Raw genomic sequence first — 71,394 nt, 5'->3', positions numbered from 1 at the left:
AATATACAATGGAACTACTTGTTTATCAACTCAAAATTATGGCATTTACTTTATTTTCAATCCATCTTGAATGTGTATGAGTGTTTTCTGTGTACTTAAAAAAAACAAACAAACAAACAAAACCTGCTTAAAAAGTCTAAAAGTCAATTTCTGCTGTCACTCAAGTGTCACTTTAAGGCCAGCCCCTCTCAAAAACCCATGGCTGTTTGATTTTTGTTTTCAGAAAAAAAGCCAGAAGTGACAGAACTTGCCAAATCTTTCCTTTTCCTTGAAAGCACAGATGTCTAAGGGAGCCCTGCTTTGCAAGGACTTCTGCAACCTTTGTTTTTTGACTCCTCAGGAATGTGACACATTGTTATCACAGTTGCCTAAGATGCTTTAGCTGCAGGTTTATCATATACTGCAGGCTCATGAACTACTTCCCTGGGGACCACGCTTCATTCTTGATTTACATGGTGTCTCCTCACTAGCCAGCACCATTCAATTCCTGTCCTCTTGACATCCTGTCTTAGAAACTGACCTTCTATTCTATGTTAGCTGCCCTGACTTGCTATTGAAAGAATGCCTGCTGTTCAGGAAGACGCACAGTGGTGTCTGGCAAGGGAAAACAGTGCTGGAATTTCAGTGATGCAAAGACATACATAGAAAAAGCCATCTGAGGAAAAGCGGCCACGTTTATGTTCCTGTCTTTGAATTGATAAACTGTACAGATTTGGAATTTTCCTATATTAATACAGGCGCACAAGAATGCAGAGGCGCATTTAAAAAAAGCAAAAACAAAAAGCCAACACACAAAGCCCCAGCTTCCAAAACACTTGCTTATTTCCAATGTGCATTTAGGGAGATGCCAGCATGGAGTTTTGGTGTCTTGGTGGTTGTTTTTGTGTTTGTGTCTCTTCATTTTAGGTTTTTAGGGAATTTGGTTTTGAGATGAAGAAAATAAATATTTCCTTTCTGGGAATACACTGCCAAACTGTCAAAGTTTTTTGGAGTTCTTGCATAATAATCATGTAGATTTTGATGAAGACATCTGTGGCCTTTGCAGGATCCTTGCAGGACGTCTTTAATTTGATGGACACTATCTTGAGGACACAGGTAAAGCTATGTTATGTATTTGGAAACATGCTCACTGCCTCCTCTGCATGGAGGAGTGACCCTCTGAAATACACCTTTTCATGATAGGAAAAGCACTCATTCTTAAGCATCTCAGAAATAAGTGTGCCAATTATAATTTTGCACCCCCAAGAGCTTTTAGAGATGGCACAAAGAAAACATCTATCTTATGTTCGTTAAGATGTCATTCCAAACTGCCCACACGCTCCTGCTTTAGAAAATGGAACAATAAGCAAAAATACATTTCCTGATTTATTTTGTACCAGCTCCTTGCAAACCTTACAGTTCCCAATTTATCAAGGTAAGTGAAGTGCATATTCAGCTCTATGTGTGCTGTTTTCAGTGAGTTAATGATGGAGTTCATACTTAGACACATTGGCAAGGAGTTTATCTTGTGCAGTCTGATCAGTTTGCTATTTTTAAGAAACACAGTCTAGCTCAGTCTAAGAGCATTGCATATATGGGAAGCATATTTACATATGTATGGTCTTTTGGAATATCTGTCTACATGCTTATGCACGTGATGTCTTACAGCATATAGACCTATGATCAAGTGATCACATGTCTAAATATATTTCTAATGAGTATAGGGTGGGCGATGTGTTAGAGAATAAAGCAACGTAACAGTTTGTTCCATCTATTGCTCTCCTATGAGTAAATCCCCTCTCTGGGCTGTATATCTGGAAACAGAGGTGCTCCTGAGTAGGTTAGCAACCCTAAAACAGTGTGGTTTGGCAGATCTCTGACCGTATTCAGAGGCGTCACAGGAAGTGTTGGTTCCTTTATTTCAAATATACGTTCATTTCTCTAGAATGCTTGAAAGCCCTGCCAAAGAGCAGTGCCCTAGTAAACTCTGGCTTGCTACCCAAGCATTTTTTTGCTCATGTTTCAGGTTCAAAAATAGCACTTGTCATTAAGATTAATCTCAAAACAAAAACGTAACAATAACAAATCCATGTCTTCCAGAGAGATTAGGTAGAAGTTCATGTCCTGATCTTTCTTGCAAATGTAATCTTTCCTAGTCATAGTTTGTAATGCAATTTGAACGTTAGCGGAGACTCAACAAGTGGTCATATCACACAGAGCACTGAGCAGGAAGGTTTTCCCTTATTTAAATGTTTGGAAGATTCACAACTGTAAATTTTGTTCTGATATTTGTCTTCAGTGCTGACAAAGCTGATAGCAAGAGTCAGAAGCTAATGTCATCAGACATGTACTTTTCCAGTTCTCTGTCTCAGTAAGTTTTAGGGCTAAACGACATTTTGGTGGAGATGGCGCTGAAGAGCCTGGTCTGGTGGTTGGCAACCCTGCCTGTGGCAGGGGATTGAAACTAGATGATCTTTAAGATCCTTTTCAACCCACGCCATTCTATGCTTTTAGGGATGGGGAAGATCTTACAACTACAAAAGCTTTCCCCAGCTTCAGTGCTAGAGGGCGTTCTGCTGTTGCTCTGTGCTGAGCTGGAGCTGGGAGAGCTTTCAGCCCTTTCAGCCTATAACTCTCTTCTTCATATCGTTCCCTGGCCTTTACCTTGGACATTAAAAAGCACTGATGTAGTATGCATGCAGTCTGATGTGATTATATGCTCACGTGAGTGCTTTTGTGTTAGTCCTTGGGTTTAATCACATAGATTTGGTTAAGAGAGTACCTGAAACATATTGCTATCTTTCCTAAATGAACTCCTGCTTATGTAGTAATGTATTTATTTTTTAATTGCATCATTAAATAGCATGATCTTAATGCAGTGTATCTGAAATTTGTGAGATCAATTGGTAATGGGGATAAAAATGCTGAAATCCATCACCTGAATGACACAGGCAGACAGCTGGAGATAATGAGAAACAACAAATAACACAAACAGGGAAAAAAAAAAATCCACCACAATAAATTGCTCAACTGGACTACTAGGGTCTCTGTGCAGTGTCTTTACATTCCTGACTAGTTAGGTATGTTTCTTTGCAGCAATTATATGTATTCATCCCACCAGGGGCCTGTGTCTTCATGTAAGTGTTAACATGCATGCCTCTCTGACAGTTTTTGGGTTATGATAATTAGAGATAGTAAAGACCCTTTGGATCACCATGTCTTTCCCCCGGCCAATACACTTCTGTGTTTTGTTTTCAGTTTTTAATAGGAGATAAAATTTCCAAAGCTTTGTCAAATCAATTTTCAAGTGACTCAAGATGATGCAAAACAGTCTCCCTAAAAATGAGTAGTTGCATCATATAGACCTGAACAATGGCCTTTTTAATGATGTTTTCTTATTTTTCTTTGCTAATGTTACTTTTTTCATCTGATAGGCACCTAAGAATTCCCTGTAACTATTGAATTTTTATCCTGTTCTGTCATGAGCATGGCTACCTAATCATGTTGTGCATATCTCCTTTGTAGACATTGAGTAGTCCTGTCCTGAGTAGACACTGGGTTCAGAGCTCAGCATGATGCGACGTTTTATTGTACTGTTTTTGAGCTGCTTTCTTCCCTGGAAGCTCTTATGCTGTCCTGGCCTTAAAGCCAAGTTTGCTACATGAACAAATGCATATCAAATGAAGCCAGATCTGCAAGTAAAGATTTTGGTCAGAGGATCCACATGAGGCACACAGTGGGCAAGATGACCTCTGGAAGCAACCAGTACAGCATCATCAGGGCCAAGATGAGCCTTGTTTTGAGGAGATGAATGGACAAGTGGACTTCTGCAGTCCTCATCACAATCTCCTACCTTATCCTAATGGATAAGGGGATAATAATCCTAATGGATGGCTGGGAGAAGGGCCTGATGATCAGTAACAGGGCAGAGTGTGGCCACACTGAGGGCCTTTTGTTTTGGAGTGGATCTGCCAAGCCGTTCTGCTGACCAGAGTGAAATGCTTCCTTTCTGGAACTGGACCTGCTCTCCACCTCCACTTACTTGTCCTCAGCTCCATTCCCATCCTGCAGCTGGACTCTTCTCAGATTGGTGGCAACAGTCCACAGTCTGTGTTTGTTTTCTGACCTTATAAATTCAAACTCAGTTCCCTTTAGGACAAGATTACCAATCTGGTTGACCACGGGAATCCAGTATATGTAATGTTTTCCAATTTTAGCAAAAGTTTTGATACTGTTCTCACAGTATCCTTAAAATCCCACTAGACAAAATGTCCAGCTAGAAAAACGTGGTACAATGTGTGATCCCTTCCAAGTCAGGATATTCTGTTTCTTTGACCAATCTGCTGCTATGCTTTGTGCACTGCTATGGAAGGTCTGACTTCATTTTCCATCACACGTTGGGTGTGCCTCTTGTCCTCAAACTGAGATGCCTCCTTCTCTTCCATTCCCATGTTGTCTTTCTCCCTGTTGCAGAGCCTTGTGTTAATTGAATGCCTCATGTGAGGGCAGACTCAATTAGAGTCTAGATTCATTAAGTAAGCATTACTTGTGCAATAATGTACTACTGTCACTGTTCACACAGAAGCAAAATAAGTCTGAATATCTGATGTTCTGTTCTTCCTCTGGAGCTCTGTATTGCACTAGCCTAATGTTAAACAATTTCTTGTGCATGTCATATTTAATTGTGAGCATTGTCTGAGTACAGCAGTGTAATAGCTAACAAGTCTCCAGCACAAAACTAATCTACGCCACTCATTTTTCATGCTGATGTGAATTTGATACAATGACAGACCAATTGTATTAGAAATTATGCTTCATGAGTAGAGTTCATTTCTTTCATTAGTTACACTATTTCTAACAATATGCAAACTGTTCTGTGCCCTAAAGGAGACAAACAGGTTTCTTAGGACGTGCAGAATAGGCAATATCCCAGTCACACTGAGTGTAAGAAAATATAGGTGTTACAACTGTGAATCAATTCTAAATGGACTTTCTGTCTTTGTTAGCTGCCTAGTTTAGATATCTACTTTATTAGTATTAATGTTAGGTTAAATTAATTAAAATTAATTGAATTAAAAAGGTAATAATAAATATTTTGTTACTATCACTAAGAATAAATAATTTTTTCATTTCTGAAATCTCAAATTTCAGGTAAAAATCACGATACTGCTTGACACCCACTGCTCTAAAAGGATATTGCTTCTTGTTCCATCAAAGGAGGAAAAGTCTTTCTCATGCTGATTAAGTATTCACAAACAAACTTGGATTAAATGAAAGCTAACCAATACTATGCTTAAAAAAGTCATTACTGAAGAAAACAAAAAGGAGAGAAATATTAATTACCATTCTATTTCTTTTACAAGTCAGTTACTGCAGTTTTTGCTTTGAGAAATCCTGGGTAGATTGTTCCCTTATATTTCGAGAAGGATCGAAGATGTCTGTCTGCCGTATCACACCTGACCTATGCTCTCTTATCAGAGAGTTGCTTATGTCTTTTCCCTTCATGGTCTGGGGGATTCCAAGAATAGTTATCTCTGAGGACTTGGCTTCGTCTGTTCTGGGATGCTGACTGATCTGTAGAAGTCTGGTTTTGTCACCATATTTGAAACAACTCAAAGCTGACAAAAGGTAAGTATTTTTGTTTAATTGAAATGATTGTGGTTCTCCGTGGAGGAAGCTTCCTGTTTTCATTTGGGATAACCACAATCCAACTATGAGTTACTTTGCTAACAAGGAGCTTGTTATCTATGTATGGTCCATGAATAAACTAAGTTAAACAGATTTAGAGAACGGGAACCCTACTGGATTTGGGGGTAGTTACCATTCGTTCATCTTAAGCTAAAGAACACAAGAGATACTAAATGTTTTCTCTGTACAGAGAAGCTGAGAACAACAAAAAAATGATAACATGAACTATTCAGTAATGTAGTCCCACTTACAGCTATTTTCTCACATTTCACACGTGGAGTGAAGTGTCAGCTAATAATTACTTTGTGTAGATTACCAGACAATCCTTTTACCAAACAGAAGGGGAAAGCTTTACTGAAATGACAGGGGTCTAAATTTTGATGTAAGTTAAACATTACTAACGTCAGTGCAGTTAAGAACAGAATTTGATCCATCGTTTCACCCTTCCATGTGCACTTGCATTTCAAAATGTCTGATTGTGTGGGAATGTGATGAAGTTGTTTGTTTGTAATCTACATGAGAGTTAAAGAAGAGGAAAATCCAGTCCCTTTTTTCTCTCTCATTTTTGTTTTTGTGCAGGAATTCAATCTATTTTGCTATTTGAAGCCACTGGCTATAAGCAGCCTGGCTTGAGGTTGAACTCAGTGCTGCACAGCTGCAAACAGTGTACTTTGAGATCAAGTGGAGCCTCTTTACAGCAAAGTAAGAATAAGCTGCTCTGAGCTGCTATGCTGGCAGTAGGAAGAGAGGACAGGGGAAGGTGAGTGTGTGTGAATAAAGCAAATATGGAGCTGTAATTGTGACTTGCACGCTTACTTGATTGTTCGCTTTTCATTTTAGTATGACCATGTCAACTTCGTGGCCAAAACTTTACTGAAACAATGGATGAGTTTTGTAATATTTGCTAATTAAAACCATAATAATAGCACGTGATCATATGGGAATGCACAGTTGAGTGGATGGCCAAAGTTAAAGCCTGATGCAAAAGAAAATAATTTTGCCAGCATTGATCCAAAGACCAGTACAAATAAAGGGAATAAAATAGTGTTCTTGTGCTGGGAGCCAGAAGGCCTCTTCTGTTAAACCTGCAGTGTTCTGGAGGGACATTCTAGCTGAAAGTGGTAGCTTTTGCTTCATGTGCTTTTCTAATTCAGGGTAATACTATAGCAGCACTATGGCATGGTCATCGACAGAACTGTAAGGCAACCTTTTCCTCTTCCATTTGTTGTGTGAAGCTGTCCTGGAAATTCAGTCTAGATATGTTTTTACATGCTTCCATCCAGAAGCAATGGATATCACCAAGTTCCTTCATCCCACTTTCAGGTTTAGTTAATATCTTGGTGGTTATTTTCATAACTTTAAGTGAAAGAAAAATTATGGTAGGTCAATGACTATAAATGTGAAATGATTTGCTGCCACTGACTTCAAATAGAGCTGTGCTGATACCCACCTTAAGACCCTACCAAAAGTACCTGCAGATCTATTCAAACAAAGCATTGTTTAATATGCTCTTAGAAGCAAGGTCAATCTGCTGAAGGAGAATTTATGATCATTATCCTCTGACATTCAGTCACTCTTAAAGCAGCAAGGAAGCCTCGCTCTGGGATATCAAAAACTCTATTAATACCTACCAAACTATAAACCTTTACCTGAAAATCTCTTCATTAGCTTAGGGTTAAGAATGTTCTGTCATATTACGTTGTTTGCCTCAGAGCAGAAGTTTAGAACTAGTGAGTAAGGAGATTCAGTGTTTCAGTGAGGTCCTGAGGGGAAGGAGGAGAGAATCTTTGAGAAGGAAAGAGATTCTTTGCAGAGAGTGGTGATTGGCATCTGCCAGGGAGTCAAGTTTGGGGTGGAGGTGGAGGAAAGGAGAGATAAAAGGAAGTAAGAAGGCTTTCTGTTAACTCAAAGTGATCTGTTTAAGGCAGACACGAAAAGTTTGAATGACAGAAGAGAAGAGAGGTGGTCCTTGTGTCTCCAGCTCCTCCGAGGGAACAAGGGAATGCCCTGGAGGAGAAATTGAGAAGAGCTACAAAGGCAAAGCTTGCATTCAAATTTAAATGCATTCTTCAATATTTAGCTTTTAGAAATGCTTTCAAGAATCAGCTGAGGGACAGATTGTATAATAGAGGTTGAAGTGGTGACAATTACTTTTTTGGATAAGAGCAGCCTTGTCAAGGAAGAAACTGAAGTTTTTCTTGTAGGGAAGCTGGGAGAACAGAGTGGAGAGCAACTGAATGGGGCAGCTGGAAGCAGGTTGTCATATTAATTGGTGCTTTTTCTGGGTTATATGAAGTGTTGTCAAGTTTTGAAGCCTAGTTAAAAGTATGGCAAAGGGAATTACAGTTGAATGTATTCTGGAACAAATATAAAGGGGAAAAATAAGGGAGATGTTTGGGAATAGGACAGAGCTGTTTCCAAGGCTCAGAAAAAGATAAAAACAGCAGTTGTCTTTGGGATGGTTACAGCCATTGATTCACAAGGCAAAGGCTCATGTGATGTATACTTATAGGGCAGGACTGGAGCATCATCTGAGATGTCCTCAGATGACATCCCTGTGCGACCCTGCCCATGGCAGGGGGATTAAAACTAAATGGTCTTTGAGGCCCTTTTCAACCCAGGCGATTCTATGATTCTATGTCAGAGGCTCAGTGGCTGTGAGCTGTTATGAAAGTGATGGAGGAAAGAGAAGGGAAAGGGAAGGGGGAAGTATAATCTCTCCTGCAAAAAAAAAGGCTTGTAAGGAGAGGCTATCTCACAGTCAGAAGCCAAGACCAGCTCTGTGCAGAGGAATGCTGTACGGAATCAATACAAAATATGTGCAGAAATAATAACTACACGCAAGCAAGATGAAGCATGATGGCGGACTGATGGCTGAACTCTAAGAAAGCACAATGCATTTCAGACTTGAAAATCTGAAATAATAAGAATCCACTTAACCTGCCAGCCCTGTGTGGCACCTGTAGAACTTTGATCGCAAGTACGTGCAAAACAAGTGGACAACTGTGTCCTTCATGTTATTTCCTCACTGCTGCAGAAACACACCCTGGCTGCTGCACAGATCCACGTCGCTGGGTAAGCTGTTGTTCTTCAGAAAACAATGCGCTGAACGAGGAGTCCAGTGCATAACAGTGCACTCGTGTCACTTTGGCACAAGCGGAGCAAGCTGCTCTCCTCCCCGCCCCCCCCCCCCCCCTCACACAGGAATACCCTAATCAGGGAAATATGTGCTGGCTGCTTAGCGGAGGGGTCAGATCCATTTGGATGAAATTCCAGGGCTGCTGTGATAACAATGGCAGGAAGTGGGCTCCTTGAGCTGGCTGTGGTGGCCGCCTGCCCTCAGCAGTAGGGTGCTGGAAGCTCTTCCCACCATCTGCTGCTCCGTGCTGCCCAAAAAGCCCTGGTTGTTCCCTGCGCCGTGGAGAAGCAAAAGCTGATTGAATGCCATCAAAGCTAAAAGGCAGGAAGCCCTCTGTAACCAATGAACGTTATTTTGTGACTGAGCCTGAATCAGCTCTTTAAATCTTTGGGAGTGGGAAGCTGTATGCACTCATGGTCATGTTAGCAGACAGTGAATTCCCCTCTGCCCAGTGGAAATTCCTCCTGCGTGAACATTGCTATAGGAATGCATTACAACCCTGATTCTCAGATATTTTCAGTTTGTTCTAGTAATTCAAGCTCGTCTGAGGAAATTTTGCACTGCTTATTGCTCTTAAAAGTGTATGGGCAGTACACAACTTCACAAGCTTGTTACTAAACTTCTAATACAATAGTTAATTTTCATTCTCTCAGCCTCTGTTTTGTTTTTTTGTTGCTGTGTTCTGCTTGACTGAACCTTCCCATCAGTTAAGACAGGTGTGCAAAAGGATCCAGCCTAGGGCAAAGGAGCACGTCTGGCATTTCCTGGAGCAGTGCAACAGTGCAAGTCTCCCTGTGCACTGCGGGAGATGTTTGCCTATCTCACTCTGACCCTGAGATGACAAGGAGGAGGAACCTGAAGGCAAGTGCAAGCTGAAAAGAGCATGAGCACATTTTTCATTTCTAACATGCCATGGAGTACTTCGATTGCCTGATAGCAACTGTATGGGAAAATTCTGCCTTATCGCTTAGTTTCAAATTTCTTTCTCCTCTGGGGACAGGAGACAGCACTTACATGTGCATGCAAAAAATGTGGGAGTACTGTGAATTCTCTGATGACTAGAAAACTCCAGACTTCAATAACTTAACAAAACAAACCCAAAACTCCTAAACGGCACCACCTCAGCTGTTAAAAGGAAATGCGTTTTTTCTGTCAGTGTATTCACCATTTCAGTCTCATTCCTGTTGTGACTGTTTTTCTTTTTTTTCCCCCTCCCCAGCTGCTGACAACAGTGCAGTTGTGCAACTATTTCCTGCACTTTCCTGCAGATCGCTTCCTTTCTTCCAGCTCTGGAAGGAGGTTGTACCGTGTCACCTCAGCTGACCAGACCTGCACCCACATACTTGTTTCCCATGTGGATGGATGCTGGGCTCCCAGCGAGGGTGTTGCTGCTCCCACACGTGGAACATACTTTTGTGTTGAACATACACATGTTCCCCTGGGGCAGGCATGTCCAACCTGCGGCCCACATGTGACCTGGCCCAGTCCATCCTGCAGTCACCCTGTGCCATCATGGCGATGGCTCTGCCCCACTGAGTGACCCTAGGCTTGCACCCATTGCTCACAGCAACCACACACAAGGTGTGCAGTTGGCACTGCATAGGCTGAAACCTGGACATGGAGGGGTCATGGTGCAGTGCTGACTCAAGTGATGGCACATAATTATGTGTGTTGTGGCACATTGGCTAAATGCTGTCCTGTGAGCAGAAAAATATGTAGCTCTGCTTTCTGTTTTGATACAGGATTCAAGTCTGCCAATCAGTATTTCAGTTTATTTGTGATTTCATTTTCAGTCAACATAAATACATTACTTGCAAATTTTCAAGTGGAATGTACAGAGTTGCAGTCAAATGTTCAACTCAAACAAAAATATGATTGTGTCTCTTTACCAGTCTTCTATAAGCTCTCTTACTGGAAAATATCCCTCACTTCACAACTGCGCCTTATTTGTGTCTTCATTCATTGGCAGTGCAAGCACTTGTGAGCAGTTGTTTTCAAGGATGAAGCACAGGAAGAGCAAAATTTCATCAGAAATCTCTGACAAACACCTTGAGACCTCCCTAAGAATGGTAACTGCTGCTGTCAAACTATACTTATGTGTTAGTTCCTCAAAAACAAGGTCACGCATTCCAGCAGATTTATGATTTTCTTATTTTAATTAAAAATATTGAAGATTAAAATAAGTTTTGTTACCTGTATGCATTAACTATATAATATATTTGACAAGGACTGCTCTGAAATTAATGGCTTCTATTTCATTACGTAGGCCTGCAGTGTCAGAGGCAGAAGTTGGTTGGTATGGCAGCAGAGGTTGAACCTTCCCACCAATACTGTAATGTTGCTGTGTGACAGATGGCAGAAGAGGGGCAGTCTGACAGAATGGCACCTGATATGGAAGTGTGCATGGAGCAAAGGTGTGTCACTGAATTCCTCCATGCAGGGTATACACCAATGCCCACAGGCATTCATTGATGCTTGCTGAACGCTTAGGGATACCAAACAGTGGATGTGAGCACAGTGAGATGGTGCATGGTGTGTTTCAGCAGTGGTGACAGTGGGTCGCCTCCATTGGCACAGATTTTTGTGAGTGCAGTATGCAGGCTCTTGTTCATTGTTGGCAAAAGTGCATAGCTCATGGTGATGACTGTATTGGAAAGCAGTGTTTTGTAGTTGAGAATTTGCTTCACTAGTGTTACTGAGCTCTTTGTATCTGTTGTCGTCTCGATGGAAATAATTAGGAGGCATTAATTTCAGAGCATCCTTTGCATATAGGGCCCTAGACAATTCCTATTCATGCAGTGCACCCTCTGCAAGGTTTGAGGCATGTGTCCAACCTTTATGCTTGCCTGGGCTGTACTGTGTCAAGAGGAATTGTCTAGGGTTGCATATACAAAAATTGCTCTGAAAGGGACAGGGCTGCTGGATGGCACAGGCTTTGCCTACAGTGCTTTAAATATGTTGGTATTTTTCTCCCTTATAAGGTATGTTCACATTTAAAGAGAGCATAACTGTCTCCCTCACAGTCTGGTCTTTTTGGCCACTTGTGGCCTGACTTTTGTTTCCTTTTCTTATTTTTTGTTCTTCAGTGTTTCTCTTCTTCTTCTGTGACCTTGTAACGCCACAGATCATTCATCAAATACCCAGCAGTGGCCAAACAGAGGCCCATTACAGCAAGCATACGCAGCATTTTGCCAGCAACAAATATGCTGTGGTTAGTAAATATTGTGTAATTGGATAGCATTACATAGAAATCAGCTTTGGTGTTTGCCAGATATTCAAGTTGCACTTTAAAAATAAAAACTAGATAATAGCTGCCATCTGAGATAGCTGAGGTGATATTTTTGGCCCATTCTGGTTTTGCTACATTTATGATTCAGAACTTAGGTTAAAGTTCAGAGCTCTATTTGATCGGAGTCCAGAACTCAGATTTTGAATGACTGAGATGTCTGATGACAAGATGTGAATGAAAACTTGAAAGTCACAATTTCACACCATGAACTGTATGTATGTCTGTGGATTTTTCCTTTTGTTCAGTGAGAGAAATGTAAAACTACAGAGAGTGAATGACTGATGGCATAGAGACTGTCACCTTTATTTTGTATCTAGAAATATGCAGAAAGCAACAGTACAGAGTTCTCCTGGATGACCAAGATGCCTTAGCTGTGACTTGGGCTGTTGACAGCAGAAAAGGCAAGCTGCTCCTTCACTTTCTGGGCTTCAGGTAGGAAATAAATAAATTCAGTTGCTAAGAAAGAGAGTCAGATGCCTATGGTTTCCAGATATTTTGCTTTCACATTTCCCAGCCAAGACTGGTCATCATTTTATGGTACCTCACAAACTGTTATTCAAGTTTGTTTCTTGAGAACTAACACAGGAAAATGCTTTTTAACAAATCTTTTCATAGGAAAAGTTAAAGAAAGAAGCAGTAGGACAGAAATTACCTCAGCTTTCTTTACATTTCCCCTCTTTGAAATTAATTTTCTCTCTCAAATCAGAGCAGTATAAAAGTAGAACTAATCGTGTAAGCGTGTAACTTCGTGCTCAAGAATAACATAAAATTCTGAGAGACACAAGCACAGGGATGTGGTACCTAAATACTCGTGTTCTGCTCTCACCTATCGAGGCAGCAACACAGAACAGCCCCTTAAAACTGCCAGCTTTTAATGTGTGAACTCTTTCTCCTCGTGTTTTTCCCTCTTGCATCCCCTGCCTCTGTCTTCTTCCTGCTTCCCCCACCCCCAATGTTTCTACATGTGTTCCAAGTTCTGTTCCTTTCTGGTTTATTTGTGCTGCACACCAGTCACAGTCAACCCTGGAAATAAGTACTTTTGCAAAGACAAGAGTGGGAATGCAGTCACGTTCTGTGTTATTGTTGGCAAGATACTCTGGGAGCAATGGCTGTTATTTGGCAGCTAGCAACAAGGAGGCTGCTTTAGCGAGGTGGCAGCTTAAAGCCAAGAGGGGGCTGTTCCTCGGAAGGCCGTGATCCGTTTTAAGCTATGCATTTGCGGTGGGTGTGAGCGCGGTGGGCAGCGCTGGGTGCGGGTGAGGAAACCAAGCGCAGCCTCTCCCGGAGTCGCGCTGCTCCGGCGGCCGGCCGCCAGGTGGCGCTGTAACGCCTCGTAACCGCGGGTCGGGCCGCCCCTGCCCTCTGCCCGCCCGGGCCTCTGGAAATTGGAAAATCCCCCCAAAAAATCACAGCGTCACGTTCTACCGCGAAACCAAGGGGCTCAACTCGAGTTCCTTTTGCTGGGACGGCTAGTGAAGAGCTGTCATCTGTGCTCTTGTTGCAGCGAGAAGCGGCTTTAGCTCAAGAACCAGGCAGCCAGTAGCATCTTCCTATGGGATGAGTGGTTAAGCAGCGAAGATAAACAGGAACAAAAAGGATTATGAACTCGTATATGAATACCGTGGTTTTATTCCAATAGTTATTGAATACCTTGCCTGGGAAATGGGTGTTTGTATGGCTCTCATGGACGACTCTAAGCCTCCTCTTCCCAATACCACAGAGGGTCTATGGGTCATTTTGTGGCACCAAGTATTTAATTATGTGCTCTGCCAAGTGAAGGCGAGGTCTCCAATCGAATTTTAACCTCCCTGGACAACTATTTTAGATGCTTTGGTAGAACACAAATGCATATTTTCTGCATGCCAGATTCCAGCCCCTTAACTATCAAAGAGTAGATCTTCAACAAGTTCCACTGAAGGCTTTGAACAGGCAGGCGGACGGGAAGGCTGTGGAACTCCACAGCTTTTATGCTTCAGTCTTCACTGGTAATATTCTTCACACATCCCTCTAACAGAAGGTGGGGACTGGAGAAGCAATCTCCCTCCCATTGCAAGTGAAGGTCGAGTTCACAACCACCCGAGAAACCTGAACGTCCTATGGGTCCCAAGAGATGCATCCTAGAGTGCAGAGGGAATTGGCTGATGCAGTGACCAAGCCATTCACAATTACATTTGGAACGTCTTGGCAGTCAGGTGGTCTCTGGTGAATGAGGAAAAGGCAAAGCTGTACCCATTTTTAAGTGGAATGGAAAGAAGGACCCAGGGAACTACTGGCCTATCAGCCTCACCTCCATGCTGGGGAAATCATGGAACAGGTCCTCCTGGAAGCTGTGCTAAGGTGAGTGGAAACAGGTGATACAGGAGAACCAGGCTGGCTTTACCAAAGGCAACTCCTGCCTGATCATTCTTGTTGGTTTTTATGATGACGTAGTTGTGTGAACAGGGGAACAGACACTGATGTCATCTACCTGGACTTCAGTAAGGCCTTAGACATGGTTCCCTATAACATTCTTCTCTCCAGATTGGAAAAATATAGTTTTGACAAGTGGACTGCTCAGTGGATGAGGAACTGGTTATGAGATCGTACCCAGAGAGTGGTGGTCAATGGCTCAATGTCTGGATGGAGATCAGTGATGAATGGTGTCCCTCAGGGGTCTGTAGTGGGGCTGATGCTCTTAACATCTTCATCAGTGACACTGATAGTGGGATCAAGTCACCCTCAGTAAGTTTGCAGATGACACCAAGCTGTGTGATGTGGTCAACATGCCTGAGGGACAGGATGCTATCCAGAGAGACCTAGACAGGCTTCAGCAGTGGGCTCAGGTGAACCTCATGATGTTCCACAATGTTAAGTGCAAGGTCTTGCACCTGGATCATCACAACCCCTAAAGTAGGAGATAAAAGTCAAGGGAGGTGATCCTGCCCCTCTGCTGTGTGCTGGTGAGACCTCACCTGAAGTACTGTGTCAAGGTGTGGAGTCCTCAGTACAGGATCTGTTGGAGCATGTCCAGAGGGGCACAAAAATGATGCAAGGGATGGAATACCTCCCCTGTGAGGACAGGCTGAGAGAGCTGGAGCTGCTCCATCTGGAGCAGAGAAGGCTCCTGGGAGATCTGAGAGTCACTACCTTTCAGTATCTAACGGGAGTCTATAGGAAAGAAGGAGACAGGGTCATTAGCAGGGTCTGTTGTGATAGCACATGAGGAAATGGTTTCAAACTAAAAGAGGGAAGATTTAGATTGCATATAAGGAGGATGTCTTTTTACAATAACAGTGGTGAGGCACTGGAACAGGTTGCCCAGAGAGGTGGTAGAAGCCCCATGCCTGGAGACATTCAAGGTCAGGCTGGATGGGGATCTGAGCAGTGTGATGCAGCTGTCCCTTTTCACTGCAGAGGAGTTGGAGTATAGGTGACCTTCAGATGTCCTTTCCAACTCAAACAATGCCATGGTTGTACGAACAGCACTCAGTTATGTTGTTGAGGTTGAATCTTGACCTTAAAACCCTGGCAGGGACCCAGACCATGAAATCCATGTGGGAAATTGGAGAGGGAATAAAGTAGCATGTCTATGCTTTTTGCAGAAGTAAACTGGTGACGAAGGCATGAGTTGGGATGGAAGCTCCTCAACATGGTGGAGACTGTCCCCAGCTGCTGCTGCTGCTGGAAATAGCTTGGGGTGAGTGTATGGGATAGGTCCATGTGATGCTGCTCTGCCACAAACAGCAATCCCTTTTATGTTTACCAGTGCTCTCTCTCAAAAGAAAACAGAAAAGCACAAACAATTTTGTTTAAAAAAAAAAAAAAAAAAAGTCCAGTGATAGGTTATGGTGGTAGGTTGTTTTTTTATGTGCTTTTCCTCTGGTGAATTTAAACCTTCATTTTCTCTCTGCCGAACAAAAGTGGCAGGTCTAAGGAGTATTAGGTAATTGTGGTTGTCAGATTGCACATAGTGTTGGCGAAATATTAATTGCTGTGTTTTTGCCCAAGGCTTTATGCAGCAGCCCCTTCATTTACCTGGGAGCAGGTCATTTCCCTCCCGTTCCAGACTGTGTACTGTTGAGCAGCATGAAAGGATTCCTGTACGGCTGCACTGTGTGTGTAGGCGGGCATCTCATTCAGTAATAATTTCTAATTTATACAGCCATGAAAATCTGCTGCTATAAATAAACAGTTCTGACTGACTTTGCATGCTTACTCAAAACAAAACGTGTGAGAAAGAGGCTGAAAGAAAAATCTAGTGTAAATGTCATAAAGACCAGTGTTCCTCAGAGAAGCCTATCATAGAATCATAGAAGGGCCTGGGTTGAAAAGGACCACAATGATCATCTAGTTCCAACCCCCCTGCTGTGTGCAGGGTCACCAACCAGCAGACCAGGCTGCCCAGAGCCCTTCTGAAATCGTAGGGAAAATGTTTGTGATCAACAATGTACAGTTTTTCCCATATGCAGCTTCGTGTGTGCATTAGAGAGAAAGGAGCAAAGCAAAGCTGAGATCCTGCGGTTCGTGTTCTTGAGACAATCATTGCTGATCTTCCTCTCAAAGCACATAACCCAGACCCAGCCTCTCCCTCCTCCAGGCAGCATGCAGAACATGGCAGAGCAGAGCCTTCCTCGAGTCCTCACTAAAGCAAGTAATGAATGCAAGCGATCCTCCTCACACTTTTGCAGTCCAGCAGGAAGGTCCTCAGCCTTAAAAGCCACAGCAGGAGCCCAGTCTGCCCTTCAGATCCTCTAGCTGGTAGGTGGGGAAAGAATAGTCCCATTGTCAGGGCCCAGGCTTTGTATTGAGCTTCCAACATTTAAAATGCTTGCATTAGGTTATCAGTAAAAAAATAAACACGAAACAAACAAAAAAAAACCAAATAGCCATATAAGGAGTAGCCTGAACTCTCTCCTCTTCCCTAACTCACTGCATGGCTTTCTTCTGTCTGCCTCTCAGAAATAGTTCCTCTGACCAGCATCTTTTAGCTGAACCCTTTCCTCTCTCTCCTTCAGCAGAAAAACTGTGTATACATGTGCACATGTATCTCATGCATATAGTCCGTTTGCAGCCTAGTTCTAGCATGTAAACTACCCAGTCTAGAACTTAGTCAGGTGCTTAACACCTGAGAAAAACAAATGTACATAAACATAATTTCTTATTGCTCACAGGCAGCTTACAACGTGTTTTGTTTTTCTTAAGCTACAGCAGCACGAAAAAGATGAGAATAAGACCCCAGTGAACTGCGTGTGCAGTAACTGTGAGCTATGGGTTTGGGCAATGAAAGCAGAAGCATTGCAGCTGGTTTCAAATCCTCATTGAAACACAATGCTAATAACAGAGATCCCTCCCGTTCACGTTGACCATGAAGGAGTGCTTACACCACTGCCAGTTTTGTCTGTTTATTGGAGTTTACAAAGCACATCTCCAGTGTTATAGATGTTAACAAGATGTTGGGGCTAATAACAGAAATCAACTATATTGAGCGAGTTTAGTAAACATGTGAATGGGGTGTAATTATATGGCAGGCAGCTTTATGTTAAACAGTGCTTTAAATTAACGTGCTTTCTGTCAAAGCAATCATACAGTCGGTATGATTAGGTTACTTTTGCTACAAGATTAACTGAAACCAAGAAAAAGGAAAAAAAGTTGCGTTCAGATTTCATATTAATGTGGAAGGGGGGATATTTTGCACGTTAATATTCCCGAATGTTTCTCATTAGAAGAATTTGGCTTTGTGGTGAACTTTCTGAGCAAACATTCCTAATTGCAGTCCTTGTTAGCCCAATTTGTTATCTATCTAGCTTGGAAGTCGCAGCAGTGTTAAAATTATCCCTCGTCTTAATTTCTTCCAGACTTGATGAAAGGCAATCCAAACAAGAGCTGGCTTGCATGCGCAGGTCCTTCACGGTGTGGTGCCAACTTGTGAGGGAGTTCATTTACCAGTGACAAGTTTTAACCGTGGACACATCCCGATGTACGTTGTGCAAGAGACGAGAAATCTGTGTAAACAGATGAACGCGATTTTCTGATTCATAGCAGTTGCGGAGTTATCATGTAAGAGGCAAACGTTTCACATTTTCCACCAGTTTTCCATATGTCTGATGACATAATGGCTTCACCAGAAGCTGCAACGCATTGGAGAAAGGATTTATCACAGCTGCATTTATTTTCCTCTACTTCATGGCTTCAGCATTCATGGAGAGATTGTTTGGCTTCAAGAGGAGCGTTCACTTGCCTTTCCGTTTGTAGTCAAGTATTACTATTGAATCTCCTGTTCCAAGGCAGAGGAAAAAAGAATGTTTAAAAAAAAAAGGTAGAACAGAGTGAGAAGTCCTCAGATAAATTCAGGCATGCTGCTGGGAGGTGGCTGTGAACTTGTCCCCAGCCTGCCAGCAGGAACTGAGCTCGGTGGGGATTAGGAGCAAAATGCCTTAGACCAGCTGCCTACAGGAGTCAAAGGAGCTTGGGATGTCCCTGGCAAGTAAGGGATTACTCAGTTTCTGCAAGAGGGACTTACAATCTGCCAAGGACCACATCCTTGGTTGGGAATAGTGGTGCTTCACTAGTGGAAAAAAGCATCTGCCACTGAGCAGCCTTGTTTGCTGTAACAACATGTGAGAAGCTTTCAAAATAAAGCACCTCTGAAAAGGCAGCAGATATGAATCCAAGCAGCTGGGATATCTGTAGGATGGCACAGGACTTACTGCTGAACCACAGCTTTTTGAGAGCATCTGTACTGCTATGGGCACCTAGCATGGCAGTAACCAAGTATGTTGGGGTACCTTTATTTAGCGCTGTCGCAGCCCCTGTTCCTCTGTGCTGATGATCACTTACAGGGAGCCCTTTTTAAAGGTGCTGTATTTGTCTGCAGTCCTCAAAGGGCCTGAAACACTGTAATTGCTGGGTTGTATTTATCTCCAGCCTGCGCAGCATGTGGTGATTGACCTGATAAGTAACAAAGTCCTGGCACTTCTTCCTTCCTAAATGGTCCTGTGAGCATTTAGTGCTGACCAGTACAAAGACTGCAGGGAGTAACAGATCAGCCTATGGGGCCAGAGACAGCATATTAGCAAACACCTGTTTGCATTTGCCCTGCAGTGATGAAATTGTAAGCCCCGGGTCGCCTGAGCTTCCGCCTGTGTGTCCCTCTCTCCCCTGCAGATCATCAGATAAACCTGTCAGCACCACCAGGGCTTGTGACAGATGGTGTGGGTTCCCTTTAAACAGCTGAACTCCTGTACCAAGGGGTAATCTGCAGCTCGGGGGAGTGGCAAGTATGACGGATATAAATATGCCATCACGAGCCTGTGGCATAACTAGGATGAATGAATGAGGCAAAAGTGGGTATTTGTACGTGGCTTACAAACTCGGGCCTGTTAAACCCTCTTACAGGTGAGTCCCATTCGTCAATGCAGACAAAAACGTTATTCGTTCACTGAAATAAATGGATATACCTTGGACTGTTACTCTCCGGTCCTAAAGGCTCAATAGAACAAATGCTCTTGATAGAACAAATGAAGATATATTCTGGAAAAGAGGCTCTGTTTAAAAATCCCTGCTGGACCCTACAGAAACAAGAGGACTGTCAAAATGAAGGGTCGGTTCTGTCTCTATGCTGACAATTACCTGCAGAGCATCAGCATTTTAGGGTTCGTAATAAAGCTGCTGTTTGTGAGCCAGCACAATGGTAGGATGACTTCTCAACCCACACAGCTTTGCTTTGTACCCCTTCGTTTGCCACTTGGCTTTCTGCAATCTCAACTCAGTAGCTGCTCAGGAGGTGTCAAGACTTCAATTGTAGGGAGGTATTACTTTGTATTGTGCAGGTTCCTCTGCCACCACACAGGCTGTGTATCCCAATAGCTGAGCACTCTGTATTCAGGGAGCTTGGCTTCACAAGTACATAAGAACAAAAATAAAAGCCAGGGAAAACAACCCAGCTCCTAAAACAAGTTATATGGTTCTGTAAAATACATTTTGCACAGAGGTGCTTCAAAAAGAAGAGGGAAAATATGTTAACGAGAAGATTGCCCTCTAATTTTAGCTTAGCCTTAGGTGAATATATTTCAGCTAAGGCTTTCCAAAGCACTCAGGAGCTCCTACAGGTTCTGCAAGCGCACATTCATCTACGCCTGAGGCTGTTGCTAGTTGCTCACCTATTGCTCCTGTTCACCTGCACTTCACAACATGAAAATGAAACAGCTGCTGAACATTTTATCAGACCTGCTAGACAAAAGGCAAATGAATCCTCTGCATCTTCAAACGCTGGTGCCAGAGACCTCATCTGAAATGTTGCTTTGTCTGCAATGGAGAACTTTGATCCTGAGGATCTGTTTGTCTCAGCTGGAGCAAAACCTGAGGGAAGCTTGCTTAGCTTTTGCTGTTCAGGGTTCTAGTTTTGCAGATCAAAGTTGCCTGCACGATGTTTCCTACCCGTCAGGAACGAGAGAAGCTATCACACAGTTCATCTTTGGCACCCTGACCCTGCAGCCAAATTCTTGGGCTGAGGTAAATGTATGGCAATGAAAGAATCAGCCCATTGTTTCCAGTTATCCTCTTTGGAGTTTCTGTATTACTCAACATTGTCTAGTACTCCAGAAACTCTGGGATTTACAACAAACAAAAAAAAAGTCATTACTTGGTACTATTTTCTGTGCCTCTCGGCCTGTGCAGCTGGGTTGCCTTAGTTACCATGAATCCAACTGTGCGACTGGAGGGAAAGGCAAGTGAGAAATAATACATTTTTAAAGCCTCTAATACTATATGAGGCAGTTTGTCTATAAATAATAAAACAAATTTAGGATCTGGCATCTTTGGGCTGTTCTGAAAAGGAAAAAAACAAGGTTATGTTATTAAACAGCCTGCATTTTTAGCTCGCAGAAATGATGCTGCATCTCTCTGGTGGAGCACAGGACATAGCTTTGAAATGACATGCCCTAAGCTGAAAGTCACTATCCTTGGACTTTGGAATAATTTGGAGCTAAATATACCTTTATGGGTGGAAAAAACAGTAAACATTTACATAGCTGATGCTCTTTTGTTTTGGCAGAAGTGGTGGTGGCCTGAAGCTACAGAGGAACGTGGCAGAATCCTTATGGAGCACAGTGCTGTGGGACAAGCTTCATTTGCTGCCTACAATTCTCCCCAGGATGCGAGTGCTCCAGGAAGCCAGGTGTGATGCTCTCACTGAGCTATTTGCTAATCACTTCTTGCCTCTTCAAATAAGCACAGCTTATCTCCATTGCTCTAGGCAGAGTCTCAGCCAGCAGCAGCCCAGGCAGGTTTTGTCCTTTCCCACTGCAAATTGCTTTGCTTTGTTGGTTTGGGTTTTGGGTTTTTTTTGGTTTTGTTTCATGTGTGTGTATGTTTCTTTCCACCCACTTATTTTAACTGTATCATCTCTTAACTGTGATGAGAAGGTGAGATGGGAAGGGGTAGGATGGAAAAAAAAAAAAGTACGTGGAGGCATTTTTTCTGCAAGAAGAAAGGTGTGTTGGAATTGTATCTTCATTCTATTTGCAGCTGTTTTTACTCTGGCAGTGCTGAGCAGATTTGTTTCAGTCAGGAATACATTAAGACTCTGGCACACTGTAATTTGGAATACCTTCCCTCTGGCTGTGTTTCAACACTATTGGGATCTTGTTATCAATACCAGCTTAAGGAAGTCCTGCCTTTCTCTTGGGTGGACACAGCCGGGAAATGGATCGGCAAAATTATCTGCGTTAAAAACAAACCCCTGCTCACAAGAAACAGGCATGTGTGGTGGAGTAGGAAGGAGTTGGAGGTGGTGGGCAGGAGCTCATCGAGATGTTATTGCTCCCAAAGCCCCCGTGTAATCATACCGCAGGCTCAGATACCACAGAGGGACCAGCTATTGGGGTGTAGCTTGCAGCTTATTGTATCAGTGTGCTGTAAATCTAGGTAATGCCATCAGTCCTGGAGGTAAGCAGCTGAGGATGCATTTAAAGAAGTAAGGAGAAAGTGAAAAATATAAATGGAGAGACAGATCCAGCACATGGAGAGGGCCTTCATGGAGTATGAGGGCACGTCAGACATAAACAGAGAATTATCACGTATGCTGCACACATATATATGATCTGCAGTTACATTAGCACACACTGTAGACCTGAAATTGTTACTACCTATTCATTGTGAAAAAAAATCTGAGTCTTAACTAATACAAAACCTGATATCTAACACGAGACCTAAGCTGTCTTGTGGTGGTTGTGTCGTGGTCTTTGATTAAATGGAGAGGTCAGAAATTACTCATAGTAATGGTTGCTATTTATGCGGTGCCTCTTTAACTAGAGCTAGTGCAGAGTGCCTGCAGATCTGTTTTCAGTTACTCAGAATCCTCATCATACATCATATTTATGCAAGAATAAAATTCATCCAAAATTTCCAAACTTGGTATGTAGAGCAAGTGTCTTGTTTGCAAAGGTATGAACCACTGAACTTGGTTATTCAGCACATTTGAAATTCAATCTGCTGCTCTGAGGTAGCTGGGTACGGCTGGTGAGAGACTAGCTACAGACACTCCACTTTGGCTTGACAGGCATGTGAGACTTCACAAAATGGATCAGGCATCAAATGCTCCCTGAGAACAGAGGGAGGTTGTCTTATTTACTTTCAGAGGTGTTTCTGCAGGGCTTTTTCTTTCATCAGAAATCTAGTTTAAGAAATTGCAAATGTTCACACATTTGTCCTAAATAAAATACACACGTTTTCTTGACAGAAACGCTTTCATCCTCAAAAACTTAATCTTGAATGAAAAAGGAAAGAGGCAACCAGAAGGGAAAATAATTAATAATAATAAAGTCCCACACCAGACTCTCAAGCTTCATCAGTTCTCTTTGCTCCTCCAGTGTTGTCCTTCTAAGAGACATCGTTTTTCCTAACTGCTCATTTATCCAAGTAAGGTTGACTTTCATTTTCTTTAAAGCATTACTGGTCATGCCACTACTGAAGCCAAAGGGAGATGTTTCAACAGCCCATTAAAACTTCCCAAAGTGCTGCTGCATTCACAAAGCTTTCTCTTGGCTAGACTAATGCCTTCCTATAAATTGTTAGTAAACCATTCCTGAGTCTGATAAATACCATACGGCATAGGTAAGAGGGTTTTAGGCTGAGCTATTTTGCTTCTCCAAACCACCGTTTGAGAAGGAATTCAAAATACAGTGATCATGCTGGTGGGAGACTCTTCTCAAGCCACATTGGAGAAAACTGGCCCAGACCTTTCTTTTTGTTTGGCAGAGTTGGCAGCCTTCTCGTCTGTCCTGTTTGTTACTAAATTCCTAGGACCTGGCAATCTCTATCCAAAAGTCACCCCCTGCCCCACTGTATGTGTGTCCTTCTCCCCACCTGCCTTGGTGATCATAGGAATTCCTTTTATTTTTTCTAATACGGATAGAAATAAATAAAAAAATTGGACTGACCCCATATCATACGGTTTAGGAACTCTCCAAAATTGTAGAAACAGACGACGATGGCAAGGCTACTGATGAAAAAGGCTCCTAGCCCAGCTGGGCTGAATGAAGCAAAGAGAGGGTACACCCACTCTCCTGTTACAAAATAAATCCATAGGACCCTGGGTGAGAGGAAAAACAACATTTGGTTAGGGCTATTCCGTGAGAAGATTCATTTGTTGATTTCTGGCTTCTAAAGGGCCATGTTATCAAAACAGTATTGATACAGAGAAGATTAGCTCAGCTGTTGATGCATCTCCTCAATATTTGGGCTATTTGCTGTGTAGCACACTTGAATCATTGCTAAATTAGATGGATTTTGGTGCAGCTTGAAATACACACGGTGTTCTGCTGTCACCTTGGTGGCATTGGCTATTAAAACAGTAAAACAGCAGTAAAATAGTAAAATGCTCAGAAATACAGGTGTGCACTTCAGTATAGAAGTGAGGCTTGTTCAAATAAGCTCCTAATAGGTTTTTGCTCTTTATTTACTGATTTTTCAGTCCCTATCCAGAATCCAAGGGTCTGTGGTAACAGAGGTGCTGTTTCTCATTCTTTCTATCCTGCTGGTGTTGAATGCTTTAGAAAGTAAGAAGAGATTTCAGGAGATGACAGGGCATGGACTATTCTCTTAAGTCCAAAATTAGGAGAGGAGAAACAAGTGGGTAGGAAAGAGATGTACTCGCTTTGCTCTCTTGTTCCAGGACCAATTGCTAGGTACTGGTTTGGAAGAAGGAAAGAATGAAAAAGAAGAGAATGACTGTCTGAAGTAGGCCCTCTCTTTCTGCCTTTTTCTTCTCTTAAGATGAGACCTGTGGCTGCTGCTAGTTCACTAATACTATTTCTTCCATTACTTAGAGCTCGTAAGACTGGATGGAAGCAAGTGCCTAGATTTAAGAACATAAAAATGGTGTCTAGATATATATTTGAATGGAATATGTAAAGAATATAAAATATATGGCAGATCTCCAGTGATTTCTGTGAGGCTGTGCCCTTATAGCATAGGGCTGAACTTACCTAAAATGGTCACCTGGGACGAAAGAATCCTAAAAAGATTTAATTATTGACTGGAGAATACACCTGTTGAGTACTTCCCACTACCAGTGCTGACATGGGAACACCATGGCACTCTCTAAAGGTGCCCTGCCTTGCATCATGCCTCAGGGAGAGAAGTGGAAACCGGTTGTCCCACCAGCATGTCACAGAACTAAGCCTTTAAAGAGTGCTGAGGAATAAAACGTGGCTGAAAGGATGGCTTCTTGTTTCTACAAGAAGAAAAGGAAGAGGTAGATTGGAGAGATGTTAGGGTTAGTGACAGAGCTGTCTTTGCATGAAGATGTGAAGCGTGCAGATTCATTTGCCCAGAGAGATGGTGGATGTCCCATTCCTGGAGGCATTCAAGGTCAGGCTGGACAGGGCTCTGAGCAACCTGATGCCCCTGTTGAATGAAGGAGAGTTGGACTAGATGATCTTTAAGGATCCTTTCCAACTCAAATGATTCTATGATTCTATGGTTTTCCAGGTTCAAGAGAGGTTCTCTCATCCAACAACCTGGGCTGCAGTACAGCCATAAAGAGAAAAAGGCCTGTGCAAAGGCCAGGGAAAGATGAGTAGGAATGTCAAAGACCAGGTGCTAACTGAAGCCTGTGCAGTACAGATATCCATATGCATTCTTCACTGTACTGGGGCTGCTGTTTTCTTAATACATCTCAAACAGTAAAACAGAGTGAAAAAGTGCCTTTATATATTGAGGAACTAGATTATCTTGATCTAATTTAGCTGGCTGGAGTGCCTGATAGGAAGCATTTCCACTGGAAATTTCGAACTTAAAAGATGACTCGACTGTTCAGAAGCACTAAAGCTCTTTCAGTTTCCTGACCTGATGGAAGCTGTGTGTAGCTACGGTTTTATCTTGGGACATACATTCAGGGTCATGAGTTTATTCATTTTGACTACAGAATGGTTGACAGATTTTTATTTTATTTTATTTTATTTTGCTAGGGATTTCATAAAATGCAACCCAACAACTTGCAAATGCACGTTGCCTCTTTCTTGTGGGCAATCAGCTGTTAAACATACATGCAGCGTTCAGAAGTTGATTATTCTGAACATTTGGTTACACCAAATTTCAATGTTTAGCAAGCTTTTACAGTGAGAATTTAGAACTATACAATGCCCAGAATTATGGAGGACATAGACTGAGAAAACCCAATATAACTGGGTATAACCAAAGCTGCCACACTGCTGTGAGACTGAGGACAACATTTAGATAGTGAAGGAAAGTGATGCGCAGCAGCCTGAGAAGGCAGTTTGATGCTTTTGTTATCTGACCATTAAAGTCAATGGGAGCTCTGCATTCACTGGAGGAAAAATAAAAATGTTTCCCTAGGAAATTGTTGAATGGGAAGATCCAGAAAGGAGGAGAACATATTGGCTACATATGAGTTTTCTGAGGTGGTGGTTAATGCAAAATTAAAAGGTTATGAACTGAAAATGAGCATACAGTAAAAGAAAAACATTTTGATTCATAACAGAGATGAAATATGGGCATATTTTAAGAAAGCCATCAGTTTCTAGATTTTTTTTTTTTTTTTTGTAGTTTAGGTCTTTATAGATGGTGTGCAATCTGTGATGATTTATATTCCCTTACATTGGTGGTTTGATCTTTTCTCCAAAAACACGTGCACAGTTGTGAGGAGTAAGATTTATTTTATCCTGATCTTTATTGCTAAATTGATATTGCCACTGAAATGGGAAAGAGCTTGCTATTGTTACCTCCTTTCCAAGATTTAGAATGACAGTTCTGAAATTTATATATTCTTCACAGCTTTCAGTGTGATGACTCCAAGAATAAGGCAGGAGATGCAAGATCCATCCATGCAAGAATTAACATACCGAGCAGTTTTCTTTGCCGTGATGACCTATACTGGAAGCTGCCTTTTCTCTTTAATCCTATGGGTATTCAAAGCTATCAGAGGCAAGTATCTGGTGCAAAAAGTCACAAACTGCTTGATTTCTCACTGCCTTGGAGGGACCTGGCAGCACTCAGCCCATCGACACTAGAGGATGGACAGTGTGATGACAACAGTGACAACTCAAAAAAAGGCTTTAAGGGAGCACTCTGTGTTGCTTGTGAAACATAAGGCACCCAAATGGGGCTATTTAATCAGCAGGTTGCAGCTCCAACAGTAAAATATGTGCACATGTTAAGTACACAGACTGAAAACCTCTTCTGTTAGTTGGAAGCTTTTGTCTCTGGCTTCAGGAGCAAGGAAGGCAGATGGGAGATTCCTCATTGTTTCAGAAGGAGAGAAAGCAACAGCACTGTACTCCCAAGAAGCCCAGATCCAGGTACCAGGGCCCTGGGCCACAGGGGACAAGCACAACAAGGAGCCCAGAGGCATGCAAGGCCAATTCAGAGAAGATACGAGAAGGACTGAAACAAGCAGTCTGATCAATTTCTGACTGAACAGGATCTGTGAAAGCTTGCCCCCACCGTTATCATTCCCTGGCTGGAAATAGGGGGCAGGAGAGGTTGTCCTATGGGCATGGCACACAGCAGTTTGCTTCTGCATCCACCTGTGCCCTACAAGGCTGAGACAGAGCACTTGCTGGGGAGCCAGGGGAGGTGGTAGTCCTGTGTGCTTCGGGCTTCCTCATGGGCATCGGGTGGGACTGACTGGAAAGGACTTGGCAGGGAAACGCGTCTCTCACAGCTATAATAGTATTAGGCTGTGGGCCGGATTAGGATAAATGGCTCCAAACTGGGTTGCATAACATAGAACTAAAGTCTGCTGCTTCCAAAGCCGTTCCTATGGGTCTCACATCACGGGAGTGTTTCATCTGGGCCGCTTCTTTTCTGTTCCTGTATTTCAAACAGTGGGCTGAGGTTACTCTCATCTGATGGGTGGATGGAAGTGGGAAGGCTGGATCCCTGCGTGGTTCCAGCTGCTTCTCAGAAAACACTGGGTGAGCGTACCCTGAAACTATGCAGATGTACTCCAGAGCTGAGTCTCAGAGTGATCTGAAATGCTAGTAGCTGCCCATAACCTGGATGCTATGAGCAGGAAAGGATGCAAACACAGCTCCAGGGGTGTGCAGCACATAGAGGAAGTGGGTGGAGGGCTGTGGACAGGATCCTCTCAGACAGGGTGGTGATAAAATTGGGCACATTGCTGGCAATCTAGGCGGTGTCCACCAGTGCAGATGGAGGTGGTAGTGGGATGTATGCCTCCTCAGTACCCATCACTTCCCACCTGCCTCTGAATATCACTTTCTAACTTTCTAAATCCAGCGTCATGCCCCTGTGAGATATAAAACTGAGTTCTGCTCCTTTCCTGCTCCCCTGGCTCCTGGACTTTGAGAGTTGATGTTTCTCATAATGTAGGGTCTTCTTTTAAGAGGCTATGAAAGAGCAGGGGATACCAGGTGTGGCCTCAGCAGCTGTACTTAGAAGAAACCCACTCTGCCTGCGTCTGGAAATGATCTTCATGAGCCTCACCTGGTGTTTAAATGGCTTATCTACAGACCAGATTGTTGTCTGAGAGGGAACTTAGCGTATGTGTAGAGTGTGGCCTTGCTGTACAAAGCAGATCACTTGAAGTATGTGTTCTGAAGTACATGGTTCTTACCAACTGACATAAAGAAAAGAGGCACAGCCTAACAGGAACAGTCCCTTCTTCTTTGCTGGGTAGCGATGCGGTGTGGCAAGGATTTCCAGAAGAGCAAGTGGTAACACAGCTGTGTGCTGCAGAGAAAAAAAGAGTGTGTCACAGAATGGTTGCAGCGCTGCTCACAAAGCTCAAGAGCTGGCATGTGGGCAAAGGGTATGGTTCGACAGGAGAAAACTATTGCAAAGTCATTGGTAGTTGATGGGAGAAGGTAAGCAGGATAGCAGAGAAAGATGCACAGATTTAAAAACTAGAGGGAAAAAAAAAAAAGAAAAACACTGAACTAGTAATTTTTTGTTTCCCCTGTGAAGTCACAATCTGCTGGATGCATAGCATGATGTTTCCTCTTGTCCAAAGGAAGTGATTCTATTTCTTTCAATGTTTATGTTTGTCAGAAACTGTGCTGAGTATAAGGTATGGTAGTATGGTATCAAAATGTATTGCTGTATGTAGTATGAGATACCACAAAAACGCATGAAATTCTTTAGATGCACTTTGATCTCTAAATGCACACGTGTACAGCATGGATGAAAATGCTTTTTATCTATTTCTTTCAGAGGCAGACAGCCATTTTTGTCTGTCGCTGCCAAATAACAGCTGACTGTACATACTCCCTCAAGACCCCCAGTGCACCCCCAGGAGTTGCTATTCATACCTGGCTGTCACACTACCGAAACAACCCATCTGTCTCAGTTAGTATATTTTCTCTCAGAGAAAACAGAGAGAAAATATTTACTCGATGTTCCGGTTTCTCTCACTTATTGGCACAATATTTTCTTCTGTTCTGCTTCTCAAAGATGTTCTTCAGCTCTATGACCCTGATAGTTGATATACAAACGATTCCCTCACTAATTTAACCAGAAAAGTGCCTCCAGTGCATACACTCTCTTTCATATATGGTCCCTGTAACTGTCTGTCACTCCAAAATCTATGCATTGTACCACCATCATAATGGTAATTAGGTTTGGGGTTTTTTTTTCTATGAGTGGGCAACTGTTTGTCGTCAAGCAAAAATGAGATGCCCATGGAAGACAGCTATGGTAGAAAACTTCTTCATCCTCACAATTAGGTGTTAGCCATTCACAGTGGATTTGTCCATTTTGCAAAGTGGATATAAATTCTGGTTTTCATCTGATGTGCAACAGCCTACAAAATTCCTTTGGGTAACAAGAAATGTCCTTGCTAGTCCTTTAATTAATTTAAACCCTTTTAACAGCTTTAAGCTGGTTGTTCCTGCTTGTATTTTTGCTGTACTGAGAAGAATTTAGTATTAGTGACCTGGTGAAATAATCCTTCGTTAAGGCGAACAGTTTTCAGGTAAGGGTTATTTTATATACTTATTTCCTCAGTTTGGGGCTTTTTGTTCTCAGAGTGAACACTAAATAAGCACAATTCACCAGCATGATGCTCCTTTAATAGAGAAAGTATATGATGCTCTGGGGCAGTATTAACAGGAATGTTGTGTGTAAGAGCTGGGAAGTTACTGTTCTACTCTACTTGACACACATGAGATTTTGGCTTGCATTCTACCTCTCATCAAGGACACCCCATTTTGACAGGAGCAAATAATTTGGAATACACCCAGAGAAAGAACAGCACAAATGACAAGAGAATGCATGAAAAATATTATTGAATCTTGAGAGAAAAGGAAAATGAGATTGACTTTTAAAGACTTAAGATGCTGATACGGTAATGACTGTGATGATTGCCTTCTCCATATCCATCACAAGTAGGACCAAGAGTGATAGGCTCAGTTTCCCTCAAGAGAGATTTGGCTTTATATTGGGAAACACCTCATAAGGACAAGCAGAGAAGCAAGGAGCTAGGGCAGCTGGGCAACCACTTCACAGAAGAAGCTAAGACAAAAGGTTGGGTGTATTTCTGCCATGCCTCAGTTTTCCTCTTACTTAATGATCTGAACCAGCTCACCAAGGGTTATCATGCAGACTCCAAAGATGATGCAAGAGCAAGCAGAAGCAGAGGATGAAAGCATGGAGAAACAGGGGGTCTCCTTTTCTGGTAAGAACACTGTCACAACTAAGACCACTGTGGCTCTGGGCAGCCTGGTGTAGTGGTTGGTGACTCTGCCTATGGCAGGGGGGTTGAAACCAGATGGTCATTATGGTCTTTTTCAACTCAGGTCATTCTATGATTCTATGATGATGACCACCAGCATCTCTACTTTCTTAACAATCCTCCGTCTCAATTCATGCATCTTTGTGCTCTGTTACAGTACGGAGATCCCACAGGAAAAGAGAAAGAGGAGAGAAAGGCACCTGATTTGCAATTTCACAATTTCTCTCTTCCATCAGATGATGGCTCAAGACATCCCTCTGCAGCACTTTGACCTCATCAGACAGCAGAGCAGTGCTCTCTGATACACTCACAGGGAGCAGCAAAGGCAAGCCCACTATGCTAACACACGTGTTGGCTCTGAAGAAGTTTAGGAAACCAGCAGTGGTTGTGAGAGACAGTTGGAAGCTCTCCTTTTTATTATATGTTGATTTAGAAAATCTGATCTGCTAGTCATTTCTTGTTGGGTCCTCCTCTGTTGGAGGAGATAGAGAAAATACTGAGGGGCCTGTAGATCAAAAAAAGTTTGAAAGTCTCTAGCAAAGCTGAAAATATGGGATGGAAATAAGAGTTTAGAGATAGGGACAAGTTCAGATTTCTGCTCTGCTTGATTTATAATGGCCTGAAGACAAGTTTCTTTCTCACTGGAAGAGTGCTGCCACCACCAAGAGCAGGAAAACTGTTTGGGAGTAGGGCTGCCTGCCTCTTGTTTTGTGAACAGTTTCTCTCAGCTCATGGATCTATCCTGATTCGGGAGAGGAAAAAGGAGAAAGAGAAAAAAGTAGGAAAAATAGAAAATGAAAAGAAAGTAATCTGTTGTAGTGTAGGAAGGCTTTTTCTCCTCCCAAGTTTAATAATGACACTTGTATAGAGTTTATTAATGCACGTGCTGTGTTTTCTATACAAATCATTGTAGATCTCTAAACATATTTTGCCATACATTAACCCAATTTTACATAGCAATGCATTTTCAGCTTATCCTAGCTAGAAGGTCACTGTGTATGTTAACTGGATGCTCTGTTAAGGGCCATTTATAATTGCCATGCAGATAGCTTCTCAAGACAGATAGTTCTCGGTTAGTTCATGCACATTCAGAATGATAGTGTTTAACCTTTTGGTTTTGGATATGAAGTTTCTCTTTTCTTTGCATGTACAACCTAGAAACCAATTGCTGGCTTGGAAAACGTGTGGTGAAATCTTTCCTTGTATCTCTACTATCCTAGAGTCTGCTGGTGACTTCATGTGTTTCTGCCAAGGCCAGTTTGTCCATGAGTGGTAAAATGATGGTAGAATTTCTGCTGAGTAACAGAGCATGTTTACAAGAGCAGATGAGTTCCTCACGACACATATTTATACAGCAGATACCAGAAGAAAGCTTAGCTTGCCACAGAATGCAGAGCCTGCCCTTTGCCTATGACACTCGGTTAGCTTTCCAGATGACTTCCCTCTCATAGCTGATAGACGCTGACTTTGGCAGCATCATTAGCGATAGGCCGTGTATCATAGCTAATCGTATCTGCTGAAAGGCTTTAAAGTCTTTTCACATCCTCCTCAAAAAAGATGTATTTTTTCCCTCTCATTATTTTTACCACTGGTTTCTAGTCCGCAGTTCATTAAGCAAACTTTCAACCCTGTTTAGGTATGCTTTGTCTAAAGAGAACAGCGTTTGTACAGGACCAAATTCAAAGACAAAGTTTTGCTTCTTTCTTTAAAGAAAACATAATAATTAAGCTCAGATTGACACAGATCAAAACATTGGCAAAAATTGCTGGAAACACTGACTCAGGTTTTTTTTTATTTCAATTAACAGTTTCTCAGTTTCCTGTATAAACAGTGAAAGTGTCAAAAATCATTATCTTGGAGAATAAACTATTTTACTGCAAGATATGGAAAACTGGGTGTAACAACAGTGGTGTGTACTGGTCTGCCTGTTGGTGAACTGAACTGAATCACAGACGTTTTTTCTCTTGGTAGGAAACCTGTTAGTACTTATTTTTCTGTTCTTTTAAGTATTAATTTACTTGTCTAACAACCTCTGTTTGTCGTGGAAAGCTCTTAGCTTACAAGTTTAGTAAGAATAGAAGCATTCTGAGTGGCAATTCTTTTATTTGTAGAGTGGGAAGAAGGATATGGGACTTTCAAAATCATCATTTTATTAACAAAAACGCTTGTTTTTCTGAAATTTTTTTCCACTCATTTGACTGAAAAGTCCTCCGTGGCTCTTTTTGTCACTTGGGGTATTCAGCTTGGATTTGCTTTCTTTGCTCTGACAAACTCAGGTGAATCGGACCTAATCATAAAATTGTACATTCTTCTTTTTGCTCATGAACTTTGGCATTTGACTACAGGGGAAAAGGTTTCTTAAACGTATGTTGAATTTTGTCTGAAATACTGGCACGCTATCTTGTCCCCTACAGAGAATGATGAAATTATAACATTTTCCTGTTTCCCTCTTCTTTTGTTTCCTGCCCTATGTTGTCAGTTGTTTCCTAGGATACATTTCAGGTTCACGAGTTTAAACTGAGATAAACAGTCCTTGCTGGATGTTATTTCCACTGTTGGGTAAGACCACATGGAATTTTCACTTCCAGTACATGTTATTTTGAGTAATTTGTGTTTGTTTATTCAACATTATATACTTGCTGTGCCCTTGAGAATATAAGTGAAAGCAAGTTTCCTAGGGCTAAGAAGACGGGGTTGGTTAGAGCTGTTGTTCAGCTGTAGGTTCCAGCTTTGCTGAGCTTTAAGGCCATGAATATTCTCCCCAGAGCTGCTGAGATCACTCACACGCCTAACGCGTGCATTTCAGTTTGACTCAGCTTGACCCTGTTTGACTCCACAGTCAAGGAAATGATGCCACGGCTGACCATAGCTGTTTGTTTCTCATTTGTCTGCATTTACATACCCTCTGTGTCTGCTTTTCATTAATATGTGAGACTTTAGCAGGGGATTTTCACAAACATTTACCACTGGCCAAACTAAATTTAATTGGGCTCAGTTGGACACCATTGAGTGCTTTTGAAAAAGTGCCCGTCTTTTTTTCAGATGAATTCCCAAGAGTGCTTGTGAGCTGAAAACCATTCATGGTAGATACCCGTGTTTGTGTCTTCTCATAATAAAACTAAATGGCTTCCTGTCACCATAGACACTGTTTAGTTTTATATACTCCTCATAACTTTCTGGATCCCGGCATGTCCTCTCCTTTCTTGGCTTCATCTTGAGATAAATTCCCTCTTTGGATTTATTTTGCTAAGATACTCTCTTCATTCAAATGCCTCCATTAAAATCTTATTTTGCAGTTTGTCTGCATACATTTTTAATTCTTCTCTGAATCTCCTCTTTTTTCTTTTTAATTTTGGAGTGGAAAAAGGTTTAAGCAGCATTGTTCATTGAGATATTCGATAAGATATTTAGCAACGTAACTGATTTTCTCTCAGAGTTGTCAGCTGTCTCTTACAATCTTGGCCATGAGAGCATGCTCAAGAACTCACTATTCAAGCTCGCATAGCTAGAGTAGGAAGTACGAGGAGCCCTATTATGAGCACACATGGTACCAAATTAATTGGGAAACTACTGCTCAATTCCAGTCCAGTAGCACTCTGCATTGAACTTCAGCTACTGTCTGTGTCTCCCTTTCCTGAGCCTATTCATGCTTATCTTTAAAGGCATTATTTTTTTCCATGGTTTTTTTTTTTTTTTTTGTACACATAGGCAGTTTGGGAGCATGTTGGGATGAAACATCAGACCAACTGTATGATCAAAGGTAAAGCAGTATCAGAGGTGACATTTCCTGTAGGCATTTTTGCAAACAAGGTCCTGGCTGAATATCTGAGTCATTACTAGCAAATGTTTTGTATCAGTGTCAAAGAGAGAATTTTAATTGCATTTCTGCCTGGCATTAGATGCATAGTCTAGGAGCTGATGTTGCACCGCAGATGGAAGCTGACGTGGGACTGAGATGACATCTTTCATTGCAGAATACTTTCATCCAGATGTTCCTTCTCAGGGTGGGATATGGGGGCTGCACCTGTGCACACCAGAATAGCAGCAGCCAGGGAGGATTCCCTGCCATAACATGTGTCTGTGAAACACATACTTTCTCCCGGAGGAAATGAGCTTATGTCAACAAAAATGGGAACTTAAAAAAAATATATGTAGTGCTGGGAAAAGCAAAGCATCTTTGCAGCTAAACTGTGTGGGGAGATTAATGTGTCATAGCCCTCATGCACACATTCTTCTTCTTTGCCAAAAGCTGAATGTGACTGGAAACCTATGAAGGTCCATAGGTGCCAGACAGCTTAAAATTGAGATTCTATGAAATGCAAACAAATTGAAATGTTTGTCTCTTGTATAAGTAACAAGAATTATTAAGCATTAAATACCAATTGCAAGAAGAATTTTTTGAGATGGCCAACAATGAAACTGTTCTTGTGTACACATTTGGAGCAGGAGTCAATTGGAGTGGCTTGGACAAGCAGGTTCTGCTCTACACAGTAGTTTTGTATGCCCCAGGCTGGTCAATGTCACAGCAGCTTCCTCAAGTACTGAACGATATAATCATCCACATAGATACCCTCATACATGAGTAAGAGTGAATTGCACACATACACCTCATTTTCTTTTCCAGGGGGAGGTAAACCATACTCTTGCAACACAACATTTTTGTTGGTGTGGCTGTGTCCACATAGGGAAGGCAGTGGTTCAGCTAGGTACAGGCAGCTTGTAGACACCAAGAAGCTCCAAGATGAGAAGAAGATTGTCAAGTCTTGACCCCGTTCTTACTGTCAGGGCACTCAAGTCTTTGACTCCACAGTATTTCCTTTTTACTTTCAGTTTCACCTTGGCATTTTAGCTTCACCAGAGCAGAGTTCAAAGGTAGATGACGGTTTATGTTGTCTACTTTGCTGAGAGTTTGCCAGGTGTTTTTTTTTTTTCCTTTGCCTCCGTTTATCATTTTGCTCCTTTTTAAGTCCTAGCTATTATTCTTACAAGCTCTTCAGAACAGTAACTATTCATAAGTACATGTCATTAAAATGCCTACGGTACTAAAATGCTGATTTTTTTTTTCAAGAAGGAAGGGGTAGTATGGCTACATAATAATGTAGGAAAAAGATAGCTAAGCTAAAATTAGCCACAACCTAAAAATAAAGGAAAATGTATTTTTTTAAAGAAAATTTGTGTTTTACAGGAATTGTGACTTGTAGACAAAAAAAAATAAAATAAAATAAAAAACCAAAATAAAATACAAACCTCCTTTATGGAAACACAACTATAGTATTTCCATTTTTGGAAATGCATCTGCTCAACATTGATGTATTTTTGAGTGATCTCTTCTGACCCAACATTGCCCTTTTTTGTTCAGCATCCAATTCCATCAGCCCCATCAAAATGTGGTATTCCCCTAAACTACCATTAAGTTGAATAATACATGCATATGATTTAATCCAAGCTGTCTCCAGCAGTTAGTGATCTTCTGGAGAGTATCCAGATACTGCATGAAAAGAGATAACTGGGAAAGAAATAAACAATTTTGCTTGACAAATGGACCAGTGTATCTTTTGTCCCAGCCATCTTAGTCTAGTAAAAAATCTTGTTCAAATACAATTATTTTCTTGGAGACATAAATCGTAGTTTTTTCTTCCTCTGTGATTCTCAGAGCTTGGTACAAAAGCAGCATTGTTATCCCAGCCAAACAGGAGATGGAACTGAGGCAAAGCCTTTGGGTTAAACTCAGTAGTAAGCTATAAGAGAACCCCAGGTAGCTGGAAGCTATTAGTAAGATTCTTTTCTGCATTAGCCATCTTTTCTGCAGAATAGGAAATGTTTCAGCTGAAACTGCTAAGACTCGCCTAAAATGGAAGCTCTGGATGATTCTGGCTACGTGGTGGGAAGGCACTGACACCTTCCCACTCTGAGAGCAGGGAGTGAGAAAAATAAGTGGCTAGTTCATTTTTGCAGGGAAAGTGCTGGAGCATCACTGTGGACTGAAGAAGCTTTATATTCCTGAAGTGATTTTGTGTGCTTGTTTTTCAGGCTCACTCTTTAGTTACATAACAACATATGCCTTCCCTATTTACCGTGTTAAAATAGGCTGAGATAAACTCCCACTGCAAATGACACAGCACTGACATATACTGCTGATACACTGATGTCTTTTTCCACCAAAGTCAGATAGCTGCTGCCTCAGTCTGCTGCAAAATGTCTGTAATCTCAGAGCCATAAAGCACAGCAATGTGCGAAAAAGTGTTTGCTTGGCAATCATTGCCTGAGAGATCGCCCCTTAAAATGTTGGTAGCTCCCCAGATCCTCCCAGTGAGTATTTTGGATTGGAAGAAAGAAATACCTCAGCTAAGGCTGAAGACCTGAATGCCGTTGGGCTGGAAATAAAGCTTTTTGTAATGCTAAAAGAGAGCTTTTTTTCCTGGAGGGCACTGAAGATTTATTTCCAAATCTTTATCATGGCATTATTAGAATTTTTGCCTCTGGCAAAAAGAACTTTGCAACACACCTCACCTGCTTCCACAGTGAGGAAGAAGTGGTACTTCTATCAAATACTTTCTTTTGGAGGGTTTATCAGATTTTTTCCGAGATGGACAGTGCAGTGCAGTGCACGTTGTGCTCTGGTGAGTGATGTGCAGATGATTTCTAAGAGGCCCCATGATGAGAAAGTGTCCCAAAACACACGGATTGACAATAGCAGGGATCAGTCTGCACTCATGGCAGATGTCTTACACTCAATAGCTAAGGAAAAGAAAATTTACCACCCAGAAACTGTCAAGCACAAGATGTCTGCAGTGTATTAAGAGCTTTAGAAGTAAAATACCAGGTTGTGATAGAGGTTTGCTTTATGTGAAGTTTCTCTCGTCAAAATAATTTTGAGGAAGAATTGTTTTCCTTTTTTAACACCCGTTTTTGACATTTCTGAAATGGAAAAGCTTTTTGTTGTTGTCAAAATGACTCTGTTATGAAATGTAGATGTAGGTAGGGTAAGGAAGATGTTATAACGAACACTTTTTAGGAGTTCCTGCAAATAGTTCTACCTCATAAAATAAAACTGCAAGTTCTTGCAGCTCCTAACCTTCCGTGTCATAAACAAATGTGGAAATGGAAAGGGCAAATTCTCAGCTGTGTGCCGGGATTAAAACAAGAAGCAGAGCCTGTCTCCCCTCACCACCATCCTGTACCCTCCCCTTCCCCAGTACATCTTCTGCTGTGAAGATTTTAACATTCAGCAAGCTGACAATACCCAATTCTGGACCTAAAGCCGGTATGATATTGAAGACAAAAGGAATGTTTTCGGGATTTAAGAAGGAACGGTGCCCTTTTCCATCTATTAAGAGGTTTGCTCTGGTGCTTAAGAGCCCCAGTGCAGATAGATTGGTGGGCAGAGAGCAGGTGATAAGGTTAAAAGTGCACGATAGCTGCTGTTTATCAGTCAGATATCATCAGTGCGAACGGTGCCTGTATGTGTTTGGATTCCACACACATACATTCAAAAACACGTATCTCAACCAAAGGGCTACTCAAAACTCTTAACAAATTTACCTTAAAAGCGCAGCTGAGCTGCTGCAGTGGGTTGGAAAGGGGTGCACTGAAGAAATGAAGTCTGGAGAGAAGTGAAGCTGAGGCTTCTGTGCGCTTATTTCATACTTTCTGGCTCCTCCAGTTCAGTCTAGCTCTGAACCTCTCCCTTCTCTCCCCCTTCCCATGAGGCCTCCCTGACCTTACAATCCACCCACGGTTTCCATGTTACTGTCATCCTCCTTACACTTGACTGATGAGAAATATGTGATTATTTAACACATCATAAAAACAGCCAGAGCAAATGAAGGAGAAATCTGGAAAGTATTTTTAGAAATCTGTAAACAATCATTTCGATTCAGCTATTCAAAGCTGTGCACACGTTAGCTTATTAGCTGTTGAGCTGTCAGATGTTCTTTGGTTCTTTCACCTTTTTAAAATAAAATTAAGAAACACTCTGTTATTCTCCCAGCCATTTTGTATGTCACAGACTTCTGTTTGCAGAAACAATTTCTTTTTCGAGCTACAATAAACACAGAAGGTTTTTCTTCCCTGTGACTGCACATCATTTCATTGGCTTCAGAGGTTTGACAAGCAATGATTCACTGACATTCCTGGTGTGCTAAAAGGCTTCTCAAGGCAACTTCAGGCACATGCATCTGTTTGTTGTGTACAGCTCAACATCAACGTCAGATAAGCAGGAAGGAGGAGGTGAGAAAGAAGAAACTGTAAAACTTTTCTGGAAAGATGCCCAACGCAATGGTGGGACGCACATTGCCAAGGCTGTCTGCTGTGCAAGAGGCAGGAGTGTTTGTTACTCACCATGGTGTGATTTAGCCACGTTGGAATGACTCCATCAAGGCTTTTGGGGTAAACCAGCTCTCGGTTGTAGGTGTACAGGATCCAAAAGGATATAGAAACAAACTGGAAACAAAACACAAGAGGGAAGACATTTCAAAAGGAGAGAAATGGAATTGATGGCATTTGGACAGTGCTTTCGTTTTCGAGAAGGTAAAATATCTCCCATATGAAAAATGGTGATATTGCCAGATAATCTTATGTATCTCACATGTTACAACGTAAAGAATTTACACTGAGGTGCAGTGTTCTGTGCTGATAATGTGAGAAAACTCCTTTTATAAACTGACAGCACTGACATTTCTGGGGAATGTGTGATTAACTTTAAATGTTTTTTCCCTTTGCAGATGGGATTTTTTGATGGTCCAGAAGTTCTCTTTGAGGGATTGGCTGTCAAGCCACACTGCTTGGTAATGAAGTAAAAACAGACCTTTCTAGAGCAGTTCGCCTAAAACTTACTCTACCTTCGCAATTCGTAAGCTTAATTTCTAATTTTCAGGTGCAAGCCACATGGTGGGCACCCATCTTTTCCAATAAAGGAGGACTTACAGCCAGAGAACTGAAAAGGAGGAAACAAACTCTGGTGTCAGCAACCAACATCTGGAAACTGATTTGCAGTTTGTTGTCCTGGCTTTGTAGTTGGGCATACATTGTGTCTCCTGGAAATAAGCTGAAAGAATGTGACTGTGTTATGCCTCTGTGCTGGTGAAGATGCATGGGGGATAGGACAAGTACATGGTGGATGTTGCTGTGCAGGGAAGATAAATAAGCCTTCTCCATCCCTGGCAGAATTTCTTTAGTGAGCCAGCTGGCTGAGCTGCTTGGGGACAAGATTTAAGCAGTTTCTCAGCCCTGTGAGATTCAGAGGTGATTGCAGGCTTCATTCACATGCAGTGGTACCCATGGGTTCCAACACTCAGCACCAGACGAACAGTGCTGTCTGTGAGGGAGTAGGTGATCCACGGTGAATCTGATGTAGACTATGACAATAATTAATGTCCTGTGAAGCTGTATCTCTCTGGTGCTTATTTTAAGTCATGCTGGAATTGGAGAAGGAGGTGTGAGGCGTTGTTGTCTCCCGGGCACCCTCTCATGTCCTCTTGGCCCATGCTGCCCTTTTGAGAAATGCCATAAGTGGATCATTCCAAAGCTATTTGGAACATAAGATTAACAGAGGGGTTATACTTCACCCTTTGGGGTCAATCTCTGATCATTTGGGGACAGTAACCCTGAAGTTTTCACAAGAAGCTTTGTATTCAATCGTGGATGCTAAAGGCTTACACTGTCTACTCTTCCTGATGGTCCAAATCTGTTTTCAAATGGTAAAAGAAGGTCTGCAATCCTTATTTGTTTGACATGTGTGCATGTTTTGCTATTCACATCTATGCAAATGTTATTTGTATGTACAGAAGTTACTTACTGTGGACACTGGGAAAGCCAGGACACTGAAAAGAAGGTCTCTGCTGGAAATTACGCACTTAGCACATCGCAGTTCCTTAATTAGCCTCAGGATATCAGCCAGGAAGGACACCCCATAGAAGACAGCCTGCAAAAACTAAAGTAATTACATCTAATGAGGAAAACTCATCCAGCTTTAATTAGCATGTTCCTTACTGAACTCCATTCTTGCTCTTCAGGGAGCTGTTTTGTTCACGAGCTGCAAGCCCGCGTGAGGGAAATAGCTTTGGGCTAAATCTTTTTTACTAACTGAAAGTGATTAAATAAAGTAGTTTGGGAGATAACTTTAACGGTATCTCGTTTAACAGACTAAACAGAGATGTGTCGTGTGATTCGGATCAAGGAATGGAAGGACATGTTGAAAGCAGCTCCATCGCGCCTCGTATGTTAATTGTTATGTTCAGTGTGTCTGAGCAGGAACAGAAGTAAACAAAATTTGGCATGTGTCGGGAGATGTTCCCTGTAAGGGAACTGCTCGATAGCTTCTCCCATGGTTTAGTCAGTGCAGGGTCTTCTCTCTGGGTACTCACAGAGCAGCTGACTCCAGGGCTGTACGAGCCAAGGAGCTCAGAATGCTCCAGTATGAAAACCAGCTGCAGAAGTCACCAAACCAGAACCTCTGTTGCTTAGCTCAGGGGGATTGAGGGAAGGATTTCAAGTGCTTGGAAGCAGAGATCCAGACTTTACTAACGCTGGGTACATTAAAACATAACTAATGAATTTCAGAGTGCGTGTGGGATCTTTCTTACAAATCATATGCAAGGTATGAGTGTAGGGCTGCTTGGGGAAGATGGTAGGAGGATTTTGTAAACGATCAGGTAAGTGACAAAACAGAATTCTGCAAATTGCATGTGAAATTGTGTGTGAAATTGTGTATGAAATTGTCAGAATATTGTGGTTTAAGCCAATACTGCTTTTTCTGATTACTTTGTTTTCTCTCACAGTGCTATCACAGCAACTCATGCTGAACCAGATGTGTCAGACACACAAAGCCAAGCAGAAAAAAATCTTCTCCTGCTATCTCGCATTCAGACAGCTGAGTCTAATTTGGTTCTGTTAATTCATGGGGTGGCCTCTTCTTTCAGGCTGCAGTGGACCAAGGTGATGCAACATGGGGAAATCAGTCTACAGCAAATTCTGGACGGCTACTGATGCTCAAATGCTGTGTTACAGCTTTCAGGATGAGATCTCTTTTGCCATGATCTTATTCTGAATCAATGTTTATTTCAAGAGAAGTATCTGAAATTGTTGCAGATTACTTCATTAGTTGGTGAGGGAGCTGAGAAGGGTGGTGCTTGGGAGGGGACAGAATTAGTGCAGCACTTCTCCTTCCAAAATCCCTGTTATGAAAAGGATTGAGGGAAGGAAGGACTGATTTCACCATACCCTTCTTCACAGTAGGACTTCTGCAAGCTTTGATAGAATATTTTAGAGACCAAGATGCCTTGCATGTGGCCACTCAGGATGAGGTCACGCATCACCTGGTTCAGCTGCAAAACCTCATGTTTCCTCTCTAGAGCATGAGGTGAACAGCTGCATTTTTTATATAAAAATGCACACATGGTTTTGTTCAACTCCAAGGTATCTAAAGCAGCTGGTTCCCAGCACAAGTTCATACAATCATAGAATGGCTTGGGTAGGAAGGAACCTCAGGGATCATCCAGTTCCAGTCCCCTGCCACAGACAAGACTGTCACTCAGTGCCAGCCAGGGCCCCATGTGACCTGGCCTTAAATGCCTCCAGGAATGGAGCTTCTGCAGCTTCTCTGGGCATGAATCTGAGTCCATATGGGGATTCAGCCCTCCAAGTCATGGTTCCGATACATAGAAGTATGTGCCAGGGTGCAGTGTGCTTAGAGCCATACACATGCTCAACCCAAACACATATCCGAGTGCTTGGTCTCACCAGGACACCAAAACCAAGTCCTTGAAGAGCTAAGAAAAGCCTGGTAATAAACAGAAGCTCTTGCTACACCCTGTAGAGCCAGCAGTAACTTTCTGTAAAAAGCCTGAAAACTGAGCATGAGGGTGGTGACAATCTGGTGACACATAGTGACTAATGACCAATAAAGCAGTTAGGGGAAGGCATGGTTCCCAGAGGATGGGGCTATTATTATCTCGTACGTGTTCAGCCTTATATTAGTCATAGGACAGAGATAGGCTTCTCCCTCCCCATGACCCTTCAAAATTAATTAAAACAAACAAATCTGAAAGGAAACACAAGAGTTCCAAAACAGCCATGTCAGTCTGTGAAGTATTCTGTCTTATTTAGGGGAGAAGAAAGTTATCTTCTGAATGGAAAGTACTCATCCAAATATTCATTTGATTCATTTCTCCATGATTCATTTCTCTAGCTGAGCGCTAAGAGCATCTCCTGGAGAAGTTTGAATCCTGTCTCAGCAGCACATTTTATGTACTGCTCATAGCTCAACCTATGTCCGTTGGAGTGGATTCAAAGGGTATTCAGTTACTTTGTGGTCATCTTGTATTTTCAGAAGCAATGGAAAGACGTAATAATATAATTTTCAGAGCAGAAAATTGAACCTAGCAAGAACCATCCGTCTGACAGGATGAGAAACAGTGACTTAAATCAGAGCTCCCAACTTGCAGTCTTTCAAACTTGTTCTTATTCCTGTAAGAAAAAAGTGTATCCAAATCTTGCAGCCCTTCACTAATGGACTAGATGACTTTTAAAGGTCCCTTCCAGCTCAAATGATTCTATGAACGTTGAGAAATGTTGGGAAAATGTTGAGATTTAAAAAAAAAAATAAAAAAATCGACATGAAAACATGAAATTATCCCAGATGTCCTGTGAACTTCCCAAAGATCGGAAGCATTCAGAAAGCTAACAACTAACCCAAGGGAGAGAGTACGGATATGACAATCCCTTGTGGAGAGATGTTGCTTTCCTTTGCAGACCCTGCGCAGCTCCATGGTGCAAGGTGCTGTAGAAACCCTTCATTTGCCAGATCCGTTTTCCAAACTAAGAGTCATTGTGACAAAGGAAAACCGTAATTTTTATCTGCTTCACTGATCTGGTGATCACAGAAACTGGGTGTTTCTGTTCTGGCGTGATTCACTTTCACATGTAAGATCAGACATATATACATACTGAATTCTCAAACTTGTAGAAATAAACTGGGCTCCAAACTGTGCCCTGAAAGGGAAACAAATCTAATCATTTGGACTGACCTATTAGATATAACAGTCCACATTTAGTGCAGACACATGTCCCTTCACACATCTGAAAGATAGGTGTACTGAATGTGAGGTCAACTTGGAAATATGTAAAAACTACCACAAGAACTGAAAATATTTCGGTTATATGAGGCAAAAGCATAAGGGCTAAAATGGGGCAGGAATGCAATTAATAGTTTTTGAAGGTGCAGTGTGCTCATTGTTCAATGATTTACTAATAGATTTATGGCAGAGAGCAGACTTTCATGAGCTCAGCTATTTCAGGCAGTGAATGGTTCTGTTGGTATTCTTCTGTATCACAGACAAATAAATACTGAACTAATTTTATCTAACATTTCTGCTTGTTCCCTAGTCGGTCAATTAACTCCATTAGTGGAAAATCCACTTTGCTTTTTTTTTTTATTTCAACAAAAATATTGTTTCCCTTCTGAATCTCGATTGCTACGATCACTAGATAGATAAATGAAAGTGAAGGAAAGTAAGAGCTGCAGCTCTCCTGGGAGCACCACATGTCTGGCAAGGCATTGTGCACAGTGCTCGAGGACAACCGTATCTAGAAGAAATTCTTCCAGCATCCCTCCAGCAGAGCTGGGAGTCAAACTGCATTCCCATCTCCTGGAAATCATCATGTTTCCCCATATTTCCATAGCAGATCAGAGTGAGCTGGCCACAGCAGCTTTCTGCTGGATTGAATTTAGTGCCTTTTTAAAATGCAATTCTGAGCTGGTAGGAGGAATTTTTTGGGAAAGTTTCCAAACGATGCCAGATGCCAGGCAATCATGGCCCGGCAGGAAAGACATAGAAGAGCTGAACCAGAGCTCTGCACGGCTCTGGGGAAAGCTTCAAGGGCACAGCTCAGCATGGCAGCTCCTCTGCATCAGCACAGCGTGTTGGGAGCCTCTCAGCTCTTCCATGGCACTGTGCTTCATGGCACCCAAAGGCACTCCTGGGCCTATTCCCAGTTGTGCAGGAGCACAGCACAGTGGTTGTGGGCACTGGCGTAGGGAAGGAGCAATCTGGGCAACCATTGGTTTTCAAGGGATGCAAGGAAATGCAATGCCAGGCACGTGCACCTTAGGGGCAGGCTCCATCCCATGCTGCAGAGTTGGGGTGTCAGGCAGCTTCTTTGAGGCAGAAGGGCTGCCAACCATGGAAGAGGAACTTGGACTCCCTGCATTATTGCCACCTTTTCTGTGTCAGAGCAAGGCAGCCCCTCTCTACCTTCCCGCTGGCTGACAGCTCCATTGTAGAGTTGGTATCAGATCAATGCGTGGTTGAAGACTGGAGATGAAAGACTAGAGAAGTGGAGCAAGGGCCTCAGCTCAAAGAGATTTAATGGGATCTGAGCTGCTCAGCAGATTCATAAATGAGCTGGGGAAGGGAGTGGATGTGAAGGTAGCAAAGCTTTGTAAGTCTTTTTCTATTTTTTTTCTGTGGAAGCTGAGCCTGACTGTGAAATTGCCAAAGAATCTCAGGACACCGGGTGCCTGAGAGATCAAATAGAAAGGCAGAAATCAGTGTTGGTAAATGCAGAGCGGAGTATTTCAGGATAAAAAGCATCTTCAGTTATGTGTTTTGAGACGGTGGGCTCTAAGTTAGCTATGGCTCTTCAGGGAAGAAATGTGGGGCTCAGTGTGGACAGCTGCCTCATACTGCTGGCTCCTTGCTCAACGGTCATCAGAAAAAAGAAACAGTTAAGACTTTTTAAGAAACAGACTGGGAAACAACTTTAAGCCACTGTGTGCATATGTGTTCAGAGCTCAACCATTGCAGTCTGTCCTATTTAGCCCTTCATGAAACTAGAAAGCATAAGGAGAAAGGCAACAAGGAAGTTTTAATGAAAGTATTGGCCCTTTGTGAAGAGAGATGAAAAAGACTGAGACTTTCAGCTTGAAGAAAAGAATAACCAGGGGGGGAAATCTCGTAGAGGTCTGTAATGAGTAGCAAAGAAAAAGTGAACAAGAATGGACAATTGTAACATAGCAGTAAATGGGAGCCCAATTCATGGTGAAAATGAAAAGCTCTTTCAAAATGAATTGCTCTTTCACACAAGGCATTGTATTGTGGAACCCACTGCCATGGGACATGGGAGGAACCAGAAGTATAAACAGGTATGATTTTCGTTTATAGAGATGAGAAGTAGGCTTTGAATAAGCATTAGTTATCTCAGCTTAGGTTTACCTTCTGGGTATGTCTGAGTGCTGCTGGAATGCAAGCTGAGAGGGCAGAACTGTGGAAAGATCATTTTACACCTCCACATCGTCTTGTCTTTGTGCACGTAGCCTTTCCCTGATCAACCGCTGGATACTAAGTTCAAGGGAACCTAAATATCCATTCCAATGGATATTTCTGCTTCCCAAAATGCTGGGAGAGGGGCACTTGTTTTCTCAATCTAATGCTTGTAGGGTTTGTGGCATACTGGGTGGTAGGTCTCAATATAACTGTGTCTGGGGACACAGGATGGAGGTGCTGCTTTGACCGAGGGCATGGCTGGTGCTTTAGAGGGGACAGCTTTGATCCAAAAAAAGACAAAGGAGAGAAGCTGGGCACACAGAGAGCAGCTTGTCCAGGACTTAACTATAGATGTTTTAGGCTACTGACAGATGTCCCTGCATGAAGTACTGAATATCCATGAGGTAGTGAATCCTGGCCATCTGATTGTTGGCATTTCAGAATAAAATAAAATAACATAGAAAATTTCACAAAAAGTCTGAGTGTACTGATATGAAAATAAGACAAAATAACAACAAACCACTCATATGTCATCCTGACTGAAGCAACGCATATGTCCTCGTCCTTCCATTTGGTGCTTGCCCACTGACAAGGACTCTGTGGCTCTTTGAAGCCCAGGCTGCTATCAGCCACTTTGTGTGCCATTAGTTTGGTTGTGAATATTTCCTTGAATAACAGAAAAATTGAGGCTGGAAGGGACCTAAATTTCCCAAAATCCCTGAGTGTGTGCAAAAGCCCTACTTGGAACTGGGGACACCTTAGGCTTCCAATGAACACTGCAGCGAGGTGTCTCCTTCTGAAGAGTAAAATTAAATATAAATACATCCAGTGCCAGGCTTCCCACTGATGCTTAACTCTGACTGTCACATAGAACAAACAAAAGACCAAAGGGACCTCCATCCCTTCGGTCACCTTCAGGTTAACTGAAATCTGTCACCTGCAGGAACCCTCTCCCTGTGCTCAGCTTTTCTACCCCACTGCTGCCATCGTCACGAGTCACTGATGAACCTTTTGGACTGTGAACAAGTGCTCAACCTCAGAATATCTCAGGCACTTTCATTTTATGTCTGCTTCATGTAATGTCAACATAATAGGAGAACCAGAACGCATTACGGTCTACATTTTTCAGCGTAATTTTAGGAAATGCAGCAAACAGCATTGACAGCACTATTAAAACACATGTAATAATGTCACAAGCATCTCTCTGTAGGCTGGAACATCCTCCCCTTGTGTTCTAAACTGACTTTCAAACTCTGAACGCTCAGATTAGCACTATGCCATGCTTTTTTTTCACCCTATCTTGAATTTATAGGAAATGCAACCTACTGAAGAGCGGAAGTCAAATTGCAAGCAGCATGATAACATGCACTGCTGTTGCTTAACTGTTAGTTAAGGGTTAGATTGCATGCATCAGTCCTTATGGACATACTCTACTTTGTTCCCCTCTTCTCACTGGTAGCTCATCTTTCACAAAGAGGCAGCTTGCTGTGGAGTACTCACTTTTCAGAAGCCAAGCAGCTTGCCAGCCAATGCTCTTTCTGCATAAAACCTGTGACTACATTTCACTGCACAAGCACAGGCACCCACTGAGCTCCCTTTGGGCTATAAACCGTTAAAGGAAGCAGTTTAACAGCAGCAAATCCACCAGCTGCATATGTCTTGAGGCACAGACGGCAGACAAACAAATAGACATATTGGTATCACTGTACAACACAATTTGCTTACCAGATTGAGGACTGTCAAATATTTCCACTGCCCACCGTAAAGGAACACTTCAGATGGCCGTTCTTCTGTTCTTAGTTGTGTGAGTGAATAGAGGACGAAAAAATACCAGGCAAGAACAAGGCAATGGTAAGCTGCGAGAGTAGAGATTTCCATGCTTTAGCAAAAAGCGAGTGGTAATCAGTCTGAAAGCAGCTTTTCTTTTAAGGCCCTCGGTGGCTGTGCATGGAGGCAGCAGGGAGGGAGGGATTGCCGCCTCTGAGCAGACTCGGGCCCCTGTGCCACTTAATCACGTTGGTAGGAACATTCACAATGCTGTGAACCTTGCTTCTGTTTTTCCCCTTTTTACTGCAAAGAGAGGCTGGAGGGGGACGGGGCGAGAGGAAGAATAGGCTTACTCCCTGGATTTAAATGCCTTGCTCAAGATTAGCAAAGATTAGTTGCAGAGTTACATAAGTTTTTTGATGGTTGGTTGTTTTGTTTTTTTTTTTTTTTAATGTGAAAGTCTGGGGGGAGCTTTGCTACTGATTTTGTGTAAGTGGCTGTGGTGCAAACAAGTGAGTGAAAACAGACATTCTGCTCGCTTGTAGCTCCCAGGTATAGGCACATCTCTGATTCATTTTGAGCAGCCTTTGTGACTGCCTTCCCTTGTGCCAAAGGGAAACACAGTGCTCAGTGAAAGAGAAACTGAATTGTTAATAGGCTGGGGAGGTGGGAGGGAAGCCGAGAGGATTAGTAGGCAAAGGTTCTCTGAGTTGAAAAACACCGAGCGTTGACATTTTTTATGGGAAAAAGCTGGAGCCCTTCACATAGGAAACCCGGGAGGGGATGGAGCATGGGGGTAGGTGACAGTGCCAGAGCAGCACAGAGCTCCTCACCCACCTGCTCCCCTAGCGCTGCCATCCAGAGAGCCTCTTCCACTGTGAGACCAGCTGAGGTAAAGGAGAGCAGGACTGGCACTCACACCGTGGACACGGAGTGAAGATCTCATGGAAATGCTCGTTTTTTCGTCCTCTCCCACCTTGCCAAAGTGCCCTGATTAGCACTGGACCCGACACTTCCTATCTGGGCCCCCGCAGTCGCAGTGCTGCCTGCAGTAATTGCCACCTGGGTATTTTTCCACGCTCGAGCCCTGCAGGATGTGGCAATGAGGAGCTCCTCTCGTCACTGCGAAGGCTTTCCTTGGGCAGGGCTTGGCTTTGGCCAAGCACATTGCATAAAATGAAGTCTTTTTGCATTTCCAATTGTCCTAGAGGGAGCGTTGAGCAATCTGCTGTGTTTTGAATTGGTTTGTTTTTTCTCTTGGATTTATTTTTCCCCTCTGATACTGGACATAAGACTCCACGTGAGTTGATTTGCTATGAGCTCAGGCAGTGATTTGCATGTATGTTGGGAAATAGTCCTTTCAGTAAGACTTCATTGACCTCTCCCCTGGTTTGGACTACCCGCATCCCGATACCCTAAGCATTCCAGCCCAAATGAGATATTTCTGACTTGTTTAGACGTAGATATAGATGTTTTTGTGGTTGTTTGAGGTTGGAGAAGAAAACCAGAAAAAAAATAGTGAAGGAAAAAAAAAGGAATATGTTTTTGGACAGACAAGGCCATTGGCCTTTTCCAAAGAAATCCAGCAGAGAACACTTCACAGTTGCCTTCACAGACAGTCTGATGAGAGGCAGTGTGGGATGAGAGGTAAAGACCTCAATTTGCATCCCTCGGGTTGGATATTGGAACAGAAATTATTCTCTGAACAGTGGTGATGCACTGGCACAGTTTCCCCAGGGAGGTGGTGGAGTCACTGTCCCTGGAGGTGTCCAAGAAATGTGTGGATATGGCTCTGAGGGATGTGGTTAGCAAGCATGGTGGGGGCAGGTTAGCGATAATTTCAGTGGTCTTTTCCAACCTTAATGGTTTTATGATTCATGAGCTTCTTCCTCTGCAGCTCATTAAGACATATTAAGACTCATCCCTGCAACAAAAGGCAGGAGTAGAATGGGAGTATGGCATGGAGTATGGCCCTTTTTATTATTGATTTGCATATCAAAGGCACCTGGCATTCAGCACTTCACAAGTTATCTTCACACCAGTCTTTTTGATGGATTTGCTACAGTGCAACTTTAAAAACAGGAAGGCGTCTGCTTTTGCTCAGCAGGTTCCTGAATTTATGCAAATAAATGTAAATGTATGCAAAATGGCAAGGTATGTTTTTCTTTTCTGGAAGATCGTGGCCGGTAGGGCTGAGAAAGTGTCAAGTATGGTGACAGTTTTTTGATGTGGACACCTGTCCCACAGACTGAGACCATCTGCTTTGTTTTCCCATCTACAAGAAGCAGGATACGCATCCTTCAGCCTAGCTACAGAATGCAGAAAAATCGCAAGGGAAGGATGAGTGCCAGGTACGTCTGAAGTCTCACACACCGTGATTCACAGAGTCTTCTTGTGCTGCCAGTGCAATGCAGGGAGGAAATACACTGGAAAAGCAGTAAGCAGTACATTATGCCTTCTGCCCATTGGGATAAACATCTATTCAAAGTTCAGTGGAACAGAAAATTCAACCCAAAACTTTTTTTTTTTGTTTGTTTGTTTGGTTGTTTTTTTTTGCAAGAGTTGAAGATGAAGAAGAAAGAGGGAGCACATCAGGATGCAGACATATCTAGTACTGCTGCAGAGCAGACAGGATCGGCAGAGGATATCCTATTATCCATCTGCTTGATCCCATATCCCAGCTCACGTGTGCAGCTGAACTACATGAATGTATTAATGCTCCCAGCATGCTGCAGGGGCTCATCTAGTTTGAGCAGTGATAGCTGAGTTTTTGCTGAAGGAAACTGGGGGCTCCCACTTGGTGCAATAATGTGGTTAAACTAAAGGACAGTGATGACTAACCAGAGCTGTGAAACACCTCACATATGCAAAATGTCCTCTGCTCATATTCTCTTCTAGGGGAGAGAGTTAACCGGTTTACCTGGTTTTGCTGTGAAATGGCCTTCAATCACTCATTAGAAAGTCTTTACTCAGCAGCGAGGCACCAGCACAGGACGCTCAGAGAAGATGTCGGTGCCCCTTCCTTGGAGGCATTCAAGGCCAGGTTGGATGGGGTTCTGGGCAGCCTGATCCGCTGGGCAGCTGCCCTGCCCATAGCACAGGTTTGGAACTGGGTGGGCTTTAAGGTCTCTTCCTACACAAACCATTCTGTGATGCTATGATTTGGCTATGAGTTGGCACAGTACCTCCAGGCTCCCAAGCACTCCTCTTATTAAGCACGTTGTTACCATGGAGTGCATGGTTCACACCTCAGCCTGTCTGTAAAGAGAGCAAAAAAGGGGGCGATGAGCCCTCATCCCCATGATGTGTTTGTGTGATTACGTACTCAAATGGGCTGCAAGGTGTAACGCACAGAAAAGGCCCCATGCCTTGAAAGCTGCCTCTGTTTATAGAAACAAACATTCCTGCTTTCTCGTGGGCTAGCAATTGGTGAGGTGACTTTCTTATTATACTTTACACTGGCAAGTTTTGCTTTCTGCCAGAGATTCCTCCACTGATGGCAAAATGAGGCTAAGCAGGAAATTGCCAGCAGGTGGATGGCACTAAGAGCAGGTGGGAGGGAAGGACTCAAAGCCAAGGAAGCCACACAGGAAAGTTTTTGGGGATGTGAAAGCCAAGCTGGGTCTTTGTGCCTAGCTTCTTTCCTAGGCACGCTCTAAGAATCTGTGAGTGATGTGAAAATGGAACTTGCTCCTGTCAGAGGGATTTTATTGGGTGAACAAAGCATGAAGAGTGAGGTAAGTGCAGTTTTTCTTCTAATTTTCTGCTGCTTGTTTTTGTCCTTAATGCAATTCTGTTATCCTAGGCTTGAATGTCATAAATTGTTCATTGTTAATTTATTGCTGTCATACGCTGGCTTGTGTTGAGGATGCATCCCCTAAAGCAGGACCCATGGCTGCCCTTCTGTGGCATCTTCTGTATCTTATGTGAGCGTTTCCAGAGCTAATAGAGCATATCTCAGCTGTGTTCTGGTAGCTGTTGGTGTTGTAGGGGTTTGTGCAAAGACACACCATCTGATGAATGTTAGCCAAGAAAGCTTTTTAGCATGTAGAAGTAGTCTGCCTGAGCTTTATATCCTTGGGGACGTTTGTAATAATGGTTACAGAAACAATTCTGTAACTGTTCTGACATTCAAAATGAAGCATAATTGACAAAATTGCAAGCCTGGTGTAGTTTTGCTCCAAGCATCCTCGAATCCTGAGGCAAGCTCCTGGAAATCATGTGGTTAGTGTAAGTCATGAGACTTAATTCTTTCTGATTTTATTTGTCTTAGGCTTTAGTAGCTTCTAGGGGTCTGAGTTTTCCAGCTCTTCCTCACAGCTGTCTGAGTGACAAATGTAAAGATGCTCTAACTGCTAATCTGGGCTGAGGGCTTTGCCTTATTGCATGGCAGTGATAGCTGCAACCAATAAAAAACAAATACCCCGAGACCTTGTTTGCTGTCCAAATTTTAGTGCTACAACTGCTACTTGCTGCTCATGGAAAGAACAGTTCAACTGTTGAAAGACATCATGCATCCTTCTGCATGGGCCTCTCATCCTCACCTTCTGTGAGGTTTTATTCATATGGATGTTTAAGGCCAAGACAGGAAGTGATTTCTCTCATCTTCATAGGCTTCTTCTTGAATGGTTCTTTTAAAACTTGTTCTACGTTGTCAACTTTCAGAGGGGTTTTTCAGTCCCGTGGTGACAAGTGGTGTGCTGGCAGAAGCTGGATGCAGCGGGTGGCCCTATTTGTGTCTGTGCTCCAATTTCAGTCTGTGCAATACAGTGAGTTTTAAACTGGTGTTTAAACTGTGCATTTATTCACACTGCTCAATGGAATGTCACTGTGATACAGAAACAACTCTTCCTGTGTAACAATAACTAACTTGACACCTGTGATAGCGTTAAATGAATGAAAATTATGACATTACAGTGAAATATTTCCAGCAAAAATAAGAAGAGAGAACTGGCTTCAACAGACAGGGAGAAGAAGGCTGAGGCACTCCGTGAGTTCTTTGCCTTGGTCTTCACTGGCAGCCAGGCTTCCCACATCTCTTGTGTTTCAGAACCATTAGGTAGGAGTTAGGGGATTAAAATATCTTCTGCTTTAAGGCCAAGTGCAAGGTGTTGCACTCGAGTTGGGGCAATCCCAGATATGAATACAGACTGGGAGAAGCAGCCCTCCAGAGAAGAACTTGGGGATCCTGGTGGATGAAAAGCTGGATATGAGCCAGCAGTGTGTGCTTGCAACCCAGGAGGCCAGCAGTATCCTGGGCTGCATCAAAAGATGCATGGCCAGCAGGGAGAGGGAGGCGGTCATTCCCCTCTACTCTGCCCTTGTGAAGCCCAATGTGGTGAACTTCATCCAGACCTGGGGCACCCAGCACAAGAAAGATGTGGAGCTCTTGCAGCAGGTCTAGAGGAGGCTCACAAAGGTGATCAGAGGACTGGAACACCTCTCCTTTGAAGACAAACTGAGGGAGTTGGGTCTGTTAGCAGAGAGGGGAGAAGGCTCTGGAGAGTGACTGAGGTGACAGTGAGAGTGCATTATCTCCTTCCTCAGTCTTGCACTCTGATTGCAAGCTTAGGGAAGGAGGGAACAGCTGGGCTTACCTCTTTCTGTCCACACCTGCCTGCTTCTTGCACTGTGTTACAGTCCTGTGGATTGAGTCAGGGCAGAGGTGGCATCTCAAAGAGCACCTTGCTATTGCTGCTTACAAGGCAGGCTGTTGCTATTAACTTCTTAAGGTTATTTCACATAGGAATGGACTTGATTTTGGGAAAAGGAGAGAAAACAAACAAATATTTTTTTTCCGTCCTTACTGACAAAGTCTACCTTAACGTTGTTGTTGTTGCTGCTGGCTTTGTTAGATGGAGCACACTGGCATGCTTCTTTTCCTTATGGCTATTTTCAGGGCTGAGTAAAAGCGCCTCCAGCTTTTTCAACACTTCACTTGGCTATTGGTAGATAATCAGATTTACCTGTGAGGAATCTGAGCTTGGGATAGGCCATTTGCTACAAAACTCTTGTACTGATATGATCCTTTTTGCAGTCCTCTGAAAACACGGTTCATAAATGTTTCATTACTTTTGAGGGACCTGAGATTTCTTGGTATGTGTGCTTCAGGTTCCTCATGATATCTGAGGTTGTCCATAGATCTTTGTCTCCTGGACAGCTGCTGGGGGGCAGTGGTGTTTGCTGTTGGCTTCCTGGCTCATATACTTAAAATTTTCTTGTGTTCTTCCTTCCTGAAAGTGGGGGTGGAGAAGAAATCAAGAAACCTGCCCCTGCCAAATTCAAGATGTTGGTTATCAGCCCTTTCTACTGTTTACCATTCATGCAGCTGAAAGCTTCCTGTATTTGGCAGTGAGTTTGAGTTGATCTGCAGCCTGCAGGACAGAGCTTCCTCCTTGTTTTCTACGGAAGCTTTCTTCTGTTGTTTGAGTTTAGACTTGGGAGTGATCCATAGCAGCGCTTTCTGCTTGCACATTGTGAAGCCCTTTAAAAAGGGAAAGCATTGTGACTCCTGCTGTGAAGGGAACCTGAGCTCCTGGACAAATTGCTCAGGGGTTCTGATCCCAAAGTAATAGGTGGAAATTGCTGAAAAGATGATGGTTTTGAGTTGTCTTTTCTTGCCAGACCATGCCCTGCTGTAGTGGCATTACCTATATTCATGTGTCTTACACATATATATATGTGAACGTCTTACTGGTGATGGCCACGGCTGGTGACCAAGGCATGGGGTAAACAGGCAACGAACTGAAGAGCACCCAGACCTTGAGGAGACTGTTGCTGGGTACCCTTAACACCAGCCTCGTGTGAGCCTAGCTGGGATTTGGCTGAGGCTGAAGCTGGGCAGTGCCAGCTCCCACAGAGAGGAGTGCTGGTGCCACCTAATGAAACACCAGTGCCACTTCTCTCTATGCCCTGGGCTGCCAAGAGGAAATATTGGCTTCTGCGTCATTAGTGACAGCCTCATGGTGCTGAACGAGCCTTTGATCCCTTCCTGCCTTGCAAAACTGCATAGTGGGTGGTAAATTAATCCCTGGAGTTCAGCCCAGCATGTGTACAGAAAGCACAGTGGAAAACGTAGGCGGTGTGCACTGATACTCAAAGCCAGAAGCTTGCCTGTGCTCTTGGGCTCCGGTTGGCATGGTTCCCCTGGCTTTGGTGGCAGAAGCTCTCCTGTGCAGGTGTTCACAAGCATGTCCTCCTTTCTGGAGGAGTAACGTTATCAGTGTGGAGCAATGTTATCAAAAAAGCTGAGCTCGGTGATGCTAAAATTCCAGAACTGTTTCTTGCTCAGAACTCAACTTTGTGGCTCGCCAGTGTTTCCACAACACTCGTTGTGATGCTGGACTTGCAGAAGCCAATCCAGCACCTCCAGCTTGCAGAGGTACAGTAACAGCCCTCATCAGCAAGCCTGGTGCAGTGGGAAGCAGCAGGCAAACTCTGAGAACACAAGCCCTTCTTTAGGGCTGAACGTGTACAGCCCACAGAAAATGAGATACCCTGATTACTTATTTGTACTTTGTTCCAGTTATATGGTGGGGAAAAAAGTCAAACACTGTGAGAATGTGGAGAAAATAGATGTAAGCAAGCTCTACTCTGTTTCAGTAGTGCAATGACCTGTGCATTTTGATGGTTTTGGGGATTGCTGTTGCAGCTCTGGCTTGCCACTTCAGTTTGTGGGACACATGCAGACTTTTAAAAATGTGTTTGAAGTGTATTTCTGCAGTGAAGGCTAAAAAAAGCCTTCCATTCTAATTGGTCTCACTTAATCCACCTTCAGTTTGTGAGCTTCAGTGGTTAGCTTTGCATTTAGGCCATGGAGAGAAGTTTAGCAGGCAAAAAAAAGATGAAGGCATGGAATGAAAAATATCCTGCAATCTACAGGAAGAAAGTATGCAGATGAAAATAGACAGCAAGAAATGGAAAGGAGAGCACACAGCTTTCAGGAAGCTGGAGTATGATTCTTCCAGCTGTCCTGCTTTTCAAATGTAGCAGCTGATCTGTGCAAGCAGGTAGCTGTCAGCAGCAGCAGTTATGAGTGCCTTGTTGCCTTTGGGTGCTCTCTTCCTAAAGGAGGGTATGTGGTGAACGCTGCTGGTTTAGAATCAAGGACTGGTTTGGTGAAGTAGAGAGGGGAATTCTGTCTCTTGAAATCCCTGTATTTAAATACATGTATGTATATAGATGTGTTGTTTTGTCCACCTGCTGATGAGCCTTCCCTGGGTTGTTTCACTTACAACAGAGCAGCTCTATGGTGGAGGAAGGAGATTCTCTGAATTGTACTTTGGTATGACACCCTGCTGTTGGACTCTTCTGGCTCAGAGGTTGCATTTAACTTGCAGTTTGCTTATTTTTTGATTGCAGAACTGACTAAAGCAGAATGAATGGAAATGTTGAGTAAGTCCAACATATCTCCAGTGTGCTTCTTAGTACCTATGTTATGTAACTGGTAGGTCTTCACTGAAAATCACAAAGCATCAGCAGTGCAGACTTTGTCAAAAAGTTGTGGGAAATCATTAGCAGGCATCTTTTCTTCTTGCCTTGTTCATTTTCCAGCCAGTTAGGTTTTTAGGGGTAGGAGAAGTAGTTTCCAGTGGTGGCTGTCTGCTGTGAACAAGTGGAGAGGCACAGTGCAGCGTGTTGAGATTTGAGTGAAGCACTGGGGAAAGGGATCTGGGCTTCTTGGGGATACAATATGTTATAAAGTACTGCTGTGCGAGTCACTATTGTTGTCCTATTACCTCCCATCCTTTCCCCAAATCAGGCTGTCCTACCAGCTGCCAAGAGGACTCTTGCTCTGCATTAATGCATTTATTCCTCCTTCCTCAGTCACTGCAGTTGGCAGTTGCCACTCAATGGCAAACTCATGACTCTCCTCCTTGCTCAACTGTTGAGGTGAAATAGTAGTTAAGGGTAATCAGGCTCTTTCTCTGCCTTCATAGGAATCACTCTGTTATCCCTAATGAATGAGGCTTTGTTCCCTCAAGGTAATCCTGTCTCTCCTTGCTTCTGGTGGAATCTTTCACTCAGGACAAACCTGTTTGTTTTTTTTTCTTTTTTCCCCAGATGTGGGGAAGTGGGGGAAAAGCAGAAGATAGGCATGCTTTTTCACATTGATTTTGTCTGAGTTTTGGTAAGCCTTGCTTGGAAGCTGCTCAAAGCTTTTTGGCCTGACATGTTTGTTTTGGAGAGAATGTTCCTTATTAAGTTAGTGGTGGTTACATGCAATGTAAGTTTTTAAAGTGGGTCAGCTACCCAGAGGTCCCAGAGGATGATATGTTTTTACAAAGAAGATGCTGGAGTGGGTGAAGAAGTGTCATGAGGAGGTGAACGACACAGAAATCTTTGCTTCAGAGACAGTAACAACCATCTGACCTCTTTCTGCTTTAGCTTTCAGCCCTCCTTGAGCACCTGCTGGGCTTCCCTCCTAGAGTTGAGGGCATCTGAAGCCTGGTGCAGGTCATGCTGCTCACTTCCTTCCCCATCTCTTGGGACTTTTAGGTTGGGGATGCTAGTTATGATGGTGTCAGGCTACAAGGCATATGGAGAGGAGCTGTATCTGGAGGTGCTGTGACACTAGGGTTGATCCTTGCAGAAAGAGGAAGAGCATGGAGTTCCCCAGTGAGAATGACTAAATGCGTCACTTTATGCCAACATCAGAAATGCAGGGTGTGTACTTTCCCCTCCCCCTTTCACTTCTCTATTTTTATTTAGAGCAAAGGAGAATCCCCAGACCCCATAAAAATTAAAAAAAAAAAAAAAGTTTGCATCTGTTTCATTTTCACACATATGTCATGATGTCACCTCCATCCCTGGAGGTGTTCAAGGCCAGATTGGATGGGGCCCTGGGCAGTCTGGTCTAGCATTAAATGGGGAGGTTGGTGGCCCTGCATGTGGCAGGGGGGGTTGGAGATTCGTGATCCTTGAGGTCCCTTCCAACCTGGGCCATTCTGTGATTTGGGGATTCCTGTGGTTCTGCAATGGCCGTTCTCGAGTGTGCACAACTGAGGGAAGCCAGAGGCAACTGGGACCGCTCAGCATGAGGATTTGGTTTCACAGAGCAAGGCCCTCCTCGGGGCTTTGTCTTCCACTCCCCAGGGTGCTTAGAAGGGGCTGGTGCCTGCAGAGGTTGCTGCTCTTGTGCAACAGCTGCAAATCATCTCCTAAACCCATCCCCAGCCAACACTGAGCACGGCTTTGTTTTGCTTCCCTGAGTATTGTGAGGTGCTCAGCAGCCCCAGGGGTTGCAGTGCTCCAGGGCTGCCCTATAGGTGAGCCCATCCAGGGCTGGGGATGCTCACAGCTGTTCAGGACAATTTGTCTTTAGAGACCAGACGTCCTTGGGAATACAGCAGAAAAACAAACTACTCTCCTTTCTTTTTTTTTTTTTTTCTTTTTTTTTTTCCCCTCCTGCTTAGCAGTCCCCTGGTGCTTCGCCCTCCCTCGCGATGCTCCCACAGCTCCTCTGCCAGCATCTCCCTCCCGGCCGCAGCCCGCGATTACCGCCGTCGCTCCCCAGGGATGCCCGTGTTTAGCACTGTGCCACCAGGGACACCCCACGTGGCACCAAGCAGCCCAGCCTGCGTCAGCCTGCAGATGCGAGGCACTTCACTGTGCTTATATACACGTGCGCCTATAGGAAGGAGATGATTTAGCTGCATAAACTCTCATTAACGGCAATGAGATCGCAAGGCTGACAGCTCCAGGAAGCTGTTTGATAGCTTGCTCCTGACGTGCGGATTTTGAAGCCCGTGGTCATACCTGGCGATTAGCTTTTCAGCAGTAATCTGCTGCCATGAAAACAGAGCCTTTCAGTGGCTTGCGTGAAAAGGCTCCTGAATGAGTGCCGTGATTCAGGGCCAAAAATAATACGTCTCCCTTAAACAATGCCAGCTCTGTGGTCCAGGCTGACAAAAGCCAGTTAAATTTAAAGGGACCCTGTTAGAACAGGCCTAAAAATAACTCCAGCCAGCTGTGTTTTGGTGAGTGGGTGCATGCTCACATGGTGCTGTCCTTCTACTCTGCCAATTTTGTTTTTTGTTGTTGTTGTTCTTTTTCTTGCCTGACTTTGTCTCGCTCTTCTCATGAAGCAAACACAGGGTTTGTATATCTGTAAGTACATTCCTTTTTCCTTGTCCTCCTCCTGGACAAGTGAAATAAAATACATACAGGGTGTGCATGTATGGAGTACAGCTGCTTGAAGAGCAGAAGAGCTTCAGTTGGTTTCCCCCTCTGAAGCAGAAATCTGAGCAGATCTGTGTTTCTCAGCATCGTTTGCCAACTAATTTTCTCAAGTCCCCTTTCCTGTTTCTGGAGCAGTATAACAACTGCTGGAGAATCCCTTGTGAGGCCATGATAGGAGACATCATCCATCTCCCCAGAGGCAGCTGCTGTGTTTGCTCATCCCTCTCCCACGTACCCACCAATATTGCTGGGGATGTTACTCTGAATGGTTCCTGCTTATTTGGAATAACATACCCAAATTGCACAATTACTGACAGAGATAATAACAAAAATGGCCCAAGCATTCCCTTCCCACTCTTTTTCTTGTGGGTAGAGATAGGGATTGCAACACTGAAAAGTGAAGCAGAGATTGTTTTGAAGAGAGAACACCAATGCTGTTCAAGCACAAGGAAACCATAAAATATGATCAGGTGTCTTCTTAGAATTGACAGTGTTCACTTCCTAATGTTATTTCCAAAAGAAATCATGAGTGAATGCTGACATCTTGGTATGACTTTGATACGCTTTGATTTTGCTGGAATGCCATTTTCCATTTTTCTCATGCTCTCCCCAGGGTGGTTTACCTACAGTGGATGCTTTCAGCATCAGCAGGATTTGATGTACATTTTGCTGTATCAACACAATGCAGTTGGCTACAAATTTGGCTAGTGATAGGATATTTAAACTGCTACTTGCAATTCAGCACGTTTCTTTTCTAGAGCATTCTTCCTTGGCTTTGGGTTTACAAATACTTCAGAGGACAGCAGTGTTCAAGGGTGAAGAGGGTATCTGCCACCAGGGAAAACAAAGAGGATGGAGACTATCAGATTGTCTCAGATATTCCTGCAGGCTTGCACTGGTTGGAGGTATAACAAGCAAGAAACCCTTCATTTTGATCTCATTATTGGCACTGAAATGACAATGGATTTCAAAAGGCTTTTCATCTGAAGAAACAGAGAGGGCATCTTCAAGATATTCTTCAGAAAATAGTTAAATGGAAGACCCCAAGTCTGTAGGTTTGTTTTTTTTTGCATTCATTGATCTGATCTTAGACAAGGCAGACCAAAAAAGTTCACTTCAGAACACTTGGACTTTCCGTGTCAGCAAATTGTCCACAGCTCATCAGCATGGATTCATTACTTGTCTGAAGAACCAGAAGTCAGAGCAAGTGTTGCAGAAAAATTTTGTAAAAAATAGATTCCCATTTCTGCAAGAAGCTACTGGAATACATCCGCATTTTCTGTTTACTTTCTGCAAATTGACTTACTGGTGAGAGTGCTGTGGATTTTTTTGTTAAAGGCAAATGTCACACGGTAGTCCCCAAAAAGCAAATGTTGAATTAATAATAAACATTAGCATTTTTTTCCCCAAAAACTGGAGTTGATCATTCAAATACAGCAGGACTGCTTGATTTGTGTTCAATCAGGACTAATCAGCACACTCTGAATTTTGAATGTTAAATGCTTATGGAGTCTGCTCATAACTGATCTACATGATAAATTATGCAGACAGTTACACGTTTAATTATTTCAACAGTGTCTATCCAAAGGTTGGTATCTGCTGGTGGACAGTGCCCAAGTGAGGCGGATGTGAAGGAATACAGAGAGTAATTTCCTATGAACAGTTTACTCATTTCTGAGCTTGATTCTGAGGTTTACAGTTCTTAGCTTTTCTACAATGCCTGTTGCTGTACATTCACGAAGGAGCCTTCTCTCATTGAAAAGTTCTGGGTGTGCCTTGGGGGGAAGCATCACTGCTGAGATGTGATACAGGTCATGTATGGTGCTGCCTGTGGAACAAGATGCCTCTTGAATGTGTGGTGCTCCCATCTGGCTGTTGATGCCATTCCCCTCTTGTTTACGGGTGGTGGTTGTTTTGCCAGCCTGTGCCCCTCTGTGGCGTGGCATTGTGCAGAAAGGAACATCTTGTCTTTGGTACCAACGTATCACAGCCCAAACTCTATGGGAGCATGATCTAACTTGAAACACACAAATTTGGACTTCCTGATGAATTTTATAGGGTTAAGGAAAAGAGTAATATTGTGTCTTGGGCTTGGATTGCTTACACGATAGGCTGCATAGCTAATTAAGACTTTCTTATTTTGGCACAATTTGTATCTGCAGAAAGAGCCTCAAAACAACCTGACACAGCAATCAAGTGTATGTGGTAGGAATGATAACGTATACAAAGTTTTTGCCAAAATGTTAATTTGAAGTAGATTTTATCAAACTGAATTTCACCCAAGGTTTTCATTAAGGATAAATCCTAAAAATAGATTAAATAAATAAGTCCCAACAAACCAGAAATCCCTTTGTAGAGGGACCCTGGGCTCTCCCGTTGCTGTCATTATCATCTTCCTGTGACCTTCTGAACAATGAGAGTTTTCTGACACTGTCATCTTCATCGATTGGAATGCATTTCTGATTTGCCACAAATTAGGCAGTGATAGGAAAAGAGTTGCAGAAAATGCCTTTTTTTTTTTTTTAAAGAAGTTTCATTAAGAAGTCAGCAGCTGTTTCTCATCCACAGCTCTGTCCCTTCCCTGCTTCTGCCTTTGCAACTAAATCCCACCAGTGAAACTGAACCATAAATAAAGATGAAATTAGCTTGGTTATCCAATTTGAGAAAGGTGCAAGAAATGAAAAGTATATCACAAGTCAAAGGGATTGTGCTTACTATTTTTTCTTTATTAATAGGGTTTTCAGTCATCAGACAGAGCAAGTACATTTATTTGGGGCTGTTAAACTTGTACTGTATTTTCAATGAAGAATTAAGTACGGGGCAAACAAAGGTGTAACACAAGGCAAGATCACCTAGGAAGTTCACACATGGCTTTGCCTCCCTCAGTGATGGGCCTCTCTGCTGGAGGTGAGAACAGAGGGCTTCTGATCTGCAAGAGGAACATTCCATTTCACTTTCTCCAGTCAAAACTCACCCATACCACAGTGCAGCTCACTATGATGCGCTTCTTCAGAAAGTCTCCTCCAGGAAATTAGGTTTCATTCTCAGTCTGTTGAAGCCTGTAGAGATCTCTCCTCATTATTTCAGCTAGTGCTGGAACAGGGGCATAAGTGATCCTGACAGGAAAATGAAAATGTTCTGGGGAATCCACAATAGCTTTCAAAAAGTACATTGCTGTGTATATGGTGAAGATGCCTTGCTGGATGAAGGAAAATTGTATGGAAGTTAATATGGTTTAATTTATAGAGGGAAAAAAAAAATAAAAGAATAATTAAAAAAAAAAAACCCACCACCAGGGAAGTTGGCTAGTTGACTAGATAACAAAAATATCCCAAACTCCACAAGTGTATGACAGCAAGTATGCACCAACAGCTTGAAAGAATCTCTAAATACTGGAGATTAGGGAGAGGTCTATTCAGGCAACCCTGTGTTTTAACTCTTTCTTCACTTAATTCACTGCAATGAATTGTATTTTCCCCAAGGGAAGAGTAGAAAGGTAGATGAAGTGAAACTGGCTTAGTAGTTCCTCTGCCCTGAAAAACACTGATATGACCCATGCAAAATGTTCAGTTCACCACCCCTGTTGCTCTTTGTGATGGGATAAGGTGAACAGAAAGTTGGCTGTGCAGTTCTTGGGCATAACAGAAGAGAAGGACCCCTCAGACTTGATAATCCTGTTTCAAGGCCCAGTGCTACTGGCAAGGTGTGGGATATGTGCAGACATCAGAACATAAAAGAAAAAGGGAAGAAGAGAAAGAATTCCTTTAAACTTGAAGATTTGTTGTTCACTTGTATAGTGAAACACATGGTGGTTGTTTTGTGAGAGAGTATCACCAATCACCTAGACAGTACCTGTAGACAAGACTTATTTGATCTTCCCTTATACAGTGGACCTATCCATTACCTATGGGATTTGTTTCCTTTCAGGAGGATGGCTTGGGTAAAACAAGGCACTTTGTGCATTTACACAATGAAATAAATGCTTCTAAGGTCGTAATCTCCATTGCTGGAAATATTCAGAAGCTATTTAGGTGTGGACCTGAGCAGATGGCTCTGAGTCACCCCATTTGAATGAAGTGTTGAACCTCAAGAGATCTCTTCCAATCTCAGCTATTTCCAGTGGGTATTGTTCCTGGTGATGCATAGCAGTAGGACAAGGAGTAATAGCCTAAATCTTGAACACAGAAAGCTGTGTACTACCATGCAGATGAACTTCTTTATGGTAAGGTTGATGGAGCCCTGGAACAGGTTGCCCAGAGAGGTTGTGGAGTTTCCTTCTATGGAGATATTAAAGACCCATCTGGATGCCTACTTGTGCAATCTGTTGCAGGGAACGTGCTTTATCAGGGGGTTGGACTCGATGATCTCTTGAAGTCCCTTCCAATCCCTGTGATTCAAGATGATACAAGTAAATAAATAAATAAATAAATAAATTATTGCCCTGTTACTGCCATCCTGCCTGACTGAGCTTGGTCTCTTAGAATATGCCAGGAGCCTGTCTGAAAGTTTGTTCATACTGCTTAACAGCTAGCTCTGTTTTGGACATCTGCTGGAACTGTCCAAGATGTGCTGCTCTTATTATCCATAATGCAGTACCTGTGTCAGGGCTGGGGTTCATTCCTGGTCCCCTCTTGGTAGTGTTGGCATAGCCAGTTGCCAGTCTTGATGAGAGAGAATAATAATGAGATGAAGAATGGCGGAGCCTTTTCAACACTTCAGGGCAATGAAAAGTGAACTCTTCCATGCTGCAGTAATTGTGTGTGCTTCCTCTATTGATAAATGTCTCCATAGTTCTGGCTGCAACTTCTCATAATAGCAAATATCAGGGGGAAAAGATAAAATATGTCTAGCAGAACAACTAGACTAGCAATAATACCCCCCAGACATGCCTTTTCCAACCCAAACCTTGGAACACAAAATGGAAAAACATGCCAGAATCTACTTCATTCCTTTTAAAGCTGTCCTTTATCTACAATTTCACCCACTCTGAAGCAAATGCAGTAAGAAGGAATTTGACTGTTTAGTTTTTCTCAAATTTAGGTACTGTCCATCTAGATTTCCTCTAATGCTTCCAATGCAGACTGTGTTAGAGGAACATATGGTGTGAGCCTGCTTGTACCAGACATGAGCAATGAGCAAGAAAGACAACTGATGGGTGCCTGGTGGCAGTGTCGTCTTCAGTGTCTGTGGTGCTGCACCAATTGGTGAAAGCCAGGGAGGCAGTGGGGTAAGCTTGAAGAGAGTACAGGACAGGTGCTTTGCTTTGGTCATCCACAGACTACCTGAAATAAATGTTCCGAATCCGAGGTGAAAAGCTGAAACTCTACTAAAAGCAGAGTGTTCTTGGTTCTCACTTTTGTAGAGATGTTTACCCAGAAGTCCGTAATTGCAGCATTCTTCTGTAGCTCTGTTTATGATCCATTGCCTCCTCCTTAAAAAATAAAATAAAGCTGTCTCTTAAGGACAGTGGGAGCTCAGTGGCATCTTTTGTGTGGTGGTTTTTTTTTGTTTGTTTTTTTGGTTTTTTTTGCTGGAGAAGTATGAGATGTGGCAACAAGGAACAGTGCAGTACAGTGACTTAGCGGGAAGGGAGATACTGTACTTTGGCATCTTGCACGGCACACAAGCAGTAGTTTCAGATATGCTTTTCCACATGGATGAATGTCAGCATTGCTAGCAAGTTTTTCTTCTCCAATTCTAATCAGCCCTGTAGCAAAGACACAAAACTGTATTCATAAGTGCCTATATATATATATAAGGGTGGCAAACGGTAGAACTGAAGGCTTGAAAATGGAATTCAAAGGACCAATCATCCTTGTGATTGTTCTTGTTATGAAACGGTCTTATGATGATACCTATATTTTACAGAAAGGGAGATGTGCTTCTTCTCAGGCTGCCAGAGGAAGCTGTTCTGTCTCTGTTTCATTTTTCCTGGTAATGAAATGTGGAGTTTTTCACCTGACAGATCAATAGCCTTTCAACATCTTATTTTTTTTTACTTTTTTTTTCCCCGTGCTTCCTAAATGAATGTCTGTTATTTGGAAGCATACCAGAAAAAAAGAGAAAATGACTACAGAAAAATTTGAAGCAGAATCTTACATTTAAGCAACTGTAATGCAAGAAAAAGGGATGAAATGCTTTTTTTTTTTTTTCCTTCTTTGTGGTGAATGAGGCTGTTACTGCATAATGCCTTTGATTGGTAGATGTTGGGTCCTTTTTTGATGACAGACAATCAACCAGAATCAGCGTCTTCACTAGCATGATCTGCACCTGGCATTTCAAAAACTTTTAATGTAGCTATCCCCAACTTTTGCTGGGTGCCTGGCAATGATTGCTTTGAGTAGGCTGGATTGGTCTTGCTCTTGTTTCCAGCCAGGCAACTGGATGTACTCAAAGTTATCCCAATAAAGCTTAAGTATGGCCAAGACAACAGGATTTGCCTGTCTGCAAAGCAAAGATGCTTAAAAGCGTTCCTACGTTGCTGCTGTGGAGATTCCTGGGAAATTAAAGTTTTGCCTTTATAAAAAGTAGGAAAAGAATCTGTGGGCAGACCGTCCACCAGTGCACCTATCTTCTTTTCCAATTACTTCTGAGGAATCAGGACAGCAGCAGATCTTGCTTGTCTCTAGTGGATACCAGAGCCATGAAGGAAGAAGAGTAGGCTGAAGAGAAGTGGTGGGTATGGGCTTCTCAAACCTCTAGTGGATTAGAGAACCCAAAAGGGAGGCAGTGTAAGGAGCAGTAGTTTTCAGCAGGCTCCAGGCCACTGGGGTATTTAAGACTCACAGGCAAGATTTTGGCACTCCACTGAAGTTTGTATTTCCAGTCTCAGCTACATTTTACAGTGGCCTTTGTCCCGGATGAATGTTGCCTTTTATTCAGGACAAGTTGTCTTTTCAGCAATGTTTAAATGTATTTTTAATGTGAATTATCATGTATGGTACAGCTTCCGAAACAGAAAGGGAGGCTTTGAGAAAGCTTTTTGCTGGCAGTAAATTAGATTCAAGTTTCTGTGATAAGCTGTAATAGCTCTTCAGAGCAGATGTGTTTTATCAATTTAAGAACACAGACTCAGAAAACATGTACTGAGTTTAGAGTTTCAAAAATGTATTTTCATGTTAGTGTGTACACAGTCAGCAATAAATTTACAGAAGCTATTACTTTCAGTTAAACATGATGCAGCTTGCAGTGCACCTATTACTTACATATTGGGTGTTGGAGGAGCTTTCCAGGCTACATGTTGCTTCCTACAGTGAAGCCAGGTGCTGGATGAAATGATGGGCTACCAGCCTAGGTTTGGCCAAAGGAAAAAACACCCTACAAGGCAGATAATCCACATGCTGTTGTATAGACTCATAGCACACAGGGGAAGCATCCCACGGTTATGTCAGTGATCCAGTTCCCTGACATGGGGGCTGCTGTGGCCACTGCTTCACGTGGCAAGAGACACATCGCTGACATCTCCTCCTCCTCCCAAATGTTGCTCTCAGCCCTTGGGGAGGACGTGGTGCAAGCTGCCAGCTTAGGCTGTGCTAAACTCCCAGCAGTGCCCTCTCATTGCAGCGCTGCCCATGCACTCCCTCTGCTCAGGGGGATGGCCCTGCATGGTGGTACAACAGATGTCAGCTAGATTGTACAGCCCTGTGATGGCGATCCACAAGAGAATCAATATGGTCCCCATCTCATAGGTGCTTTTGTGGCAAATCACTATTGAGTTTTATAGAGGAAAGAGGTCCAGATTTTCTGGGTGTTGTATGGCAGGAATGGAATAAAGTCCTTTTGATTGTCTGGCCATCTACTTCTGTTTTGCAACAGCACCAGTCTGTAAACGAGGCACTTTTACTCACCCCAGCTATAAGAATTGATGAGAACTGCCAACCAACACTTTTAAGATCTTTTTCCTAGGAAGAGCATAACTCAGAGCAGGCTGCTCATTTCTGCACAAATGTCTGTTTTTCAACCAGGCTGTGAAAATAGTCAACAGAATTTTCATGACATTTCCACCAGAAAAAGCAGTCAAATGAGGGAAGGTTTTGCAAAGCAGTAGGTTGATTTCTTCACTGCTGTAGAACACAGAGTGCCCATATATTGAGAAAAAGGCCTTGAATGGGACCTTTCCAATACTGCCCATGTTACTTCTGTGCATGGAACTTTTTCCAGTCCTACCGATAAACTGGCTTGCTAGGATTAGAGAATTAAGAGGCTAGGAAAGAGGCTACTTGAAATTTATTTCTTTCTAGCAAAGCTTTCCTAAGGAAGCAAGTCTTATGCAACAGCATTAGCTGTCTGGACCGGATCTCTCAATGGCTGAATTCTTTGGTTATTTTAGAGAGTCCTGCAAAGGAAAATAGTCTGAGTCATTGGTAAATTCCATCTGTCATGAATATTAGAGCCCCAAAAAGTAAAAGGCAAAATGTTTGCCCCAGATTCAGGCAAAGTCTGCAACATCATCATGTTTGTTGCTAACTGCTCAAGTTAGAGACATTAGAGAGATAGTTTCCGGATGTCCCAACCAAAAAGGTCCCTTGAGAGCTTGAAATCAACCACAAGACACAGACATGCAAGAAGCTAGTTTTCATTTGGTTCAAGCGTGTGAGGGACTGGCTCCCAAACCTCTGATTCCCCTCACCAGCACCATTTCTGTATGGTTTGATTTCTTTTTGAAATGTTCTGTGCAGCCTTGAAAAAAATGCTCAGGTCTCAAATACCTACAACAGCTTTCCCCCATGTAAGGCAATGGGTGCTGGTAGACTTGCACACTCAGGGCGTACAAGGAATTTTCCAGCAACCCCGATAGAGCTGAGGTCAAGTAGAGAGAGTTGGATATTTTCTGCCTTCATTGCATCATTCAGTTGTTTTCAATCCTCAGAAAAGCCTCTAGGGTTTCCAGGCTGGCTCCACTGATGTGACATGATGCTGGCTGTGTTGTTTTCTCTGATAGTTAGATGTTTTTCTGTTTCATTCTGTGGTTAGGTTGAAAGGGGTTGCCCATGGTTTGGGATTTCCACCTCAGTTCCTTCTTTCAGCATGGAGGAAATTCACTACTTCTCTCAGTGCGACGTGATGTGGATCATGACTATTTTTGTGAAAATCCTTTTCTAGTCCCATTCTGCCTGGAGTTTCATGACAGCAACCAAAACAGATCTGTTCACTTTCAGTTATTTGCACAGAGTGGAACAGCTCCAACTGTAAATACTGAATCTGATGGCAGAGGAGCCAGCAGCCCTGTGGTACAAGTCCATACAGACATCTCCAGCCTGTGTGATATGGGAACCTGAAGCGGTTCTGTCTGCTGGAGTACCCTTACATCAGACATCCCCTTTGTTGCTCAGAGTAATAAGCTTTGGACAGGATTGGGTCAAGAGCAGAGAAGCTGATAAATGCCAGTATGGTGTGTAGGAGGAAGCGGTTGTGCCAAAGAAAGCCACAGAAAACACAGCTTTACATTACTTCATCTCTACTTCATGTTCTTTGGCTGCGAGGCTGAGTTGTCCTGGGGCAGATTTTCTCATTAAACTGTGCTCCTTGATTCGTCTGTTTAGGGCCTGGTGCTCAGCAGGATGAGTGCTACCTCTTATTGCAAGATTCTGTAGGGTCTGCCACCATGGGTATTGTTATGGGCTAATTGTGAGATCTCTTAGCTTTATCCTGATGTGCAGAATAACAGCCCTTGTGAACACATTGGTTGCCTGTAAAGTTCTGGAGGGTGGGTAACTAGGCTTGGAAGGAGGTACTGTAGGAAAAAAGTGCTTGCTTATACCCAGGTTGATTGGTCTTCTGGTGGCTGAAAGTAGTGCTGGCAGGGAAATGTTGTATTTTCCTATTGCACTTCACTTGTTTGGCCCCAGGAGATGAGAACCAGAGGTTGTGGTTTCTGCAGCTGCAGATTCAGTTTCACAGATTGCTGTCCCTGGTTGGCAGGTGGATCTGCTGACTGACTTTGGAACATAGCAATGAAGCCCTGGCCCACGAAGGTGCTCTCGAGGAGTACAGATCTGCAAAATTCCACTTTTCGTTTGCTTCAAAGCAGGAATGTAATTTTCCCTTAGATGCAATTCCTCCTTAAAACAAAACCTCCATGTACAAAACACAGTTGTGACTTTGGATTGCGGTAGGGGAAAAAGATGAGTCACATGGTTATAGTCATGCAATCACTGTAACTTTACTTTCTGCTACAGCCACATAAGGCTTGGATTTCTCCTAGACACATTATAAAGAAAGAGTTCTGTGATTTAAGAGGAAGAGTGCTAGAAGACTTTCTTAGAAAAGTTTATTTGTGTGTTCTTATGCACTGAAAGCCATTTGCTTGGCAAATTGCATGAGCATCTACGGTGTTACTGCTGTGACTGAAAGGCTGAGGTTCGTGTCAGTTCTCTTCCCTCTGAGAAGAGCAGGTGACATGATAAATTCAAACCAGCCAAACAAAAAGCCAAAGGTTGTTATTTTGTTTTGGAAAACTTATGAACAAGTGACTGTAACTTCAGGTTTAAAAAAAAAAAAAAGAGCAAATTTCTACAAGCTGTCATCACAAGTATGGACAGAAGGTGACTGCACACCAAGCAGAGCAGAAAGCTTTCTGGACATGTTTCACAGGCTCTCTCATAACCAAACTTTTATGGAAACCCCCCTGAACAATCTGGGCTATTTCATAGTGCTTAAACTAAAACTAGCCTTCCAGCTTGCAGATGAAGCATTTGGATTTGTGAGAGCACTGCTCAGCACACGTGTATACAGCGTTTCTCTTGCAGGAGCACTCTGCAGGCAGGGGAAGCAGTGGGGCTAGAGGAGTCCTGGGTGCAGCCAAGTCACTGTGGCACAAACAGGTCCTCTGTTCTTGCAGGTGGGAAAATGCTCCTCTCGGAGTTGTCTGGGCTTTCTGTATCTCCAGGAACATTGTCAGTGTTATAAATAGCAGTGCTGGGGCTACGAAGGAATGCAGGGTTGTGACTAATGCTCTGTTTGAATAAAGCGCCTTCTGCTGTGGATTCATGCTTTTATTTGCAGTTGACACCCAACATTTACAATCTCCCCGTCCTGGAGTGCATGACAGATTTGGTAGGGCGAAGCTTTAATTCCTATTGGTAAACTACAACGGCCCCCAGTGTTGGGCCTTTTGCAGATCTCTGCCCAAACGTAGGCCACAGCATAAGAAGGTGTAATTTACTGTAAGAAGGACTTTAAGGCTATATCTGTGGGCTAACAGATTGTGTGGAGCATTATTCAGGTGTGCAGATGTTAAAGCATCTTTCAGGAGCAAATCATTTTTTTAATATGTAAGTGGAGATGAGAAGTCTACTGGCACAGACTGGGTGAAACAATCAAAGTGTTCCTCAAGGTTTAATGGCTATTTAATGAAGAATTCAAAATTCAGTAGTATAAACAAAAATATCAGTCTGAAAACATTTTCCTAATCCTCTCAAACTCGTATAGAAAGCCTTGCTGCTTAGTACGATCAAAGCTGGCTTCAAGGAGCAATGAGAAGCAAATTGGACTGGGATCATGTGGGAAATCCCATCGGGGGAGTCTCAGTAGTGAAATAAAGCCATTGCTTCAAGAACTCTGCTTTTCTGCCACGTTGCAAGCACAAACTGTGAGGAAGTGAGATAGTGGCTGTTGATTCTGGGGACTTTTGACAGGCACCCATTGCATCCATTGATGTTGTAAAGGGTCCTGGAGGGGATGAGGAGCCTCTGCCAGTGATTGATCACAGACCTTCAGCCTCTTCAGTGTGATATGTGCATCTGACCCCGAGGCTGAGGAGAAGAAATGCTTGCTCTCATGACACACAGCAGGTGAGATCATTGCTCGAGGAATGCCAGACAGTGTTGTAATAGTCTCACATGCTCATCTTCTGGATGGGCTAATTTTGCTCAAGCTTTAGAAGACAATTTTTTGTTACTTCTGAGGTGGTTTCTTTCCCGATAAGCTGTTGTAAATGGCAATAAAATCTGCTTTATGTTCTCAGCTTTCCAAAGAAACAGCAACTCTCAGGTCAGGGCAGCATGTTGCAGATGGCCAAGCACTGCAGTTGGATTGATGACTTCTAACTTGAGAGCTGTCTGACTGCCATGTACACCAGGTCTGCCCTAGGAGGGCTGCATCTCATTTAAATATCTGAGCTGTATCCAGAGAACCACTCAAACCCAAGCTGCTCACCTGCCTTCCACTCTCCATCTTAAGAAAAATAGAGGTGGATTATAGGCAGGAAGGCCCTACCTCATCATTCTCAGGGACCACAGCATCAGTGCGGCCCTGCAGCTGGACCACAGGAGTGATGAAGATGGACCTATGAGCCCGGCCACCATGGTGTGTGCTTTTGTGGCTCTTGTGACCTCTGCTCCCGAGTCACAGAGTTGCTTCAAGCTGCACTTCTGAGAAAAGGAAGTGTCCTAATTGCACTCAGTTTACCTCGTGCTACTCTAGTTCTGTTTATTATACTGAATTCTTTTACTAGTTCACTTCTGCTTCCCCTACAGTAAAGAGTGCTGACCAGATCATGCATTATTCAGAAAATACACTGGGCCTTGTTACATAATTTAGCATTTTTTCCTTCTGTTCAAACATCTCCAAAATTTACATCAAGGAAATTAAGGGAAGAAAAGCTCTTCAAATTAAAATCTTCCAATTACTGAATGCCAATACTGAAAGTAACTACAAATTTCTGTTTCATAGAGCAGATAAGAGGTAAGAGGATGCACAGCCTTCTTTGGAGAAAAGTTAATGGAATCTCTAAAAGTTAATGGAATCTCTTTGTTTCACTCTCTGACAGTAATAAAAGTGCTGCCTTATATTGCAATCTCTAGAAGCATAAATAAACCTGTGTATTTATGCACATAGATGGTGACTCAACTGCTTCAGATAAAAGGGTCTTCCAAAATTGCCATCTGATATGGGA

General features: G+C 42.9%; 1 protein-coding gene and 1 long non-coding RNA gene across 4 annotated transcripts; one reads left to right on the top strand and one right to left on the bottom strand.

Moving 5' to 3' along the window:
* The first annotated feature begins 14,218 nt into the window (after positions 1-14,218).
* LOC122179186 lies at positions 14,219-28,610 on the top strand. Its single transcript, XR_006178573.1, has 5 exons — positions 14,219-14,432; positions 15,677-15,771; positions 17,930-18,051; positions 21,127-21,249; positions 26,370-28,610. It is a non-coding gene; the product is annotated as an uncharacterized LOC122179186 (long non-coding RNA).
* On the bottom strand, positions 17,461-48,376 carry LOC122179185 (androgen dependent TFPI regulating protein). Of its 3 annotated transcripts, XM_042869906.1 has the most exons (7): positions 48,156-48,373; positions 47,277-47,407; positions 40,085-40,219; positions 38,629-38,730; positions 28,174-28,289; positions 23,513-23,664; positions 17,461-18,348 (listed from the first exon to the last, which is right to left on the bottom strand). In XM_042869906.1, the coding sequence occupies exons 1-7, from the start codon at positions 48,262-48,264 to the stop codon at positions 18,305-18,307; spliced, it is 789 nt and encodes a 262-aa protein (XP_042725840.1). In that variant the 5' UTR covers positions 48,265-48,373; the 3' UTR covers positions 17,461-18,304. The 3 variants fall into 3 exon arrangements, 2 of the variants coding, with proteins under 2 accessions (XP_042725840.1, XP_042725841.1); XR_006178572.1 differs by lacking the exon at positions 28,174-28,289 and having other exon boundaries at positions 48,156-48,376; XM_042869907.1 differs by lacking the exon at positions 48,156-48,373 and having other exon boundaries at positions 47,277-47,607.
* Positions 48,377-71,394: the final 23,018 nt, after the last annotated feature.

The sequence above is a fragment of the Lagopus leucura genome, unplaced genomic scaffold, assembly GCF_019238085.1.
Source record: "Lagopus leucura isolate 7727_CA_CO unplaced genomic scaffold, USGS_WTPT01 Super-Scaffold_100002, whole genome shotgun sequence".
In the NCBI taxonomy this organism is placed as follows: Eukaryota; Metazoa; Chordata; class Aves; order Galliformes; family Phasianidae; genus Lagopus; species Lagopus leucura.
Note: the sequence above shows the minus strand (reverse complement) of the source record. Positions and strands in the feature narration are given on the sequence as shown.

Coding starts and splice junctions, on each gene's coding strand:
- LOC122179185 (XM_042869906.1), bottom strand. CDS start 48,264: ATGAGATCTTCACTCCGTGTCCACGGTGTGAGTGCCAGTCCTGCTCTC. Junction 47,408..48,155: donor TGGCAGCGCTAGGGGAGCAG/GTGGGTGAGGAG, acceptor CTACTCTCGCAG/CTTACCATTGCCTTGTTCTT. Junction 23,665..28,173: donor TCTTTTCTTTATGTCAGTTG/GTAAGAACCATG, acceptor CCTCTCACCCAG/GGTCCTATGGATTTATTTTG.